Source organism: Triturus cristatus, chromosome 1_2 (assembly GCF_964204655.1).
Source record: "Triturus cristatus chromosome 1_2, aTriCri1.1, whole genome shotgun sequence".
Taxonomy (NCBI): Eukaryota; Metazoa; Chordata; class Amphibia; order Caudata; family Salamandridae; genus Triturus; species Triturus cristatus.
In genome coordinates, this window is record NC_140580.1 from 71,716,481 (window position 1) to 71,788,569 (window position 72,089).

The following is a 72,089-nucleotide window of genomic DNA, read 5'->3' on the forward strand; positions in this document are numbered from 1 at the left end:
TTTTCAACATAAGTTTATTCTCGCAGCACAGCAACACAACCGGACAGCAAGGTAGTCCAATGCAACTGAACTCCTCAGCTCCAAACCTCCACAGTTCCAGCATAGAATAAGAACCCACACTGAAAGTAAACATAGTAGCGTGGCACTAGGGAGAGTGCTGGGTGCTGTCGCATGCCTGGGAGCATGGCGAGAATATTACAAATGGTCTATTCTTTTTCTTTGCAAGGGTGATAAACTCTGGGGCTTGGTAAAGTCACAGGAAGCAAACACTGAAATGTCTGGGTTCATCAGGTTGTCTATTATGTTGGGAACAAATCATATGTGGCCTTGTGCTTAAGGTGTGAAGGTGAGAATGTTATTGTTAACAGATCTGAGAGAAAAGTGGTCAAGAACAAACACGTCACCTTCCTCAAGACTCTCTGGGAGCCCAGTTATTCGGACATTGTTCTACCTTCTTCTAAATTCAAAATCAATAATTTTCCTATGAGATACTCTAGTTCTAGACTATTCGGGCCTTGCAATAACCTCTCCAGTAGGCCTCTACAGCTGTTATTCTCCAGTCAGTCGAATTTAGTTTGATACGAAAGGATGCTAGGTCTGCTTGTAATTATTCTACTTCGGTCACTGTGGACATGTTTCCTTACGAACAAAGCTCATAGTACTCTAGATGGAGGTGACTTCCGCAGTAGCAATTCTAAAGCGATCTCTGAGCTGCTTTGGGGGCAGATGTTGTGTTAGGCAAGGTTGCATTACCTGCCACTGCCTCAGCAGAGAGTAGCTGCTGGGATGCTTTTGGTTTGAACTTACACAAGGAGTCTGCTTTGCACACGGTGATATGCTGTTACAGTGCCCAGGTATTTTACCAGTGGTCAAAAGATGTATCTCATCTATGCCACACAGGTCAGGGTAGGACAATCTGTCATCAAGCCGAGAACAAGTCAGATATACTGTCACTATCCTTAATAACAGAGAGGCTTGCATATCATGCAGACTGTTCACAGGGCTATATAAACCATAACGTACATACATTCAAGAGAATGTCGGCAGGGTGTTGCAATGTCACATGCAGAGCAGCAGTAATTCTCACCTTGTTACAGGTCCCTGTACCGGGTTGTTCACTATAATAGCAGTGACTAGCAAAGGTCTCTTCAGGCCCAGTCACAGGAGGGGGAGGGGAAGGAGGCCAGCGTGTTTATCTTCAATGCATCTGCATGTGTGCCCACGTGTATCTGGTGAGGGGGTGTCTCTGTGCACATCAAGGTCAGTTGTTTGACTGCCTTGTGTTCAACCAAGATTCCTTCGCCCAGGGTCACATGCATATATGTTGTTGTGACCGGATTTATCAATGGTGCATGCTTTGACACAGGGCGATAGGCCTCTGCTGACCAAAGCATTTGCAGCATTACGGAGTTGTTCTATCACCCACAAAAGGCATCGTTATGCCATCCAGACAACAATCACACATTCAGGGATCAAGATGTCTAGTACTGTCACTCACATTCCTCATTGTTTCCAGCGAGCACCCAATCAGCTCATCTGTGGTAACAAGCAGTTATTCTCAGCTACAGCATCACTCCAACCTAGCTGCAGGAGTCAATCGCTGCATCAGCTGGTTCACTGCAGAACCACACTGCAGTTCCAACTCAGGAGAGCATTATTCTGTCTGTAGCCAGCACCAGCACATGGGCTCACTGAGGCTCACATGAGTCTTTAATATTTGCACTTCTGCCAGTTTGTAGATGGCCCTCGATCCATGTTGGAGGTCCCTCCATACTGTTGAAAAGCAGGTCAGGCCAACCAGGCGGGAATGACCCTCATGAAGAGATGGCCATTTTAAATATGGCTTGCACTTTCAACATTTAAGTCTCTTTGCACAATTCACAATTCACTGTTGACTGCTTTGAGGAGCTTTAGGCAATTCCTCACCCAAGATATATATCCTCTGCCTGATAGCAGGTTAGTTCACGGGGAGGCAAGGGAGCTGAAAAAGATTCTCACAGGTATTCTTGCCTAGAAGCATCTAAGGTTTGAAGTGTGGTCAAAATACATATAATCACAACCATTCAAACCATAGGATGGGTATCCAGAACTTCTGATTTGCTTCGCCCAACAATACTAAATAAACATATTGCTAGAAGAAACCAGAAAACTGTGTTCCATGACTGAACCCATCTCCTTACAAGCTCCCTCCCGAAGTATTTACAGGCTTATCATGGAATTGTAAATGGAAGCTCTTCATCAACAATTAGTATCTCTTCCTAGTTCCTATGAATGCTCCTCTTGGCCACAAACCTTCAGTCAACTAAACAATGCAGCGCTGAAATAAGAAAGGGCTAACTTGGTATTCCACAACTAGGCACAGTAGGGCAGGCCCGATGAGAGATTAGGTCATAAGGAACGAAGATGATGACAATCTCTCCATTATTTTGGTTAACCCCGCCCCCAAATAAATTGGCAACAAGGAAAAATACGTTGGTAACGTTTGAGATAACTGCGAAACATTGTTGGTGATCTCTGAAGGCTCTGATGCCAAAGAAGAATAACTAAAAAATAATTGATAAAAGGTGAGGCCTCCGCAACAAAGGGCATGTCCTTATAAATGTGGACTACAATATTGGCTTCCCCCCTTCTGCTTCTCTTCATCATCGTCCTTCTCCTGGTGTTATCCACCCCAGTCAAGGTTTTTCTCCTCATCATCTAATCATCCTTCTCATCTGCGTGTCTTGTCTCCTTGCACTAATCATATTCCTGCTCCTTCTCCTCCAGGTCCTCCTCCTCATACTCTTGGTTTTCCTCCTAGCATTCCTCACACATTTGGTCCTCCTCTGTGCCCTAGTCTTGTTCCACCTTGTTCTGATCTTTACTGACCCTTGATTGTGCTCCACCTGGTCCAGGGCCTACTCTTCATCCTCCGACTTTTGGTGTTAATAGTGTTCCTTCTTATGATCCTATTCTTTAGTCTCCTGGCCATCCTCCTCTGCTCCTGAAATAGACGTATTGGTCCTAGTCTTTCTGGTCCTGATCCTCTAGGTCTTCAAAGTCCTGGTCTCTCTCATCTTCCACTACTCCAGGTCTGGGTCCTTCTGGTCCTGACTCTATTCCACCTGGGTGTTGTTGCCCTGTTGCTCCATTTCCTGGTTCCTCCGGTCTTCCTAGTCCTCATAGTCCCCCTGGTCATGTTGGTCCTAGTTTTCCTGCTCAACCTATTCGTAGTCTTTTTGGTTCTCCTTGTACTGATCTTCCTGGTTAGAGTCCTTTAGGTCCTGGTTCTATTATTATTCCTCCTGGTCTTCTAACCCTCTTCCTGCCTCTCATAGGCCTGATCCTGCTCCCCTGGCCCTCTTACCCTTCTGATGGCAGTCTCCCTGGTCCCCACCTTCATAGTCCCCTTCATCCTGAACTTCCAGCTTCTCTCCCTCTTGGCATTAGCCAAACTGCTTCTGGTTTTCATTGTCCTCGGCCCCTGGGGCTGGTCCTTTTGGTCTTGGTCATTTTGGCCTTGGTCATGCGGCCCTCTTCCACATGGTCCTGAACCATTTGGTAACCCTGGTCCTCTTCGTCCTACTTATCCCCGATCCCCCTGGTGCTTGTAGTCCTGCTGGTGATCCTGATCCTCAGACTGGTGGTCCTATTTCCCTGTGACAAGGGCAGACAGAAACTGCTTCCAAGACAGCTACTTAGGCTTTTATTTTATTTTTTAGTGACTTCCAAATTGATACGCTTCTGCTTCTTTTGGGCCGCTTGCCCCACTCAGACCAAATGATTTGAAATGAGCAAAATAATTCATTTAAGGACAGATTCCATATTTGAAGGTCAGTGCCGAGCCTGAGCTAAAAACGTTGGAGCAACCATACACTCTGAACAATATCTTACTTCGACCTTGAAGCAAAGGTGTACCCAGATTAAAGCATCTACCCTTTAATAAATTATTTATATTTGCAATTACAAAATATCTTTGTCTAAATAAAGATATGCAAAGTACACTGAAACTCTAACACCTTTTCAGACTTCCTACTAAAATAGCACCTAGCAAAGAAACATGGAAACGCTGTTTATCTTCGAACTGGACCTCGTCTACGCCCTCACGACCTATCTTTTAAGTTGGGGTGAAGTATTTTAATGGGTACTACACAGTTATTAAAACAATAACATTTGATCAGATGCCAGTAATAACCGTAGTTTCAGCTACTCTAACCTCACATGAGTTTCAGAGAGCCATATTCTGTAACATGGATGTGTTCATGGTTTGAGAACACTTGCGGCTCAAACACACGGAGGTTATTGGACAACCGATAACAGTGGCAAAGCCATGCAGCGGTCTCAACACAAGAAGCTGGGTGATCTTTGGTGAGCGGTTGAGACCAAATTATTAGTGATAACCTCCCTTTAACGCACCATAACTCATTTGCTCTCTAAGTCATTAAGAAGAACAAATGATAAATCTTTCAAAAGTAACCCCTAGAAGGTTACGCCGTGAATAGCCACTGATGAGATGGAAATGCCCCTGGATGGCTCTGGAGTATGTACACGCCTGCCCAACATTCATCACCTGCAAGCCACTGTCCCTGCATGCTTTGTTTGTTTTTCCCTCCATTCCTTTACTGAATGCCCCGTGCTAACTTGATCGAGACCTCCAGTGTGAATCTGAGAGCAGGAGGGATGCCCAAAGTGAGAGCGATTACTGTCCGATCACTGGGTTAGACTGGAGAGACTAGTATTGGTGGCAACATTCATTTCTAGGGGAAGAGAGGTGCCTTTTCACCTCTTCCCTGCAAGGGGGGCAAACTCTACTTGGTCAGGCGGAGCATAAATACTGGCCTGTTGTCCTGCTGGGGGTGCCAGATGTTCTCTTGGTCAGGGAAAGGTGTTTCATACTAGTGCTACTGTGAGGACTGTTGAGCTCTAGGGAAGGTAAACACCCATCCAAAACTTGGAACTGAACTTGGGTCATAAGTCCTGCTGAAAGTGCAAGCAGATGGGACTTCTCTATGGGAAGAATCCTGCTTGCTGTGAAAAGGGAAGCTGGGAGTGAATCTCAGCAGAAGAGACCATAGCCCAGCAGCCTGGTGACTGAGAAACTGTGTAGGAGGCAAAGAACCATCTTCAATCAGCACTGCAAGGACCTCTGTGGTCACCTTATGTGCCCCTGGAACCTGGTATGCCCCATTCGGGAGGAATGCTATTTGTCGGAGAGTGTTAATTAAATGACTGCAGACATGCAATTTTGAAACGCATTTTCTATATTCCTTGGTGGCACCTTTAAAAGCCAAAGTCTCGTCTCTGATGGGCTTACATGAAAGATTCAAGATATTTTGAGGATTAATACCCCCTTGACTGTGGGACCTATTTCCCCTATCAATTGGTGTCTCTTATGTATTTTTTGTCCTGATCATGACCCCGTTTTGAATAATACATACTTAGGGGGTTGAAATATCGACAAAATAACTTATGTGAACTGTGTTTTAATATATTGATGGTGGATAGCAACACTCGCTCCACGGGTGCTAACTCGAAATATCCTAATATCCCTATCAGCCACATATGTGTGTTTCAGTACATAGCACATATGCACTTTTTGCACCAATAGTCACTTTCACTGCGCCGTCACTCTCTAAGAGCACCTCACAATTGTTTTAAGTCTAATTAATTGAATTGAATATGTCAAAGAATAAATTGAACAAAATGAATACATAACTTTGAGCTAATTGTGTTAGTGGTGTTTGTTTTTGTACCCTTATCCTAACACTCTGCCGTGGAAGTCAAGGGCTACACTTCCCCCATAGGGACCACTTTTTGGGGAAATTTCCTAGCGGTCCCAAGCTAGACCTCACGATTACTGCATCTTATCTCCTGTACTGGAGGTGATTGATTGCTAGGTGGAGCTTTTCGAAAACCGCATTTAACGCATTTAAATCTGCAGACGTTGTAGAGGTATTTCCCTATGATGCCCCAACTCCTTTGAACTTTGAAAGTCAATTGAAATCTAGTTTCTCTAGCCAGTGACCTTTAAGCTCACTGCAGAGAAAAACTGTAGCTAAATTCATCAGTTTTCAAGTTACTACACACTGAATTTTCACAGCTGCTACACAGGCATTTCAAGTATGCGAGCACTTGCAACGTTATTCCCCATTCAAGACTCCCATGTTAAACGTTTTTGCCTACATGGGAATGTACTACATTTTACTTTTTGCTGTCAAATGAAATTTCCTCGCATGAACACACAATTAAAACCCTCCGTACCCTAGATTCATTTACACGTGGTCTTTGGAATTTATTAGATGTTTCAATTCACATGCACTAGCAACTATTTCTGGCGGTCTGGACAGACAATGTCAAAATCGTTGCATACTGGAACCTGTTGTGCCTCGGATCTATTCCTTAAACCGGCCTGCCAACTTTATGTAACGGAGGTGCCAAGTGGATCATCAAGCAGGATGATTAGCCTAAAACGCAGCCTTTTGTCCTCTTGGTCGACACGCTGCCATTAAATCTGTGCCAGTAGGCCCCGTTATTTAAAACCAAAGCAAAGTCAAATCTACAGCGTTAAGCTCTATACAAAAAGCAAAACTAAAAGTGAGTCAAACAGACAAAGCGTGAGGTACTGCGGCCTGTTAAACGTGGACAGCTCCGGGGCTGATAAGGGCCTTGGGGAGGTTGCTGTGGTGCAGTTCAGAACACAAAATCTCCTCCTGCTTCCACGGACGGAATGATTCCTCAGTCATACAAGCATACACACATCACACTCTGGTGGGGCCCATAACACCAACATTCATTCTCATCAATCTATCCGTGCCTACAGAGGGATCTCCAAATATCCGAACTACAGTTCTATTTCCTTGGATGGAGGAAATCACACATCTATTATATTACCCTAACAATTCCTCCATCCGGAGGTCGATTTAGATCATTTAGTTGTTCTAGAAATTTGATGAAAAACACTTCAATTCTTATATTAATCAAATAAACATTAGAAGAAATAACCACCCGACACAGTTCTTCAAACAATAATTTTTCTTTATCTAATTAAATTGCAGGTTAAAATCCTAACAAATGCAATAGTATCTTTTGTCATAATTACCTATTCTGGCTAATTGTCGTTCTCGAAGTCAGAAACTGGTCCTCAGAAATTCATCAGAGATTCTACCGTCCCGTCCTCTGCTGTCAGCGTAGAGTGCCGCATAGAGTAGCATCGATCAGGGTGCATCTCAAGCTCATTGGGTGGTAAACCTAACTTCCCTCTCTGGACTACTAATATTTATACTGAAATTTACATATAACAGTTACATTTCTTAATTTCCAGGCCATCCATTGGCTGAATTCAGCCCCGTCCCAATACTTTAAGCAACATTCCCAAAAGTTCACATACGAATAATGTATAAGCTAAGCGCATGGGAAAGTCGTTCCCAGGTCAAGAAAGTACCAGTCTATTGTGAATAGGTGGCTTTTGGTTCCCAGATTGCAACATTTCTTCTGTGTTCAGGGACATTGGCATCTCGCCCAGAGTAGTCTTCATGGACCTGGTTTGGAGGGTCAAGGAGAGGACACTACGTAGTCAGTGCAGACGCCTTCCTCCATTGTCAATTGCATGAAGTCATGTACTTTAGTGAGGATTCAGTCGGCAGCCATCTTCTAGTAGGCCGAAATAGTCAACTTAAGGTAAAAGAAACACAAACGCAATTAATACATAGAAATGACTAAAACAATGTTATTCCCTCACTAATACCCTTATGTGTATGCATTTATCTAGCCATATGCGACATTTAAAGCCGTTAACGCTGGTTTATTAAAGCGCAAATCACATTAACACTGCTTAAGCTAAACATATAAATATAATATGCGTACAAACTTAGTTTACTTATTTCATTTCATTTCATTTATTTATCTTTATTTCGGTCTCTCGGACCATAAAAGAATACAGAAAAATACAATAAAATCATGACAGTATAAATGTATTCATATTTCATTAAAAAAATAGGGAATTACTCAATTTAAAATAAATCATCAAGTTAGTTCATCTGCTGAAGTAATTTAAGATGACGCAATCGGATAAACCACATAGACGTTAAAAATTTAGCAACAGCAAAGGCTATTGAAACCGAAAGATCTGTCTTCAATATTCTAAAGGCAGGGAAATACTGTCTAAAGCCCAGATTTCTAAGCAAAGGGCGAATCCAGTACATCCTTGGTCTTTGGTACGCTGGGCAGAAAAATATAACATGCAAATCTGTCTCTTGTTGGTGCTTACAAAATGGGCATAGGACTGTGTGATCAGAGGGAGAGTATTGTTTACTTATTATTTTAGCCATGCAAAGGATTCCCACGTGTATTCTCTTGGTTAATAAGGTTGATTAATTCAATTACCACACTTCATTATTCATTAGAATTAGTTCTTTAGTCGTTTTAATAAAACTTATATAAATGGATTGGGTATACCAAATTTTTTTATTTTATCCGCTCCATCAATCCCCCCTTTGGTGATTTTTATCTCCACCAAACAACCCACCAAAATTTCAATTTATTTCCCCTTTTGCAGAAAATTTGAAATGTCTTTTTGCTTAATTAAAATTGTGTTTCCCTTTCATCTTCTCTCTGGGTTTTATCATACATACTCTCCTTCCACTCTTCCATTTCTATTTCATTAAGATCTTTTTCTGGTTTCCTTTCCCTCTTTTTGTAAATTTCTCTTTTAACCTTCTTTTTATTTCTTCTATATCTACAACATATACATCCTAATCTAAGTAGTAATAATACGATAATCACACAGGTTAATGGAAATAATATTTTCCCTATTATAGTACTACCTAATTTACCTAAGAAAGCCTTTATAGCAGCCATCTTATTACTAATTCTAGTCCAGATACTTTCAACCTCCAGTGGTTTTATTTCATCATGCAATTCTGTAATATTTTTGATATAGACTTTTAGATCTCTGCTTTCGTCAGGAATGTAAGTGCAACAATGTTGAACTTTCAGCATTCCACAGACTCCACCCTCTTTTGCCAATAAAATATCAAGAGCAAGTCGATTTTGCATAATCATAGCACGCCTGGCAACCAATTCAGTGTTTACCAATAGAATCCTCCAGCTGTGCAAAGATATTCCCACTGCTGGTATCAAGGCTCCAAAAATATCACCTACAATTTCTAACCAAGTTTCTCTTCTGCTACGCATTAGTAGGTTATTTGGTCCACTATTTTCTACTCTATCCATGTGAAAGATCTTTGGAAAGACCAGGCCTACATAACATGTGCCATACCAATGGTCAGGCAGCCTGTAATAAGCCTTGTTCCCACAAATATAACACAATCCAGGAAAAACTGGGTCCTCTCCACCTCTAAATCCCCATCCGGATGCAATGCAGTATGTATCATGACACTCACACGTCCCTATATATATGTAATCATACTGGGATCTTTCTCTCATGATGCATAATTTGCCTTTCTGTGGAGAATCTATAGCTATTGTTGGTCTAACATCACCTTGCGTTTCCTGGTTCCCATCTATTGCCCAAATGTTTTCCCCTTCTTTATGTCCTTCTGCATTCTTGTGTATTTTCAATCTTCTCTCCTCAACCATGTCCAAGAATGTTTTCTCTTCTGATTTCAAACTGCAAGTTAAATTGTTCTTGAAAATATACTCTAGGGTTAGTCCTTTAGTCTCTATAAAAATGTCTCCTAATGTATTAGCTTCCTTAGCTGGATTTAATTCTTTATTCATGGGCAATCGTCCAAGAATGTTATCTATGTTAGACAAATTATACTCTAATTTTCCTACTTGATAAAATGTACTAGTTAAGACGCTACATGTTATTCCATAAGTTGCTGGGAGGTGATGATAAGTCACCCCTTCTGAGACAGATGCAGGTAATTGCATGCAGACGTAGCAATCCCTTACTTCCATTGTTTTAACATATTCATACAACAATTTTGAAAACACATTACTAGAGAAATCATTTATTGACCTATCTTGATGCACATGCTCTGTGCTTGTTCTAACCGGTATTACTTTTTGTGAGTTCTTCACTATATTAGTCATATTCTCAGTATGTCCTGCTAATGTATCTAAAGTTGGTTTGAAAGAGATCAAAAGAGCGAGTACGCTCCAAAGAAGCATTAATAGTCCTGTACAACAGCAACATGTCTTGCACCATCTTCTCATGAAAGTACATCTACTCTTATTATCATCTATGTTAGCCATCTTGTTAGATCTAACCGTGTCTTTTGACTTAGCCTCTTCTACTCCGCCTCTTATAGCTTTAAGAGCTAAAACTTATCAGGTTTGTCCAAATATTTCAATTTTCTTATTTAATCCTGTGTATTTCTACAAGGATCAATACAAATTACTCAGCTTGGCTTTTCGTCGTTTTTCACTTCTTTCTCGTCATCCACATGCAGGATTTCCTGATCTTCCGCTTCTTCTCCGATGTCGGATAAGATAACTCTCAGGATTTCCCCAGTTTCTTCTTCTTTTATTAATTTCAGCCAAGTCTCCTCTGGATTTCCTTGACTATCTGCCTCTTCTCCTTGTTCAGGCAGTGCCACATACGTCCATTCAGGTGACTTATACTTCTGGTTTGGTTTTCTTGCTCGTTTGTTTGCTTCTGACACTTCTGTTTCTCCCTCTTTCTTTGGACGCTGACTAGTTACTTCATTCACTTGTTCAGCCTCTGAGGGTTTAGCTCGTATCAATCTGTATCTCAGTTTCTTAATATTATTTGGCCAAATATCTCCTTTGGTGTTCCTTCTTGCTTTGCCGTCCTTGCCGTTTCTTTCCTCGATCCAAGTCCTCTTTCTCAGAACTCGACCTTCTGGTATCTCAGTTTCACTGTCTTCAGATTCTGTTTCATTTGATTTTTCTTTTTCAGAAGTTTCCTTTTCCGCCTCTTGGGTTGGCCCTACTTCTGTCCCTCCTCGGGTCTCCGGCACGCAATCTTCTTGCTGACTAATTGTCCCTTCACCTATCTGGGTGTTGCAGTTCCCTACACCTCCTCGGGGGTTTTCCGCAATCTGTCCCTCTCTTTCTGCAACTGTCCCTTCTTCTTCTTCCAGTATTTTCTCAGGTGGAATTTCTTCTACTCTTTCATCTGGTGCAAGAGGTACTTCTGACTGGATGTTCTTTTCTTTTCTTTTCTTTTTTCTGTGTTCACCACTGGCGTTTTGCTCATCTCTGAAGTATCTGAAATCTGCAATCTTTTCCTCAAAATTTCTTCTCTGGGGGTCTGAACTAGTCTTGGCTCATTCTCCCCCCTTTCAGGATTTTCTTTTGTTTTTATGTTCTCATTGCTTGACTCATCACTTGATTCTGATTCGTCAAAGTATTCTTTCCCAATGCCGTCTGCCGGATTTGGAACTCTCAGTGTGTGACTAGCATGTATCCAGTTTTTCAGTCCTGCACACTTCACAGCAGTTGTTGTGGTCAAGATGACCTGTCTTGGCCTTCCCCACCTTGGAACCAGGCAATTTCTTCTTCTGTGTACTTTTATCCTTACCCAATCCCCTGGGCTCAAATCATGGGCTGGTTTCTTTTCAAGTGTGGTGGCATCCGCTCCAACCTGGTGAAACACAGAATGAACTGCGTCAGCCAGGCCTTTACAGTAATCCAAAATCATGTCATCAGTTATAGTCATCAGCTTGTTGACTGGCACAAACACGTGTCTCATGGCGCGTCCCATGATGATCTCATGTGGACTCAAACCTGTGGTTCTATCTGGAGTAGACCTAATGGTCATCAAAACCAGAGGCAAGACATCAGGCCATTTCAAACCTATGGCTAAACACATTTTTCCAATTCTATTTTTGATGGTACCATTCATTTGCTCAACCACACCAGAAGCCTCTGGTCGGTAGGCACAATGCAGTTTCTGTTGTACACCCAATGCTTCACAAATCAATTTCATGATCTCGTTGTAGAAATGTCCACCTCTGTCTGATTCTATGGTTATTGGGAACCCGTACCTTGGGATGAATTCCCTCAACAATAGCTTAGCCACTGTGATTCCATCATTTCTTCTGGTTGGGTATGCCTCCACCCACCTAGAGAACAGACAGACTACCACCAAAACATACCTCAGTTTGTTATAAGGAGGCATTTCAATGAAATCTACTTGCATTCTGGTGAAAGGTCCTCCTTCCCGGCCTATGGTACCCAGACTCACCACCGTTTTTCTTCCAGGATTGTACTGTTGACATGTCAGGCATCTCTGACAGAGGCTTTCTGCTATCAGCCTGAATTTTGGATTATACCAGGTCTGCTTTAAGGCCCTTATCATGGCATCCCTCCCCAGATGTCCTTGGCCATGATACATCTGTGCCATGGTTGACATCATGCTATCAGGCATTACTGGTCTTCCGTCCCGATAGACCCACACATGATCCTTTTCCCTGGGTGCACATCCTGCTTTTACCCACTGCCTCGTTTCTTCATCCCCTGCCTCATCCTACAATTGCCTCACTTCATCCCATGTTCCCACAACTTTAGTAAACATTATGGAGCAAAAAGACATTTCCTTTTCCTTAGACCGATTAATAGAATATTTGTTTCGGGCACAATACTGAGCCATGTAATTGGCAAACCGGTTTCCGGTAGTGATGTAATCACTACCTTGTCCATGAGCTGCACATTTTACCACAGCCAACTCTTTGGGCATTTGTATTGCCTCAAGCAATTTTCCAACCACTTCTGCATTCCTTATGGGAGTTCCACTTGAGGTCAGGAAACCTCTTTGCAGCCATAGTTGGCCGAAATCGTGGACAACTCCAAAGCCATACTGGCTATCAGTCATCACAGTTACTCTCGCATTCCTCCCAATCTTGCATGCCTTGGTTAATGCCACTATTTCTGCTACTTGAGCGGATCTAACTCCTTTCAAGGGTGACGCCTCTATAACTGCTGAAACTGTGCATACTGCATAGGCTGCGCTCAACACTCCTTCATCCGTTCTTAAACAGGATCCATCCACAAAAAACACATAATCACTCTCTGGCAGTGGTAGATCTCTTATATCAGGACGAGGTTTCGTGCAGTAATCAAGCACATCCAGACAATCATGATCAGCCTCTTCTCTTATCTCCACTCTCTCTGCATCAGACAAAAGGGTAGCTGGATTCACATTCACGCATCTTTCCAGACTCACATTGTTTGCACCTAGAATGACCTTTTCATACTTAGTCAGCCGACTATGTGACATGAACTGTGTTCGACTCCTTGTTAAAAGGATCGCCACACTATGGGGTACAAACACTCTTACTGGATACCCCATCACAATTCCTTCACTCTGCTCTAGACTTCGGCATGTAGCCGCTACGGCTTTCAGACATCCTGGCAGACCTATCGCCACTGGATCTAACATTGACGAGAAATAGGCTATTGGTCTCCTTTGTCTTCCATGTTTCTGTATCAACACTGAAAGTGCGCACCCATTTCGCTCACTACAGTATAGCTCAAACTCCTTTTCATAGTCTGGCATACCCAGTGCAGGGGCTTCACAAAGACTGTTCTTCAGCTGTTTGAATGCTGCCAATTCTTCTTTGTTCAGTTCAAGGGGGTCTTTTACCTCACTTTTTGTCAATTTCACCAATGGTTTGGCAATCAGGGAAAAATTACTTATCCACTGACGACAATAACCAACCATTCCTAGGAACATTCTTACTTTTCTTTGAGTCATCGGAGCTCTCATTCCTCTAATGATTCGGATTCTGTCTATGGTTACTTTTCTCAGGCCTTTCTCAATATTATGACCCAAGTATGTCACTTCCTTCTTACAGTATTGCAGTTTTGTTGGAGATACCTTAAGTCCTCCATCTGCCAAATGATTTAGCAAAGCTATGGTGTCTGTTTCACAAGCCTCACGTGTCTTTGACGCTACCAATAGGTCGTCAATATATTGGACTAAAACTGAACTCTCAGGCATAGTAAGACTTTCCAGAGATTTCTTTAACAACTGATTGAAAATGGAGGGGCTCTCTGTATACCCCTGTGGGATTCGGCACCATGCCAAAATACGGTTTCCAAACCGAAATGCAAAAAGTGGCTGGCTGTCATGATGCAACGGAATGGAAAAGAAAGCATGACACAAATCAATTACTGGGTACCATTCTGCATCGTGTGGGATCTGATACAAAATCACTGAGGGATTTGGAACAATTGGACAACAGGAAACAACGATCTTGTTAATCTTTCTCAAATCTTGCACAATCCTGAATTTCCCACTTGGCTTTTTCAGTCCCATGATAGGCGAATTACATGGACTGCTCATTATCTCCCTCAACACTCCTTGCTGGATCATCTTCTCAATCAAAGGGGTTACCCCTGCTATTATTTCTGGGGTCAGTCTGTATTGTGGGATGTTGGGGTAAACAGCTCCCTCCTTTACAGCGATTCTCACTGGGTCTACATTTCTCATCAGGCCTACATCTTCCCCAGTGAAGTCCCAAACTGCTGCTTTCACTGTCTGTTTCAATTCTGGGGGTAATTCATCTGGATTGAATACTGCATAGGTTCCAGTGACCTCACACTCTCGGTTAGCTATGGTCATTTTGTACAGAACATCTTCATCTGGTGTTTCAAAGGCTATTCCGTCTGGTGTACAAAATATGGTGCAATTCATCTTGCACAACAAATCCCTCCCTAATAGATTCACAGGACTGGTGTCACACACCACGAATCTATGCATGTCTGAAAATTTCCCTATTCTGACCTTTACAGGATCAGTAAGATATGTTTTAATCTGGGTGTTAGACACACCAACTACTTGGATTGTTTCATCCGAAAGAGGAAGATTTTTCACATCTGCTGATCTGACAGTAGATCGTGTAGCTCCAGTGTCTACTAGAAAAGTAATGTTTTCATCATTAACTTTCCCATCTACAAATGGTCCTGTCTGAACTATTTCTAGAGATGCGCCAAGTACGCACTCTGCTTCCTCTTTTCGGCACCGTCAATAAATTTCTTCTGGCTCACTTTCGTCATTTTGCATCCAATATTGTGACACAGCGCTTGCACGTTGCGGTTTGTTTACCTGTTCTTCATTGTAGAATCCCGTTTCCTTGCTATATCTCTGTGTACTCCGGATCTGTGGTAAGGGCGGTTTTGGCACCTGATTCTGTAGATTAACAGCCTTCTGCTGTTGCTGCGATGGGCCACTCCCCTCACACTGCATCCGTGGATTTAATGACGGATTTTCATCATTAGCAAGAGGTGGATTTTTACACTCGGATTTCCAATGCCCTAATCTGCCACAGTTGTGACAGAGAAACTTTTTCTTGGCTTCTTCTATGTTACCCTTTCCCTTTCCTGGACCAAACTTTGATTTTATGCCTGGATTATTTGCTTGTTCTATCAGCTGAGCTTCCTGTCTCTCTGCAACCTTCACTTGAGCCCACATTGCTTTCTCTTTTAGTTTTCGCTGCTTTGCCTCTATTTCAACACTAAAGTATTTAGCATGCCTCAGGATCTCATCTATTTTCTTGCTCTGCCAGTCCACGGTGTGCTGCTTGATCATGTCCCCAATCTCGGGACGCACACCATACACAAATCTGTACACAAAATTACTCAGGTCCTTTTCTCCCAGACTGTCATCCCCACTAAACTGTTTGAAAGCCAAAATTAGCCTCTCATAGTATGCGTGTACTGACTCTTTTGCTTCCTGATGTGTTCGATCTATTTTAACCCAATCTGTTTCTTTTGGAGGCACTTTGTTCTTCAGGAAGGCCATAACCTGTTCATATTTCTTCATGACCTCTGGGTCTGGGGCTCCTGTTTTGGGATCTCTCTGGTATGCTTTAGTGGGTCAGTCTATGACTATCTTACATTCTGCCCACAAGTCTGCTGACACTATTATATCAAACAGACTATTCAAATCAATCCACAGCACTTTTGATAATTTCACAAATCTGTCTACCTGTCTGTACCACTCGACCGGCTTTTCCCGTAATCTAGGGAAATCATTTGTAAATGACAAAATGTCCTGTCTGGTCATGGGACATGCACATATCCCCCTCCTGGGATCTCTCTCATAGGGAACTCCATCATCAGTTTCTCCTTTTCTCTCACAGGAAATGCTGGAAATGTTCTGTCTGAGGTGTCATCCCGCTTCCTATACCACCTGCTTTTCCATTTGTCCACATCTCCCCATTTCCTTAATACTGTGATTATGTCCCTAATCTGCCCTATTCTTCCTGCGGCATTCAGATTCTCAATGTCTTTTTCTGTAAAATCCACTCGATATGGCTTCTGTAAAGCTTTTACCTTGTCCATGTCAATTCCCATTTCACTGGCTATCTCTGCTAATCTGTCATGACCTATGGTCACAGGGACTGTAACTGCCTCGACAACATCCCTGTGAGGAGCACGGGGAAATTACCTGCTTTGTTGGTCCTGTGGTCCCTGGCCGAGTCGTCACAGAATCCCTGGGTTCATCGCCGGTCTCCCCCGCCGCCTGCAGCCCCGTGACACCTGAGGGCGCGGCCGCTGTGTGGGGAGACTACACTACCCAGGAGCCTTAGCGGCCGGACGCCGTACACCGCCAGCTCGCGCTCAATGGCGCTTAAATTCAAACCTGGTCTCCTGCCTCGCGGGACGCGCGCGGGCGGCGCCGGGAGAAGCCCGGGACAAGGGCGGGGCCGTCTGCGGCCGTCCGAGGCCAGAGGAGGCTGGGCTGGGCCATCCCTTTTGGCCCGTTTGTTCAAGCTGTTCATCGTTCCTCTGCCACTGAAAGACTTCCGAGAACGCTAAGATAAGTCTGGGAGGGGTGTGCAGATTCTATACTGTCAGTTGTGTGAGGCACCACAGCTGGGGGCACAACATTTCGTCCTGTTTTGTAACACCTCACTGCAGTCTCCACCTGTGTGTCACCAGAGTAGGGCAATTTCTCACTGTAGTGGGCAAGTTAGCATTTTGTGGATTTTCTCTCCCGTGTCAGCCTCAAATCGTCATTTTGAGAATATGGGGAAAACCAGAAAAACACCAATTAGACCTGGGACGGGAGTTAGGGGCACATTAGATGCATTCATTACACGGGCGGAATCACTGCTGACACATGAGATACAGCTGACGGAGCGTAGATTGTCCCTTGATTCCTTACTGGCACATAAACGCTCTTCATTGGGGACAATAGCGGAATGTGTCACACCTGGAGCGAGTATATCGGCAGGTCAGGGTCCTACCTTGCCTAGTAAAACCCAGGGCTTTACATTAGCACAAGTTTATACAAATAGGCAAAGTGACGGGGGGGACGAGCCACCGCCAGTGGTGGGTCCCGCGGTAGAAATGGAGGTTAGCGGACCTGGGGGTGCACAGGTGGATGTCCAAGAACATAATGCGATTACTCCCGGGGGTGAGAGGGATCTTAATGCCCTAGTGGAGAAAGAAAGGGTAGTAGTCACCCGATCAAAAAAAGCCTTAATAGCGCCAGATCCCCCCCCAGAAAGCGCCACTATTGTGAGTTTGAAGTCCTCAATCAGGCCACAGAATAAGGGGACAAGCAAAAATAAAAATGATACAAATACAAAAAAAGGTGGTCCCAAAATAGACCCTATAATAGTCGAGGATGAAAGCAATAGGCCAGATTGTTCACAAGGTCATTCCAGCTCCCCTGTAAACAGAATGGACTGGTCACAGGAGATAATGAAAACACTAGATTCCAAGTTGGAAGCCCTTTTCCTTAAATACTTGGCCCCCTTGGTAGAAGATATAAAGAAAATCGAGGAAAAGGTCAATAGGCTGTTGGAGATGGATAAACGCGTTCTCCCAGTCCCCCATCAAATCTCGATACCGGAGGGGCAAGAGATTGTATCCTACCCGGGACGAGTAGGGTCAAAGCAGAGGGTTGATCGCAATGTGAGCGATGATAGCGTTACACACCCGGTTCAGGCCCCTGTAAGTCCCCAACAAGAGTCTAGTACAAAAGCCCAGTTAGCAGCCACCGGTTCTCATAATGCCCAGGTGCTGAGCTCGCCGGGCCTCCAGACGCTTGATTTGCCTCCGGCATGCTGCCCCTACACAATAGTTTTAGCAGGGGTCCCGGCCCATAATGGGGAAAGAGAAGAATCTACAGTTTCCTTGATAAACAAGGTCAGTCACTGGTTGCATAATAATGTGAAGGAATCTATGCAGTGGAGAACGCATATTCTCATGGCAAGGAGGGTAGCTTGGATTGGTACCTCAAAAAAGAAGTTTGCTGGAGATTGCGTCATTGTCAATCTCAGACACCGAGAGCTGGTAAAAGAACTGTTGGGTTATAGTTATGTGGCTTTTGACAGTGGGACGTCTATTAAAATGCTCCCTCTAAATTTCTTCTATAGGGACCAGGCAAAAGCACTGCGTCAGGGGCCACGAAGTAGAGTGGAAGTCCCGCTATCAAGATCATTCAGACTGGGGTCAGTCTCCAATAGGTTCAAACCATTGTCTGATGCGGCAGTGATGGATGAACTAGATTGACAGACTCAAGTAGAAATACCGGTAAACCCATCACCTCCAGACAATATTATGCCTGGGGAGAATGTTGGCTCCATAGGAAATAGCCCTCTTCCCGAAATCCCCCAAAATGAGGTTGTAACAATTCAATTAGCGACTAGTTCCGCAGCAGATCAGAGTAGCTCAGCAGAAGGGGGATCCCAAACTCAATATTCCCAAGTAAGGAATGTGACCACCCCGGGGAACGGGGAACGGGGAACTTAGGGCAGTATCGTGGAACATTGCCGGAATCTCTCCCAAACTAAGAACCAAGGAATGGTTGGAGTACAGCAAAAAGTTTCACATTATTTGTTTACAAGAAACATGGGAATTGGATAGTAATGCCCCCCATCTAGATGGGTACAAAATGTTTTTTGTCTCCGCACAAAAATCCGTGATGGGAAGAGCGAAAGGAGGACTAATAACGTATGTATCTCTGACGCTACAATATATTCAGGGTCTTAGTTATAGTAACAAGGGGACTAAATTTGTTTTGATAAATTTTTATAATGCGGGCCAATCAATGCAGAGGTTGGCTGACCTGAAGGATAGACTGGCTGACTTGCATTCTAGGGGAAAGCATCCCCCAAACATAATTTTGGTGGGCGATTTCAATTGTCACCCATGCCCATATCTGAAATGGGACGGGGGAACATGGAATTCTTGTCCTTCCACCGGTGATTGGCACCTTGAACACACGCAGGAAGGCAGGAAGGCAGTGAATTAAGCATGATTCTGGGGATATACAATCTCGTCCCTACAATGGACCTGATTAAGCCCAGGCTCCCGAACATCATAAATCCCACGTTTAAAGGCAGGGGAAAAGAAACTATTATAGATTTTATCTTTATTTCTTATGAGTTCAAAAGTAGGATCATAGATTTTAACATAGAAATCAGTATCTTTAGTGATCATAACCCACTGGTGTTATCATTGATGGACGCTGATGATTCCGTGCTGTTGGACCCGGCCTCGTGGCGTGGTCCTTAACCCCCTGGATTGTGGCCGTTCCCCGCCCCGGCCGTCACAGGCCACCCGTCTGAACTGCACCAAGGCCCTTCACCCGGAGCTGCACGTGGTCGCATACTCCTCGTGGCTCCGACATCTTGTTGGCATCCACGTCACACCGTGCACCAGCCGGCGCGACCCCGCTCAACCCGGCCTCGACCCCCAGCGAAGCCCCGACATCGAGGCACCACGAACTAGTCAGGGGGTGCCGCAGGAACCATTCATCACCCCCGGCGGAGGACAGTATCGATGGGACCCCCAACTGTCCTCCCCTCTCGAGGTGTGATCGCCCTGCAACTCCCGGGGGCCTGGCGCCTCTCCTGCTGGGCGTCTGGCCACCTCCACCCGGCCACTCCGCCCCCTCGGGCGCATAGGTCCGGACATCAAAGGGCTCCAGGCCTATATCTGGAGCGACCCCACCACAGCTCGGCAGTTGTATCCCGGAGTCGAGAGCCCTGCTGATTGAATCGCGGCTGACCCTATGGAGAAGAACTCTTGTCGGAACCATCACGAGCCCTGCTGACTGCGTCGCGGCTCCTTCTTGTGAACCCTTTCTGAACCACCTGGAACATCGGAGCCCTGCTGACGCTGTCGCGGCCCAACCTCGCTGAAACCTTCCTCGGAGCCCTGCTGACGACGTCGCGGCTCGAGCTGAGCAGAAACCATCTTGAGAGCCCTGCTGATTGAATCGCGGCTCTCCACGAACTGTACGCCAGAGCCCTGCTGAAGCCGTCGCGGCTCGACCCCTCCGAGATCCGGAGGTCCTCCAGCTTGAGGATAAGAACTGGGCCCCAGGTACCCTCGTACCGCATTCCTGCCAAAGACTGTCCCGCTACCCCGACCCTTCCAAAGAGACACTGAGACTTTTGGTGGATCCCTCGATCCCTTCGTGTAAATATTGACCTCGTAACCTTTTTTATTGCTGATAAAGAATTGCTTGTCACAAGACAACCTCCTTGAGTCCTGTGTGGTGGTGTTACTGTGCTAGTACGTGATAGGAGAAGGATCTCTCAGGAGACTTCTCGGCAGCGCTCGGCTACTTCGTGCAGTGAGAGGGCCCCCCCTTGGTGGTCTCACCGACTCCTCGGGGTCCGCCTTCCAACATTTGGTGGCCAGCGACGGGATCCGAGCCGAACGCAATACGTACCAGCCAGTACCCACTAGCTACCCATCCAAACGAACAGCATCATGAGCAGCCAGGAAAACAACGCGACAATGGAGTTCCAGCCCGAACGGCTGGAAGAATATACGCACAAAGAATTAAAACAGTTCTGCAAAGACAAAGGCATTGCAACCACCAGCCTAGGTACCAAAGAGGAGATGCAGAAAGCTCTGAGGGCATGGTTGGAGGCCGGGGCAGGCCCCTCCCAGGAAGAAGGGCCCTTGCCCCTGACTGAGACCACAGCAACCGCACTGACTCCGGCAACCGGAGGAAGAAAGAGCCTAGAAACCGGCCTCTCCGAAGAAGAAATACGAGAGCGGGAAAAGGTCCGGAGCCACGAGCTAGAGCTCGCCCGACTGCGGCTGGACGGCGAACTCCAGCTGGCAGAAAAGAAACTGGCCCTAGAGCAGCTACGCCTTCAAGAAGAGATAGAGGAGAAGAGACGACACCGGGAGTTGGAGGAAAAGAAACTAACTCTTGAGCACGAGCGCAGTCTCAAGGAGCTCGAGATCAAGGCCAAGAACGGAGGGACCGACACCCCCGGTACTAGAGACACTCTACCGCCTTCCGAGGCCAAGGTACATATCCCGAAAGAGGTCGTCAAGGAGTATTACAAGAATGACGACATCCAACAATGGTTCAAGGCCTACGAGGTGGCCATGACCTCTCATCGGGTGCCCCGAAAAGACTGGGGCGCGGGCCTGTGGGGGCGGTTCCTGAGTGAAGGGCGGGACACGCTGCTCCAGCTACCGGAGGAGGTGATGACCTCCTACGATCACATGAAGGAGGCCCTGCTCACCCGCTACGGGCTAACAGCGGAAATGTACCGCCAGCGGTTCAGAGACTGCAAGAAAATCCCGGGTACCACATGGGTAGAATATGTGGACTTTTTCAGTCGGGCCCTAGAAGGGTGGATCAAAGGGAGCAAAGTAACCACCTACGGGCAGCTGGTCGACCTCATCGTGTGGGAACACCTTTCCAACAATTGCTTCGTGGAACTGAGACAGCACCTCCTCGACAGCAAAATGACCGACCCACGAAAACTTGCCGTCGAGGCCGATCGATGGGTCAACTCCCGGGTCCCCCGGAACTCAATGGGGGAGTACCAGAGGAACCCCAACGGACCCCCCCGCCAGCGCGGTGGGGGGAGGGCCGAACAGGAACCGAGACCCTCCCGCCGGGGCCCCCAGGAGCCCCCCTCGAGGGCCACCGCAGCCACATCTCTCCCCGAGCCTAGCCCGAAGGGTGGGCCCGGCCCGACCCGGACCACGGCCCCCAGTGACCTGCTACGGCTGCCAACAAACCGGACACTTTGCCAGCGATCCGGCCTGCCCTCTGAACCGAAGAAACGGGGCCGGCGGGCCCCCGCCCCGGCAGCTGACAGCCGCCGCCTTGGGGGGAGGAGAAGAGGAAGAGGAGGCCCTCGACCGAGAGAACACTGAGTGGGAGCCGGCAGCCATGTCCCTGGTCTGCCTGGGTAGCCGAGAGATGGTACCCTGCACCCCCATCCCAACCAACACCCAGAAGTACCGGCAGCAGGTCACGGTCAATGGACAACGGGCCGAAGCCCTTCGTGACACAGGCGCCAGTATCACCGCTGTCCGCTGCCACCTGGTGACCCCTGAACAGATTCTACCGAATGTGCTGTGCCCCGTACGGACGGCCGACAACAGTGAAAGCCTATGCCAGATGGCCCTGGTCCCCTTCGAGTGCGGAGGGGTGACGGGCCTGCTGAAGGTGACAGTGCGCGACGACGCCCCGGTCGACTGTCTCCTGGGGAACGACTTGGAAAGTTCCCCCTGGGCTCAAGTAGAGCGGCGAGAGCACCTCCGAATGTTGGGACTGGCTGATTGGGCCTGCGCCATCACCCGGTCCATGACCGCCCAGGCCCCCCGCTCATCCTCGACCTCCGGGACCGCCCAACCCGAGGGGCTCACACCCCCTCCCACCAGCGGCGAGGAGGAGGCGGACACCGACCCTGGGCCCAGCGAATCCTCCCCCGAAGAGAGGGCTTCTCCGAGCGCCCTACCAGAGCTGACGCAATGGCAACACGAGGGGGGCCCCACCCGAGAACAGTTCCAGCAAGAGCAACAGTCCTGTCCTTCTCTCGAAGGGGTCCGACAACAAGCGACCGCGCAAGCCAACGGTGACCAGACCGGCACCCACTGGATCTACTGGGCCGAGGGCCTGTTGTACAGTGAACAGAAAGTAGCAGAACTCGGGGCCAGCCGCGTGTTGGTGGTCCCCCTCCGCTTCCGGGAGTTCCTTCTTAACCTGGCCCATGATGTGCCCCTCGCCGGACACTTGGGGCAAGACAAAACGTACAGTCGTCTGGTGACCCACTTCTACTGGCCCCGGATGCGGAGAGATGTGGACAACCACTGCCGGTCCTGCCAGACCTGCCAAGCCAGCGGAAAGACGGGGGGTCGGGTCAAGGCCCCCCTCCAGCCCTTTCCCGCCGTCAGCACCCCGTTCGAACGGGTCGGAATCGATATTGTGGGACCCCTGGACCCCCAAACCGCCCTGGGCCACCGCTTTATCCTGGTCCTCGTGGACCACGCCACCAGGTACCCGGAGGCGGTCCCGCTAAGAACTATAACGGCCCCTGTGGTAGGCCGGGCCTTGATGGGGATCTTCTCCCGAGTGGGATTCCCCAGCGAAGTGGTGAGCGACCGCGGCACGAACTTTATCTCCAGGTACATGCGGTCCCTGTGGCAACAGTGCGGGGTCACATACAAGTTCACGACCCCCTATCACCCTCAGGGGAACGGACTGGTTGAGCGGTTCAACCGAACATTAAAAGGGATGATCCAGGGCCTGGAAGAGCCCCTCAGGCGGAAATGGGATGTCCTGCTGCCCTGCCTCCTGTTTGCCTATCGGGAGGTCCCGCAGAAGTCCCTGGGGTTCAGCCCGTTTGAACTACTGTATGGACACCCGGTCCGCGGACCGCTCAGCCTGGTCAAGGAGGGCTGGGAGATGAAGCCCCGAGGCGCCCCTCCTGACGTCTACCGATAACTTCTGACCCTCCGAAACCAGACCCGCAAGTTCCGAGCCATGGCCGAAGCCAACCTCGAGGCCAGCCAGGAGGACATGAAGCGGTGGTACGATCGCAACACCTCTACTGTAGAATTCGAGCCAGGTCAGAAAGTGTGGGTCATGGCCCCGGTCGAGCCCGGCGCCCTCCAGGACAAGTGGACCGGGCCCTTCCAGGTGGTGGAGAAGAAGAGTCCCGTCACCTACCTGGTCGATCTGGAGTCCCCCCGGAACCCCCTCCGGGTCCTACATGCTAACAGGCTAAAACCCCACTTCGCCCGGACCGAACTGAGCCTGCTGCTGGCGACCGACGAGGGGTGCGAGGACGACTCCGAGCCCTTGCCCGACCTCTTGCAATCCGACATTCACGATGGATCGATCGAAGGGGTCCAACTCGCCTCGTCCCTGACCCCGGAACAGCGCAACGACTGCCAGCAACTACTGCGGGACTACGCAGCCCTCTTCTCTCTCACCCCGGGGGTGACCCACTGGTGCGTCCACGACGTCGACACCGGGGAGAGCCCCCCTATACGACACAGAGCCTACCGGGTGCCTGACCGAGTGCGGGCCTGCATCCAGGCCGAAGTAGCGAAGATGCTGGCCCTGGGGGTCATCGAGCCTTCCGACAGCCCGTGGGCCAGCCCTGTCGTCCTGGTGCCCAAGGCCGCAGCTCCTGGTCACCCCCCGGAGTTGCGATTCTGCGTGGACTACCGAGCCCTGAACACAGTAACCAAGACAGACGCACACCCGATACCCCGGGCCGACGAACTCATCGACCGCCTAGGGGCCGCTCGCTACTTGAGCACGCTGGACCTCACCGCCGGGTACTGGCAAATCCAGCTCACCCCCGGCGCCCAAGAAAGATCCGCCTTTTCGACTCCGGATGGGCATTACCACTTTCGGGTGATGCCCTTCGGAATGAAGAACGCCCCGGCCACCTTCCAAAGACTGGTGAACAAGGTTTTGGCCGGGCTTGAGGCCTTCAGCGCGGCCTACTTAGATGACATTGCCGTGTACAGCAACCACTGGGCCGAGCACCTCCTCCACCTGAAGGCCGTCCTGGCCGCCCTCCAGCAGGCCGGGCTCACAATCAAGGCCAGCAAATGTCAAATCGGCCACGGATCCGTGACCTACCTGGGCCATCAAGTGGGGAGCGGGCGGGTGGCCCCCCTCCAAGCGAAGATAGATGCCATCCAGACCTGGGAACCCCCCACTACCCAGACCGCTGTCCGGGCCTTCCTGGGCCTCACCGGATACTACCGGCGGTTTATCCGGGACTATGGGAGCATTGTGGGCCCCCTCACAGAGTTAACGTCCAAAAGGCAGCCCAAGAAGGTACACTGGACACCCCGCTGCCAAACAGCCTTCGACACCCTAAAAACAGCCATGTGTACTGCTCCGGTGCTGCAGGCCCCGGACTACCAGAAGGAGTTCGTGGTACAGACGGACGCCTCCGAGTATGGGATCGGGGCCGTCCTATCCCAGGCCGACGAAAAGGGGCTCGACCGACCAGTGGCCTTCATCAGCCGACGACTACTGCCCCGAGAGCAACGCTGGAGCACGATTGAGCGCGAGGCCTTCGCTGTGGTGTGGGCCCTCAAGAAGCTCCGGCCCTACCTCTTTGGCGCCCACTTCCGGGTCCAGACCGACCACCGGCCCTTGCAATGGTTAATGCGAATGCGGGGCGAGAACCCCAAGCTGCTGCGGTGGTCCATCTCGCTACAAGGGATGGACTTTGACGTCGAACACCGGCCCGGCAATGACCACGCCAACGCCGACGGCCTGTCCCGCTTCTTCCGCCTTGACGAGGAGAATCCCCAAGGAGATGGGTGACTCTCCATGCCTTCGGCTGGGGGGGACGCCTGTTGGACCCGGCCTCGTGGCGTGGTCCTTAACCCCCTGGATTGTGGCCGTTCCCCGCCCCGGCCGTCACAGGCCACCCGTCTGAACTGCACCAAGGCCCTTCACCCGGAGCTGCACGTGGTCGCATACTCCTCGTGGCTCCGCCATCTTGTTGGCATCCACGTCACACCGTGCACCAGCCGGCGCGACCCCGCTCAACCCGGCCTCGACCCCCAGCGAAGCCCCGACATCGAGGCACCACGAACTAGTCAGGGGGTGCCGCAGGAACCATTCATCACCCCCGGCGGAGGACAGTATCGATGGGACCCCCAACTGTCCTCCCCTCTCGAGGTGTGATCGCCCTGCAACTCCCGGGGGCCTGGCGCCTCTCCTGCTGGGCGTCTGGCCACCTCCACCCGGCCACTCCGCCCCCTCGGGCGCATAGGTCCGGACATCAAAGGGCTCCAGGCCTATATCTGGAGCGACCCCACCACAGCTCGGCAGTTGTATCCCGGAGTCGAGAGCCCTGCTGATTGAATCGCGGCTGACCCTATGGAGAAGAACTCTTGTCGGAACCATCACGAGCCCTGCTGACTGCGTCGCGGCTCCTTCTTGTGAACCCTTTCTGAACCACCTGGAACATCGGAGCCCTGCTGACGCTGTCGCGGCCCAACCTCGCTGAAACCTTCCTCGGAGCCCTGCTGACGACGTCGCGGCTCGAGCTGAGCAGAAACCATCTTGAGAGCCCTGCTGATTGAATCGCGGCTCTCCACGAACTGTACGCCAGAGCCCTGCTGAAGCCGTCGCGGCTCGACCCCTCCGAGATCCGGAGGTCCTCCAGCTTGAGGATAAGAACTGGGCCCCAGGTACCCTCGTACCGCATTCCTGCCAAAGACTGTCCCGCTACCCCGACCCTTCCAAAGAGACACTGAGACTTTTGGTGGATCCCTCGATCCCTTCGTGTAAATATTGACCTCGTAACCTTTTTTATTGCTGATAAAGAATTGCTTGTCACAAGACAACCTCCTTGAGTCCTGTGTGGTGGTGTTACTGTGCTAGTACGTGATAGGAGAAGGATCTCTCAGGAGACTTCTCGGCAGCGCTCGGCTACTTCGTGCAGTGAGAGGGCCCCCCTTGGTGGTCTCACCGACTCCTCGGGGTCCGCCTTCCAACACGTGCAGTTAAAGCCTCAGACGTTAAGGGGAAAGTTGGAAGCAACTGATCAGGGCAGGCGACTACGTTGGTCTAACACTGATGGGGAAGTATTTTATAAAAAACTTCTCGCAAACCCAGAAAGCGGGATATGGTTGTGCCTAAACCAAGAAATTAGAGGCCAAGATTTTATAAACGCATTTGAAAGCATGGCAAGGGATATTGACAAACTATTGAGAATCAAATCACAAGCACCGCCCAATCTCACACCGAAATGGTTTGACAAAGCATGCTCCAGAGCCCAAAAAGAACTTAAACGGGCACTTAAAAAGGTTCCGAAGGACAGGAGTATGATAGTGGAATGTAGGGCCAACTACAAAATGGCCATAAAAAAGAGGAAAAAATCTATCCACTATGAAGCTTGGGCGAATTTAAGGGAGGCAGCCGAAATGAGAGATATGTCACGGTTTTGGAGGGTGATTAACGATCCTAGTTTTCAGCCCCCAAACAGTGCGAAGGTCTCCTGCAATATCTTGCCTGAAGCGTGGGTCTCCCACTTCAAAAAATTGTATAATCAGGGCAGCACCATGACTCATTACATCTCTGATGCAGGCGTGTTGCCAAGTTCATGGGTCCAGTTCTCAGTGGACGAAATTAAAATTGGAATTCAAGCCCTGACAAAGAATAAGGCCCCGGGCCCAGATGGGATTCCTCCTGATCTATTCTTATCCCAGGTTGACCTGTGGGCTCCCATACTCACTAGAGTTTTTAATACAGCAGTGGAAAGGGGTATGCCCAGGTCTTGGTCGACTGCCACTATCGTTCCCCTCTTTAAAAAGGGCAATAAAAGCGATCCTCAATGTTACCGCCCGATTTCACTAATTGATGTCTCAGCAAAAGTTTTAGGGAAGGTAATTCTAAACCGTCTGATGGACTGGGCTGAGGAAAACAAGATTATCACAGATACCCAGTACGGTTTTAGAACGGGCCGCTCTACTTCAGATCAATGTCTCAACCTTTATAACCTGGTGGCCAAGTATACTCTTGCCGATGATGGGACAGTTTATCTTGCTTTCATGGACCTAACGGCAGCTTTTGACCGGGTCAACCGGGAAAAATTATGGGAGATTTTAAAGTTGCTTGGGGTGGACCCTAGTCTGATTTTTATTTTAAAAACTCTACACAGGGACACAACTGCCCGGATCAGATATAGCAATGAAGGGAACTTAACTGAACATTTTGCTTGCACTGGGGGGGTGAGACAGGGTTGTATTTTAGCGCCCTTTTTATTCACGATATATATAAATGGCTTGGATAAAGCCCTAGGAGAATTGGGGGTTGACTGCCCTAGAGTAGCCAACAGAAGTATACCTGTTCTGCTATATGCGGACGATGCAGTACTCCTCGCACGAACAGGGAGGGGTCTGCAGGCCCTCATTGACGGCTTCTGTTGGTTTATGGCACACCTAGACTTATCTGCCAACCTAACAAAATCCTATATCATGGAAGCTGGAAAAAGACCAAAGAGGAATTTCAGTTTCAAAATCGGGGGCCATAAGCTCGAGAAGGTTGAGGTTTTTAACTATCTGGGAATCATTTTTGACAAACACTTAAAATTCACGCAACTAGTTACAGAAAAGTGTAAACAGAACACAAATATAATGGGTTCAATTATGTCACGCGTCACGAGGTTAGGCCATTGGGCCCCGAACGAATTACTGAATTTATACAATTCAATCTGTTGTTCTAAGAATATGTATGGGAGCGAGGTCTGGGGTACTAGAAACACCTCTACGATTCAACAGGAGGAAAATAAGTTTCTTAGAAGGATTTTGCAAGTACCACAAAGTATCCCAGCCTATATCATACATGAAGAGTTAGGGCTCCCTTACATCTCTGATAGAATAAGCCTAAAACCATTAATGTGTTGGATTAAAATTTGGACTAATCCTGATGCTAGCTTCAGCAGAGATATAATTACAGATTGTATTAGAAGGGAAAAAAGTCACAAGATTCCATGGCTAAAATTCGTGAAGGATAAGTTGAAGTGGCTGGGCTATGCAAGATGTTTTGATGAACCCACCTCTATGACGTCCCAATCAAAAACACTCATAAAAACAGAATACTTGAGGCGGGTAGCTTGCCATAGAGAAGATAGTGAATTATTGAAAGGTTCAGTGCGTGCTTACATACTTACGAAATCCGTTGCTGGCATAGAACCTTATTTGGCGCAAATCTATAACAAAAATGATAGATTTTTAATGACCAGATTTAGACTGGACCTTTTACACCACATTTTAGCTGTTCCCGCGGGATTCACAAAAGATATTGGTTCAAAGGGTCCCTGTGGCTGCGATCTGGTATCTCCAAAGGACACTCTTCACTTTGTATTCTTTTGTCCCCTATATGATTTCCCGCGGGATGTCTTTTTAAAACCCATCCTTAAAGCGAATAAATTCACCCACGTCAGGGTAGCTCTGTTATATTTAAAACTTTCTGCGGAACCTCTTACACTGTTTTGCACTGTGAACTTTTTAAGACTTGCTGCAAAATCGAGGAATTCGAGATGCGAGACATAAGTTATCTCGTTGTCAGTATAAAGGAGGTGGCGTCTCGCCTCATGTTATTTGATCCGCACCATGCAGAAAACAGTAATAATACCCAAAGAAGTATGTAAATGACGTACTGGAAGATTTATCGTATCAGGGATGTTATATGGTATTTTTAATGTCAAAACTTTTTATAACACGTGTTTTAAGCTTCTATGATCGTATATTTTATTCTGGTCGATGGTTTTTCTTCGTTGCACTATATAGTTCTTGCACCCTGCACTTTATCAATGAATAAGTGATGATCTTAGAGCCAGCCAGTCGTTTTGTATAATCTAGTCTTTTAGACTATGAACAAGACATTTAGAACCGACCTATCTCTGTATTATTCTTATTGTGTTAATGAATTTTAATATGTGAAGTTGTATGTAATATTATGCTGTAATATGTGTAACTATTTTGTTCTTTTCTTGGATGTTTTTATATCCGAATAAAGATATTTTGATGATGACTGTAACTGCTTCTAGATTTTTCGTTAATTCTCTTATTTTCTCCGTCAATTCCAATGTGGTTTCTGCTAGTTCTCTAGAATTTTCGTTTTCGACCCTATTTCCCTTTTCTTTAAGTGAATTTCTTCTTATCACTTCTGGAGTCATAACTTCTGTTTTAATGATTCTCAGAGTCTCCCTTACTGGTGTGCCTGTGGTTGGCGTTTCTGGTTCCTGTCTATACGGAGGCGGGCTCTTGTAAAACATATCATCTAGGACATCATCATCAGTTTCATTAGCCATTAACCCATACCTCCGGGTTTCTACATGATTTCTCTTTTCTAGGCATTTTCTTCCTCCACTTTCTCCTTCCGTTCTAACAGGAAATAATCCTTCTGTCATACTAGCATCTCGCCACCTTCTCATTCGATCACTATGAGTTTCCCGATCATTTGGCCGTCCAAACATGTACCTATATCTAGTTCCATTTCTCTGCTTTTCTCGCTCATGCATCTCATCTTCCCACTCTGTCAATGCCTCGAACTGTGTAGGCCTAGGTCGCGGATCTAAGCTCATCATCCTCTCCCGTAAGTTCCTTAATATTGCCAAATTAAAGGACACATCCTCTGGAAACGCTAGAACTCCGTCTTCCTTTGTATACTTTGCCCAATTGTCTAACCAGATACAGGTATGGTACCCATATTTCGCAACCATGAAGGATGCGGGGGTCTTTGCCGGAGGGAGTCACTGTCCTTCCCTAGTCACAATCTTCTTGTCCTTCACAAACAAATTCTTCAATTTACTGAACACAGACTTTTTCTTTCTCTCGGGTGAATGATAATACATTTTCCTGTCTTTTGTGAATTCTTTAGTCTTTTCTACCACTGTACGATCTCTAATCCAATAGTAGCGTGACTCTTACTCACGCACCAATCCTGGCGCGTCTATGTCACTGTCACAACCTCCAATCCTTGCGCGTCTCACACTAACGCACCAATCCTGGAGCGTCTACGTCGTTGTCGCAACTTCCAATCCCTGCGCGACTCACACTAACGCACCAATCCTGGAGCGTCTACGTCACTGACTAGCTGTCCAATCACAGCGCGGTCCTTCTGACGTCTACAGTCGCTGCAGCAGCTACTGCTCCTGATTCCTGTGCTCAGTCTACCCCTCCTTTACAAAACTACGCGATAGACTTTGTTTCGATTTTACAATACTTGTTAGTTACAACATACAAACATCTCCATTGTCTGCTCCGCTAACCAGTGAATAGCAAAAGACCTTTCCCACGAGAATCCTGTTTTCCCGAGAGCAGCGCTTACCTCTGCCCTACTACAGAATTATTACACTTGTTGGCAAAGTAGCACATCTCTCTACTTTACCCTTCTTTCAATTCAAACATCAATTAATTGTTTTCTCCGATATTAAAACACATAAGTGGAAACGCAATGCTCCTGAGAAATAAACCCAGAGTTCTGCAATTAATTCAAATGCTATTTCATTCGCGCACTTTCACACAAAGAAATACCGTTCATTCACACAGAATCCTGCTTTCCCGAGAACAGCGAACAGTCTGTCCTGCTACAGAATTATAACATATGTTAACAAAGCAGCGCTTACCTCTACTTTGTCCTTCTAACAAGCTCAGAGAACACCTGCTACCTTTTCAGTAAAAAGCGTTATCGGCATACCAATTGGTTTCCTGGTACTTTAGACCAAAATTTCACAGATAACTCTTTGCTATCTTATACACTTCTTTCACACAGAAATTGTCTCTAATGGCAACATACAGCGATGTCACCGAAACGAACCCAGACAATGCGACGCGCAACTTCAATTTTTACGCGTTTTCCCATGTGCCTACGGGCAACCACAATTCCGTCTTTCCCGAGAACAGCGCTTACCTCTGTCCTACTACGGAACTGTCACCGACTTCTTACATCCCAGAAGCCGTACAAACGACATAGAACTCAATACGACTTCAACATATAGGGGCCGATTCCGATCCTGGAAAAATATTCCCCGTACGAATCGTATCTGGATTTTTTACCGTACGATTCGTACAAGTCCCGTACAAACTGGCAAGTACGATTCGTATGTGAAAAAGTCCATATGAATCGCATTGGGTAAATCCGACACGTCCTCGGGTCGGAAAAGGTGTCCGACACATCCCCGGACATTTTAACGTCCGAATCTGAAAACTGAAGTCCGAGCGCGCAAGTACGATTCCTACTGTCCGTCCGATTGTACAACCGTATGGGAAAAAGACCGTCCGGAGCGAACTCCTATAGCAACCATGGCGATGTCCAAACAGGTGCCCAGTACGCGCCGAACAACCCCCCCCAGCCCCCCGTATGTACGCGCCGTACCCCCCGCCCAGCCCCCCGTATGTACGACACGTACCCCAGGCCCATAGGTACGGCACGTACGGCACGTACCCCCACCCGTGTATGTACGACACGTACCCCCACCCGTGTATATACGACACAAAGCCCCACCCCCGTATGTACGGTGCGGACGGCACGTACCCCCACCCGTGCGTGCCATACATACACGGGTGGGTGTACGTGTCGTACATACACAGGTGAGGGTAGGTGCCGTACATACACGGGTGGGGGTACGTGTCGTACATACACGGGTGGGGGTACGTGCCGTACATACACGGGTGGGGGTACGTGTCGTACATACACGGGTGGGGGTACGTGCCGTACATACACGGGTGGGTGTACGTGTCGTACATACACGGGTGGGGGTAGGTGCCATACATACACGGGTGGGGGTACGTGTCGTACATACACGGGTGGGGGTAGGTGCCGTACATACACGGGTAGGGGTACGTGTCGTACATACACGGGTGGGGGTACGTGTCGTACATACGGGGGACTGGGGGGGAAGGCGCATACATACGGGGGGCTGGGGGGGGAGACGGTGCGTACCGGGTCCCCTATTCCGCTCGCATCGCGGCGGCCTTCGCTTTTCCGGCACTTTTTGGGTGCCGTAAAAATATTGCCGTCCGGACTGCTGTCGGTGCGAATCGTACTTGCTGGGACGTAAAAACATGCCTAACTCCGTCCGGACGTCACGTCCGCGGTGTCCCGGATCACATTCGTATGGATTTTGCTGTTGGTCGGTGTTTTTTCCGACTCGTACAGAAATGGTGTTTCCGTAAGAATCGTACTTGCAAGTTTGTATGGTGTTTTTACCGGGTACGAGTCGGACGGAGAAAACGCTCCGACCGACGGTTCGTACCCGGTTTTTCCAGGATCGGAATCGGCCCCATAGTGTTAATACATACATTAATACCAATCAATAATCGGAAAGCTATATATACATGCCAAATCATCAGACCAAAACAATAAAAACCATCTCTAGCTACCAAGAATACTGGTGCAGTTCAGAACACAAAATCTCCTCCTGCTTCCACGGACGGAATGATTCCTCAGTCATACAAGCATACACACATCACACGCTGGTGGGGCCCATAACACCAACATTCATTCTCATCAATCTATCCGTGCCTACAGAGGGATCTCCAAATATCCCGAACTACAGTTCTATTTCCTTGGATGGAGGAAATCACACATCTATTATATTACCCTAACAATTCCTCCATCCGGAGGACGATTTAGATCATTTAGTTGTTCTAGAAATTTGATGAAAAACACTTCAATTCTTATATTAATCAAATAAACATTACAAGAAATAACCACCCGACACAGTTCTTCAAACAATAATTTTTCTTTATCTAATTAAATTGCAGGTTAAAATCCTAACAAATGCAATAGTATCTTTTGTCATAATTACCTATTCTGGCTAATTGTCGTTCTCGAAGTCAGAAACTGGTCCTCAGAAATTCATCAGAGATTCTACCGTCCCGTCCTCTGCTGTCAGCGTAGAGTGCTGCATAGAGTAGCATCGATCAGGGTGCATCTCAAGCTCATTGGGTGGTAAACCTAACTTCCCTCTCTGGACTACTAATATTTATACTGAAATTTACATATAACAGTTACATTTCTTAATTTCCAGGCCATCCATTGGCTGAATTCAGCCCCGTCCCAATACTTTAAGCAACATTCACAAAAGTTCACATACGAATAATGTATAAGCTAAGCGCATGGGAAAGTCGTTCCCAGGTCAAGAAAGTATCAGTCTATTGTGAATAGGTGGCTTTTGGTTCCCAGATTGCAACATTTCTTCCGTGTTCAGGGACATTGGCATCTCACCCAGAGTAGTCTTCATGGACCTGGTTTGGAGGGTCAAGGAGAGGACACTACGTAGTCAGTGCAGACGCCTTCCTCCATTGTCAATTGCATGAAGTCATGTACTTTAGTGAGGATTCAGTCGGCAGCCATCTTCTAGTAGGCCGAAATAGTCAACTTAAGGTAAAAGAAACACAAACGCAATTAATACATAGAAATGACTAAAACAATGTTATTCCCTCACTAATACCCTTATGTGTATGCATTTATCTAGCCATATGCGACATTTAAAGCCGTTAATGCTGGTTTATTAAAGCGCAAATCACATTAACACTGCTTAAGCTAAACATATAAATTTAATATGCGTAGAAACTTAGTTTACTTATTATTTTAGCCATGCAAAGCATTCCCACGTGTATTCTCTTGGTTAATAAGGTTGATTAATTCAATTACCACACTTTATTATTCATTAGAATTAGTTCTTTAGTTGTTTTAATAAAACTTATATAAATGGATTGGGTATACCAATTTTTTTTATTTTACCCGCTCCATCAGCTGCGCAATACCAATCTCCGAGAATTCGCTCACTCGGAGCCGATGGGAAGCCGGCTCCCCTGAAGCCCTCTTTGTTCCGAGCGCGGACGCGGCGCGCGCTAGCAGATTCATATTGAGCATGGCCGCCTCGCGCACGCGCTCCTAGCCTCAGACGGTGTTCTTTCCCATCCTGTCCTCCTCCGGCCCCCGCAGGGCTCGGCGACTGTTAACTAAAGAAATTATTTCCAATCCATGTAATCCGTGCATTAGCGTCCTGATTGGATGTTGTATGATTAGACACAGACAGACCTCTGGCCCCAAAACACGCTCCTAACCTGCGCACATTAATAGCAACAAGCGCAGTTCTCCTACATGGTACACTAGCGTAGCCGCACGCGTCCCCCTGTCCAGAAAACGGCGAACCATTCTTGCAAATTGTATACCAGCCGAGCACCCGGACTTTAAGTGGGATATAAAAAAGTATGTTTATGGGGGGTGGGGGTCTCTAAAAGAGGGGTGTGGCCACAGAGGCACCAAGAAGAGTGCTTTATAATGGGCGGGGTGTATGTAAATAAGGGCTTGGTCTAAATAAAGTAAGTCTAGAATCCTATCCCTCACAAATTCATCACGTTTTATTCAACAAACAATAACTGAAATCGTCAGCAGCATAGTTATTCATTTATCATAAGCAGTAAAAAACTTTACAAGGTGCATATACATTTCTGTGAGGTAAGGAAAGGCATTATTTTTTATTGTAAAGACCTTTCTCCAAACCAATCCCACTGTTGCATGAAGTAGCTATTAATTGAGTTTTTGTGGGTCTCTTTTCATATAGGAATGCATGCCCAACATTAAAAGACCTTTAATAAATAGATGCTCTTGAGAGTTTCAGCAAAGAAACGGGGACATTTCAGCGCCATTCAGCGTAATTAAGCATTATGTAAATGGCAGTTTCAGAACTGGATAGTGATCATAAAGTTCTAAAGAATGGCATCAGAAAAGGAACGCTGCCTAAAACGCGAGGTAAGCCTAAAATAACATAGGGCCATGGCGAGAGGAGAAAACCAGCCTCTCTCCATTTGACAACAAGCGCGGCCTGTCATGGGACGGACAGAAGATGCGCACGCGGGGACTGGCTTCACTGGCGGCAAAAAAAAAAGTCCCCAGTGTATCACGCCGCCAGTAAAGCATCCAATCCCCGCGTGCACATCTTCTGTCTCGTTTGTCTCCCCGCCTGCACGCTGGAATCGTATCGATTCCAAAAGGCCTCTGCATGGCAGAGCAGCGCATGCGCTGCTTTCGCCAGGCCGTGATCTAAACATGCACTCTTCCCTTCTAGATCTGCCAACTCCACCCGACTATAACAGGCAGTTGTTTGTGCATAGTAAAACTCCTCGGCCACACCCCAGAGGTAGACGTTTGACCATTGTGAAATCTCTTTGTTAAACACCACAGACAGTGACTGATATGTGGTAAACATCATGCACAGAGATTACTGTATTATGAAAACTAAAGTATCTCGCCTAGTAGTTCCTTGCACGAATTTGCATTATGTGTAGTATACAGCTGCGTCTGTAAAGTACTTTTTCTTTCCAAAGTAAAATTACTGGCTCAACAAGGATTTATTGTTATTGTGACCATTGCTGAGTTTAAAGCATCTAACTTACACTCCTTGAATAAGCCTTGGACTACCTTGCTTCATTACCTCGAAGGTCAAATGTTAAAGGGATGTACGTGGTATTCTGTTTTCGGTCCAGTAGCAGGGTGGGCCAAGACATTAGAAGTAAGAGTCCAATTGGAGACCAGTAAGTTGTGCATCCTATTACCTTTCATCCAGTTCCCACACCCTCATTACTACCTAGGCAGTGGAACTTTCAGCCACCATTTATGTAGATCCTAAACGTATTCGTAAGTGTAAAGGTCCCATTGATATGGAGCCCCCAGGCATCAGTTCTCCAGAGCACAAAGACATCTAGGTTTCCTAGCAAATCCCCCAAAATGTGATGTCCAAAACACTGTCTTATAGAACCATCAGAGGTGACACAATGAGAAGTCAAACTGCTACAAACCCAAGTCATAGCAACAGGCTCCATAACTCTACATAAGCACAGTTATTCCACAACCAGCTGGTCATGCTCGGCAAAGTAGTGGATCATTAACCGATATGTTCTAAAGCAATTTTACTATGCAGTAGCCATTTTGATTTCAAGAACCCTACAGTGCACTTGCAAATGCCACAACACAAACGGAGAACATCCTGAATCACAGTGCTCATACTTGAAGCACAACTGCAGTGCAATAACTAGCATCTCAATGGCTGCAACAATCTTCAACATCATTTGTAAGTGCCGGACTTGATCTGCATCGACTTCATAATACAAGGGATTGGGCTTACTTTTAAACGTCCTCTAATATCCGATAAGTGCCCTGACAAACTGAGCTTGAGTCTGGTGAAAGGTCATTTTTCAAGGCAAGATTTCTTTTTTTTTTTTTTACCAGACTTTAGTATGTGCTTTTAATGCTGTTATAATAATTTTTTCCCATCTTCTCTTAGACGTAGTGCTGGTGCCAGACCCAAGGGAATGTCCTTCTCCAACTGGATTTGGTTCAGAGGAAACCACATTGATGTCTACATCTTCCACATCTGGTCCTGGAGAAACTTTAGGAGTATCACTTTTGTCCCTCTCTTTTTGGGACTCTCTTGCTAAGAAGAAAGTAATAAGCCAAGAGGGCACGCTCACCACATAGCCCAATGTCTCTACTTTTGGGGTACGATGCTGTGCCCCCTGGGTGTCCAGCGTCGGGTCTACTGTAACTAAGGTTTGCTTCTTAAATTTTCGATTCAGGTGACAGATTATGGGACGTATGATCCCCTGGACCACCACTGTTCCCTTCAGTAGGTCCAGCAATCTAGCTTTCCTGTACACCAGGGCAATGGAATCTTTATGTTGAAGGCTGGGCTCTAACTGGGTGTCTGCTTCTTCTCTTGGCTCAGAGAGTTCCGATGGGAATTCTTAAGACATTTTCAAGATTCCTCTCATCTAAGACCAGCTGTTAAGCTTTGGGCCAATCAGAGGCTGAGATCTCTGCTACAGCAGTGTCTTATAACATGGTGGCAGTACTGGATGATGCCGAACCGTTTTCTTCTTGGGTTTCTAGTGATGTGTCTGTTGCTGGTGAGATAAAATATAGCCTTGCTTTCTGTAATGGATTCTAGATGGGAAGGAGCAGTCTGGTCCATTCAGCTGGATAGGTTTTGTTGATCATGTGGAGTGCTGTACAGGGTTGAGCATGATAAGAAGGCACCAATGCCTGGGTCTGACCCCTCAGACTGGCAATGGAAGATGACTGAAGTCTTATATGTACACAAATATATGAGAGGCAATACAAAGCTAGATATGCTAAGTCAATATAGTAGGAAGCAGGTTGTAGAATCCACACAGAACTTGTAAAAATCAAGTATTCTTTATTCCATAGTTCGGTACTATCACATTCCCAGCCAACGCGTTTCGCCCAAACTTGGGCTTCTTCAAGGCTGTTAAGGAATAATACAAAGATAATAATTTGTCACATGATTTTTATACAAATAAAACTTTATTTACAAAAAGAAAAGGAAGAAAAAAGAGACGAAAAAACAAAAACGAAGGGAAGAATGAGCAAAGAGTTTAGAGAAACTAGTGAAAGACAAGCTGAGACGTAAAGGGAAATAGAACACGGCACACCATTACCTGGTGTCTGTCAAGCCAAAGACCTTAAGATGTACGTGAATAGAGAGAAAGAATAAATTAAAATCAACCTAACCGGAACCCCGAAATAATACATGACTAAAAGTGTATTAGTGAAAGCTTCAGGGAAACAGTGAAAGCATATCTAAAATTGATGAAGCACCGGTGACTGTCACGAAAGTGTCTTTAATAAATGTATCTGAAATTAATAAAAGTTAACGTGAATAATAACCCAAAGTGAAGATACACCAGGTTGTCTTGGTAATGCTAGTGTACAACATTGCCTACTGACCTTGCCAAGTGGTAGCGAGACGCCAATAAGAGAACGTACATAGATATCCGTGAAGAAATATATGTATCAAGAAATCCTTGTCAATCCAATCTATTTGGAGATTGAAAAAGTGCTAAGGTATATAAAAAAGAAACAAGTGAAAAACTGCATATATGTGTCAAGACACGCTCTAACTCGGTAAATGCTAATTTATAGCAGTGTCTACTGACCTTGCCAAAAGGTAACGTGAGACCAGTAAAGAGACGTCTATAAGTATACGTGAAAAGCTGAGTTTTCTAAAAAATCCTGATGAATTCAATCTATATTGTCAAGGTATAAAGAAAAAGGAAACGGATAAAAGACTGTTTGTAAGTGTCGAACACGTACTTACTAAAGATTGTGAAAGACCGACAACATGTATAATAACACATTAATGAAACCGCCAACCTAGTCCTATATGAACGAACAAATACGTATTTCTGTACTTAACAAAGATTACCTCAATAAGACATGGGAGAGTACTAGCCCAAATACACGCATAACGAAACATACGTGTTGAGAACGTAACAAAACAACGCTAGGAAGCTGAAGACACAAGGCCAAAAAAGCCGTGTAAATCAGCGAACAATGCTCGCCCGTCCATGAAGTATGCACAAAGGCAATAGTCATGGGCAGATAGCGTACAAAAACTAAGCCGCTGAGGTCACAGGGCCGTGATTAAATGTATTAGATATGCAGGTAACAGTCAAAATGTTACAGTTAGCCGGCTATTTAAAACCACTACTGAACCTAAAATCCTAATATCGCCAATCATGCAACTTACTTCAAGTATCGTGAATCAAATCCCTTCGATGGGTGGTCTGTAAAGAAACGGGTACCGTCGTGTTGGAGCGGTGACAAAGATGTGCAAAGCGCCAATAAATATATGTGTTTGGCGCCGAAATAGAGTTTCCGGTATTGGAGGATTACGCAAACAAGCTAGAGCGTCACCCGACGAGGTATCCTCCATCTTAGAGTAGTTCCGGTAAGCGGACAATTTGTACACTTCTGAAAACCAAGTAACGGATCCATTGCAGAAACATAGAAAGCTACCATCATATAAAACGATAGTCTAGATATGCAATACACCAGTATAGATATACGTTTGAAGTCAGTAGAGAATAACGTGTATGATAGGGATTGAACGAGTAAACTGAAGCGTAACTCAAAACAAAGACGCTCCATTTTGGAGTGGTCACGATATGCGAACGCAAGTATAAATTGCCGCATTTCGTATGATACAGTCATAACCAACGATAAAAGCTAATGAACTATGGTAAGTTAATGAATAGACTAGGTAGGCGTAATATGCATAAGCGTTATGAACACACCCTTAGGATTGCTACCATCAGATACTACTTGTACAATATCTTTATTCTGTTTAAACAAGTCCTTAGCTAATTCTTCCCTATTGTCATCGAAAATCATTGTTACTCAGTAGAAGTGCATCCGGCGTGCAATCAACCTTAGAAAACTTGTGATTAAAGGAGAAGCAGCTAGGTTAGACGCGAATGCACTGTCTGGACATGTCACTGTGCAGTAGTGAGAGTATTGCCCACCTCAAATGGCCAACTGCTTAAAGACCTTAAATGATAAATATGTACACAAATATATGAGAGGCAACACAAAGCTAGATATGCTAAGTCAATATAGTAGGAAGCAGGTTGTAGAGTCCACACAGAACTTGTAAAATTCAAGTATTCTTTATTCCATAGTTCGGTACTATCACATTCCCAGCCAACGCGTTTCGCCCAAACTTGGGCTTCTTCAAGGCTGTTAAGGAATAATACAAAGATAATAATTTGTCACATGATTTTTATACAAATAAAACTTTATTTACAAAAAGAAAAGGAAGAAAAAAGAGACGAAAAAACAAAAACGAAGGGAAGAATGAGCAAAGAGTTTAGAGAAACTAGTGAAAGACAAGCTGAGACGTAAAGGGAAATAGAACATGGCACACCATTACCTGGTGTCTGTCAAGCCAAAGACCTTAAGGTGAACGTGAATAGAGAGAAAGAATAAATTAAAATCAACCTAACCGGAACCCCGAAATAATACATGACCAAAAGTGTATTAGTGAAAGCTTCAGGGAAACAGTGAAAGCATATCTAAAATTGATGAAGCACAGATGACTATCACGAAACCAAGGCGTGTCTTTAATAAATTTATCTGAAATTAATAAAAGTTAACGTGAATAATAACCCAAAGTGAAGATACACCAGGAAGTCTTATATCACAATTCTGCTGTAAGCCCCATGTGACCAAAAAGGACATGGAAAATTCATGGAGAAGAAGTGACTCGAGCCTTCTGCACCACCCTCTGTTGTGGCACTCTCATCCTTACTTCAGAGCCCTGACTGCCCTACAGACTGAACTGCCAGAGCTTTGTTTAGACTTGGAATTCTTGTATGCCTCCACTTGAAGTTGACTGGACAAGGACTCAAGTCTCTGGCTCAGGCTCCAGGTTGGTTCAAGTTATGCCAAGAAAAGCAGGACGGTGTTGCAGACTTCACAGGGGATCTCTTGTTGTGCTTCCCAAAGGAACAACTGCCTATAGAAGGCCAGTCACAGTCATATCTGCTATGATTCAGTAACATCACTGCACTCTGATCTAATGATAGGTGGACAACAAGCATTTTTGTATTTTACTATCAGATCTTCAACTGGTTCCTAAACTCACTACGTTGTCACCAATTTGTCACACAGAGCCATTCAAGTGGAAGTAGCTGTATCACATAATACAACTATCAAACCAAAGGAGAAAACCCTCTGTTTTCTTGTTTTCTGAACAAGTAACGCAACAAACAGAAAATAAAAAGAACAATTATAAGGAAAATAACCTACACTATATAGAATTAGTTTGTGCTGTAGACAAAAATACACAGAACATGAACAGAAAGTCATTCTGTGCCTCTTTTAATGTTGTTGGGAAGTCCTGGAGCACCTATATCAGTAGTCCATTCTATGGGGAAGCAACGTGTGATGCTGTTCCTGGTGAAATGTTCATGGGCACAGAAATATCTGTGTAATATCACATATTTGGCCTTTGTAGACCGCTTAGCTTCAATTAAGCCCAACTACATACGAATCCTGTGAACTCCAATTTCCTTGGACAATAGTGGGTTCCGGGAGGAGCAACAGCTCCCAGCTGTACCACAAACTCCACCTTTCCCATTAACTCCATTACCGGGCTGAATCAGTATATATATGTAACATCAAATATTAAGTGGCATACTAATTGTCTGGCTAATGCATCAAAAATAAACCTGAAAAGTTTGTCCACAAATCCCCCTCTGATTATTTTATAATCACTATAACAATTAATAAAACATTTTATTAAACAGGAATTCATCCAGTCTGCATTACTTTCTGCTTCTTACTGGAACTCCCCTCGAACATCTTTCCCTTTTGATCAGCGTGTCATGTTTTACTTTATTATGTACTGAGGTTAATTCTACTCTTGTGGAGATTTATCCCACCACAGATAGTTAGCACAACACAGGCCAACTAACACTATTAGGATTAATAAAACAATTAAACCAATAATTTTACAGCATTTGCTGTACTCCATTTTCTATGGAGATTAAAACATTTATCATTAAGCTCAAAACTGGAAAATATCTTTAAAAACACTAACTTTCTTCTTATTTCTCTCAAAACTATATTCAAAATAAAGTTACAAGATAATATTCTTTTACAAAAGTTCTTTTAATGTATGCTCTCAGTAAATGTTCTCTTTCTTCATTAACCTCAATAGGAAGGTTCACTTTAACTTTGATTATTACGGTCTTTTGAAACTTTTTATGGAGGTTCTTCTTCTAATTCACTCCCAAATTCACTTTCAAAACTATACTGACAATGATTTATTTGGCTGTAGATCTCAGGCTCTGATTCTTCTTCTGACACTGTTGCTGAATATACGCACTCAGGTGATGCATACTATTTGGTGTTCTCCTTCTTTCTGGTCTTTTAGCAACTGATGATTCACTTTCCCTTTTTTTGTTTGAGTTCAATTACTTCTGAGCTTTTATTGATTAGCTCCAGTCTCTCTTGCTTCAATTGCTGACAATGCTTACTTTTGTAGGTTATTTTCAGTGATTTATTTTCCTCTGTTCTCTTTTTCACTTGCTTCTCCACTCACTGATGGACTTGAACCCTGGTCAATTTTGACTGCATGATTCACTATGAACTGCTTTCTTCCTCTGGGGGTTCTTGAGTCTCACATTTTGAACTGAAGTCAGTCATTGTTTGGATCAGAGACTACTACTTCTTGCTGCTACTCATACCTTGGCTTTGACATTGCAACAGTTCTTTACTCTGATCCCCACTTTGAAACTGGTAAACAGCACCACTGGTAGAGGTACGAGAATCTTTACCAGAACTTTCACTTTCACCGATGTGAACTTTTAGGACTTCATTTTCTTCACCACTTTCAAACATCTGACCCCCTCCTCTGGATCCAGGTAGTGAATTTGAGCTTGACCTTGTGAAGCAGTGGTTGTTTTCACTGCTTCTATATCTGCCACCTTCACTGTTTTTGTGTGAGCACCGTGGACCCACTGCAGGATTCCAGCATATTTCACCACAGTGTGTGTCGTCAAGATCAAATGGTATGGTTCATTCCAGCGCTCTTCAAGCAGTACTTCCTCATGTGTTTTCGGACATCTATCCAGTCGCCAGAGTTCAATCCATGGAACAATATTTCCATTGTTCCTTCTGTTGCCACAATAATTTGATGAGAGACAGATTTCACCTTATCAGCCAGACAGACCTTGTCAGTATCTACATGATGTCATCAGTTATGGACACTAGTGCAGTTTAGGGAATTTAAACCAATCTCATTGCTCTGCCCATGATCACTTCATGGGGCGACAGACCAGTCTTTTTTCCTGGGGTACATCTGATGCTCATCAACACAAGAGAGCATCTGGCCACTTCAAACCAGTAGAAGAACAGACTTCGGCCAGTTTGTTCTTTAGAGTTCCATTTATCCTCTCAACCACTCTGGAAGATTTAGGATGATAACTACAATGGAAACTCTGATAAATTTGGAAGGCAGCACAAATTGCCTACAAATTTTCATTTTTGAAATGTGAACCACGATCTGTCTCAACAGACGGTGGTAAGTCGAAACGTGGAATTAACTCCCTTAACAAAAGTTTAGCAACTGTAAGGCTTTCTGATATCCAATAGGATACTCCTCAACCCATTTAGAAAACAAGCAGACGATGACCAAGATGTATTTCAAGCAATTACAAACTGGCATCGCCACAAAGTCTGCTTTGAATCTTGTAAATGGGGCTTCTGGTTTGCCAATATGATTCATAACACTCAATGTCCTCTTTCCCTGATTATTTTCCTGGCACACTAAACACCTGGAACATAACCTTTCAACAACATTTCTAAAATTATTGCAACAAATCAAGTATATGGAGACTATTCCATATGGAGCTCCAGAAGATATCATTAAGCCTCTCTGTGACCACAGTTGACCAAAGTCATGAACTACCGAAAACGATACTTGCTGTCCATATAGATTGTCACATTCAAATTTACTGACAGAAAACAAGGTCTAGTCAGTGCAACCAACTCTGCCACTTGTGCTGAAGGTACATTCAGCAGAAAGGATGCTTCAAGAATTTCAGACATTGAACATATTGCACAGGCAGCCTTCATTGCTCTATATTGATCTCTCAAACAAGAACAATCAACAAATAAAGTAGGATCAGCACCCAGAGGAGTTTCTTTAATATCTGGTCTTGGTTTGGAACCTAATTCGGCAGCTGCAATATATTCATGTTCATTTTTCTCATTTTCATCCTCACTATCATCAGAGTCCCTATCTTCACAAACTATCTGGAATAGGAAGCAGCATGGCTGGATTAAGTAAATTACATCTCTTAATTTATACGTTCATTGCTACAAATATGACTTGCTTATATTAGGTTAATCAACTGTTTCATATGTGCTGTGTTCTCAAGTAGGTTTATGGAATATCTATTAAGTGTTGGATATATTCAATTAAAGTATATCCCATCACTAGTCCTTCACTTTGTTCAATAGTCATGCAAACAGCTGCAACCAATTTCAAACAACCAGGAAGACTGGCAGCTACTGGATCCAGCACAGCTGAAAGGTAGGCTACTGGTTTCATAATCCCACCGTGTCTATGCGTAAAAGTTCCTAATGCACACCCACATCTCCCATGGCAGTACAAAAAGGCCAATTTATAATCAGGCATTCCAAGGGCTTTTGGTTGCATAAATTCTCAATATTCTGAATGACTCTGAACACACTCTGTCAAAAGGTACTGGGTCGTTTAAGTCACTGAGTCAACCTTATTAAAGGTTTCGCAATCAAGGAAACATTTGGGATCCACTGACAAGAGTGGTCAACAATTCCCAGAAACATCCTCACCTCCCTCTAGGTGGTAAGAGGGTTCATTTTCAGAATTGCAAAAATACTTTCTTTTGAGACTTTCCTTACACCTTTATGGTAACCCAGATAAATGACTTCATTTTTACAAAACTGCATCTTTGTTGGGGAGACCTTCTGACCACCGTCAGATAAATTATTCAGCAAGGCAATTGTATCACGTTTACAATCCTCTTTCATCTTTGATGCAACCAGAAAGTCATCAAAATATTGTATCAAGACTGAGTTACAGGGTAACCTCATTTTTCTATATCTTTTTGACAAATTTGACTAAAGATTGAAGGGCTTTCAGTTTGCCTTTGTGGAACCCTACACCAAACGAGAACTTAAATTGTAAACTGAAATGCACATAAGAATTGACTCTCTTCATGGAGAGGAACAGAGAAGAATGCTTCCATAAGTCAATGCACCTGAAGGAATTTGGAACAAAATCACTGCTAGGTTCAGTACCACCAGACAACATGGAATGACAATTTTATAACTTTTTCTTCGGTCTTGCACAATGCGTCATTTCACACTCTGCTTCTTCATTCCCATAACGAGAGAGTTTCAAGGGCTACTTAGCACTTCACAAGGATTGCCTGCTCAATCATTGCCTCAATAATAGGTTTATTTGTTCTTCTGCATCTTTTGAAAGCTTATACTGTTTAAATCGGGGGGAAACTGCATCAGGTTTTACCCTAAGCATGACTGGTTCTGCACTTTTTATCAATACTATTGTTTAATTAAAATTAAACTGTTCCTTGATTATCAAAAAGGAGAACACCATCTCTTTACCAGAGAAATCCCACACCTAATCTTTGACAGCATGTCTTAAATCCAGAGGAAGGTCATCTTTTGTTAAAGCTAGAAACAATTGAGCCCTTGAATCTTGTGATTTAATTTTGAACACTGAAACCTCATCTTGTGTTTCGATCGCAACACCATCCGGTGTGCAATAAATCACACAATAAATTTTGCAAAGCAAGTCCCTGCCCAACAAATTTACAGGACATTGCTGATCTCTACAACTTTGACTTCTGTTCCCAAAAGGGGTAAATCTGGGACTTTTCCAGAAGGAACGGTAGAATCGATAGCCCCGTACTGATTAAAAATAAAAGAGAGTGGCCACTGACTTCACCATCAATGTGTGGGCCACTTTGGTCTAACTCTAGCACTGCTCCAAGTAAGCAATCCTCCCCTCTCAGGCACCGTCATTGTGAATTACTTCCTGAAGAAAACTGAGAAGAATCATTACTCAGACTCCGTGGATTCTGTTGGTACACTGAACTATATGGCATTTCATTTTGTTTCGTACAACACTGGGGCTGAAGGCATTGTCATGTGAAATGGTTTTTGATCATGCATGCTCTGCAAAGAAGTCGACTGAGTTGGGGCTACTGACAGCATATGTTTCTGCATCTGGGGAAGGGACACAATCTGGATCCCATCTGGATTTTACCTCAGAAATGACAAGCAGTGTTCTTTTTTAACATTTCAACATTTTTAAAAGTAATTTCAGAATTGTTGACCATCCCTTTTCCACCACCTTGCATTTACACTGACCCATTTCCCATTCTTACGTCTTGCATTTCAGCCATTTCTTTCACTCCAGCATTTCCAGATTTAACATAATCCATGTCTAAACCTATCAAATGATTTGGGGACTGCGCTCAAATTGCTTTGTCTGGGCAACCATCGATGTCTCCTTAATTATTTTCTGCTTCACATCAAAGCAATCACAACTTGATTTGTCCAGCTTCAAAATCTAATCTACAGTCTTTGTCTGCTACCACATTTCTCTTTGCTGTGTGACTATTCAATTTAGGATGCAAATCCATAATAAAAAAAATATAGACGAAACCACTGCATCACCTTCCTCTGGATCATTGGCTCCACTGTGGTTCTTGAAAATCTGCATAAGCCTCTCATAATAAGCTCACACTGAGTCCTTGGGTTCTGGTATGGATCTCAACATTTTTGGCCAATTAATATCCATTACAGACACTTCATTTTTCAAATGTTCAGTCACCTGTCAATATTTGTTAGCTACCTCCTCAGAAGGAGCATTATTAGGAACAACACTAGCTGGTTGTTCAGTAGGCCAAATTACATTTAGACCATTAGTCAGTAAGGATTACAATTTTGAATAATGAAATCATATCAGTCCACAGCATTTGTGAAATTGTTGTCAACCTATAAAGTTCCTTGTACCACCTTTCAGCTTCTTTCGTAGTTTTAGAAAATTTGTACTAAAAGCATAAAGAACAGTTATCATCCACAGCACATGCACTTACTTCGCCAATGAACTTTTCTTAATGGAAATTCCACAATTGATCCTGATCCTCCTCTTGACTCACTAGCTCATCCCTTCACCTTACTCTCTGATTTTTTTAACTTTCTTTTTGTTTGCCGTGCCTCGCATTACACATTACCTTTTGCAAAACAAAATCAAAATCAAAATGACGAATAATATATCAGCACAACAGTGATCAAACCAGTAACTGCCAAAAATCAGCATCGCATAACTAAACACTTCACTATCACATAACAATTCATCTCACAAACTCAAACTTCAACACAAACCACAGACTCCTCAGAAACACACACAACCTACAGAATAATTCAAGCCTATTCATACATAGACTCAAAATCGTTCAGGAAGAGTACTGCAAGTCAGGCCTCTCTGTAAAAGCTTGACACCGGGAACTGCGCTGGAAATCCATTGTCTCTCCGGACTGAAAGATATCCTAAAATAAGGGTGTCTTAGCAAAAAGTAGGTGATCTTTAACGTGCAACCAAAACAGTACCCCAACATTTGGACACCCCAGAATTGAACTCATTCAGTTGTCCCACTATTTACTGGATCAGAGACAGTGTTAAGTTTCAATTTCACGAGGCAAGGTGTCCTGCGTTAAGGTGCCTCCCCAAACATCAAATTAGCAGAGAAAAACAGTTCAATGAGTAATGGGGTCCACTCAATAATTGAGATCTAGATCAATGAAAAGTTAAAAAGTTTTATTACAAAATTTCAAAATAAGAGGTACAGAATCAGTGCCGTTTAGACTCTCAGATGCAAAGTTAAAAAGAGTATGTGGAATCACAAAATATTCTAAGTCGCAGATGAGACACAAAACCAAGAAGAATCTGGGCAGTATCCCTAGCAGCAGAGGAAAGCTCAGGAAAATCTCTAGTTCACCCCCAAAATCAAGGGGTTCTTATACATAATTCTTGCCTAGAAAATTTGTTATACTGCCAGATCATTGTGATGTGAGCAAAATAATCATTCTTTAATCAAAACACAAGAACAATAAACCTTAACACATAAGTACCATCCCAATTCTTTACAAAAAGATTTCAGTCCCCTGTATGCTAATGTCATCTGAATACATTCAAATATGAAATATTTTGGGACGTAGCCACAGCAGTGACCGTAATGGCCGCTTAGCTTTGCAGCTCCAGAATTCGAGATCCGAATGTCGGCATAATCAGCATGCAGGCGTGACTGCCGATACACTCTCTGACCCAGTGCGGCCACTTGGAGTACCCCTCGCTGCGTAGGGACTCTGGAACAACGGAGACCTCACTGACGGGCCCACGCAAACCGGCGCTGCCTTAAAGGACCCATGGAGACAAGGGTCAGGGGCGAGCCTGGGGCCGTGGGGTCTCGCCGAGCGTAGGCCCTCGCATCGCCTACCCTGGATCACCCTCCCCATGGCTGGCCAGCCCATTGAAGCCTCCTGCAAGCTGAGGGGGAGGCCAGGGCGACCAGCGGCCCTGATGATCATACTGGTGCAATAAGATTCCACTGTCTGCGAGCCGCATCTCTGCTTGCTCCCAGTCCTCAGATCGGTGCTGTGGCACTGACTCCACACACGCTTGCTACCAAGCCCCCCTGCCCGAAGCTGAGGATTTGGAGGGGCATACACCATCCCTGGGCCCTGGGGTCAGGCGCTCCCTGACTGGCTTTGCTGGGACGTGCCGGGTGCCCTGGCAGCCTGAATTGCTGAGCTGGCGTGAGAATGCCATACTTGCAACTGCTTGAGACTTCGTCCAAGCCAGGAGCTGCTGCTGTTGTCCCTGCTGCGGGGAGCTGCTGCCGTGGCGAGAGCCTGAGCCCTTGCCATTTCACCCTGAGTGATCACTCGGGCGACATAACCCCACTGCAGCTGCCCTCTGACAGTGTACCACTGAGCCTTCCAGGATGGACAGAACCGAACCGAAGCAGCGAAAGCTCTTGTTTGAGCAACACCAGGACCCCGTGTCATGGGACCCCCCATTCTGATAGAGAAGAACCCACCAATGCAGTGACTTTGTCCGAGGACCCAGTGGACACTACTGCCATTATGATGGAGATGAGGGCAGGGTTCCGCTCCATCGACGCCCACTTTGACGCCCTCACTACCTGACTGGACAGCATGGGTGAACGCATGAATAGCCATCACACCAGGCTTGATAATGCGGAGGGACTCATTTCCACATATGAGGACAGCCTCCCTCCCTTGCTAAAGCAGGTCAAGAAGATGGAGTATCTACTTAAATGGGTAGCCGCAAAGAACGAAGATTTGGTGGCGCGCTCCTGAAGGAATAATATCCGCATTCATGGCACTGCGGAGAGGAAAAACATGGCCACATGGACGTCTTTGTGGAATCCCTGTTAACGGATTTGTTTGACTGCGCCAGCTTCTCATCCACATTTGCTGTAGAGCGTGCACACAAATCTTGTAGCCCTCACCCCCCAATGGGTGCCATACCGTGGCCACTGTTAGCTCGACTATTGGACTACAAGGACAGAGATACAATTTTGCACCTCGCCCATGAAAAAGGTGCCATACGCTCTTGTTCTTACCAGATTTCACACCTATGGTTCAGGAGGCCCGACGTAAATTCTCATGGAGCCAAGAACACTTTACGCAACCTGGGCCTCAGGTATGCCATTCTTTATCCACCACAACACCGAGCTGAAGTCAACAGAAAGCCTCGCTTTTTTGAGACTCCAGCTGAGGTGGTGAAATTCAGCAAGCAATATAAAGCCACCCCTCGAGATTCCCGACGACACACTCTGGATCGTGAGTACTCCCCATCCCAGCTCGACTCAGCTCCTGCGGACTGAACTCACTGCTGATTGCCATAACCAGCAATTGCCTTTAAACTAGACTTTGCCAATCTTGACCCTGCTGGGACGTACTCATTAAATGACATGGGTCACCCTACTAAGATGTTTTTGCATGCCTTTCATTTTGCTATACGATGCTTGGTAGCATCGCGCCTCTTCGACATCACTGGACCGAGGACTCTGAGGTGCTGCCTCCCCCCAGTTGTGTATATCGATCTGCCAATTTTATGGCTGTTCTTTCTCTTTCTGTTTTGGGCATTGGGAATTCGCTAGATAGTTCTATGTCTAGTTTGGGTGGGAATTGTATGTTTTTGAACTGTTTCTTTTAGGTTTGTCACCTATTGCACCATGACCACCTGTTGCTTTATTCACTGCTAGGATCTACATACACATGCTCTGCTCCCAACTATATCGCCCCCTGACGCTTTTAAAGGGAACGTAGATATCCCCTTTATGTCTTAGAACATACGGGGACTTAACAAGCCCTGTAAACGCAAATACTTACATACTTAACGCACCATGGTATCAAGACTGCATTTCTCCAAGAAACTCATCTTCTCCCCTGCACCCCTCAACTGTTTGCAAAAGCGTGGGGTTCCCACCGATACTTTTCTAGCTGTAGCTCTTACTCTCTGGTGGTGTATATTCTCATACATAAGTCTATCTCCTTCACATTCTCTAGCTGCAGGGAGGACCCAGAGGGACGCTACATCTTACTCACTGGTTCCCTTGCGGGCAAGCCCACTCTACTAGTCAACATATATGCCCCAAATGTTGACTCTCCAGAATTCTTTCGAACTATATACTTGCAAATGGGGTGAGAGGAGACCGAACTAGTTATTATTGGTGGCTATTTTAACTTGGTGCTTGATCCAGCTACAGATTCCACAAGTATATTCCCAGCAAGTAAGACACATGCCCAGGCGGTTGTTCGCCAGATTATTGACTCCTATAATCTCATAGACGCTTGGCGAACACAATATCCTACCAGTTAGGACCACACATTTTACTCTTCCCCTCATGGAACATGGACACAACTTGACTACTGGCTGGTATCGGCCAATGCTTCCCTGTGGACTACTGACGTTACACACTTACCCCGCACTTTGTCAGACCACTGCCCAGTGGTCTTCCACCTACACCTTCCTAGTGCACTCGCTCTGCGCCCTCCCTGGCGCTTCCCAAGTGAAGCTTTTTGCATGACCAGGTCTTTCGCTCTAATCAACGCAATGCCATAGTTGAATACTTTGCCTTAAATGCGGGCACAGTGTTGTCTCAGGCTACTCTTTGGGAGGCATTCAAGGCCTATATACGCAGTATTAGTATTTCTACTCACTCTGGCATATTCTGAGATATCCATGCTGACCTAACGCGGATAGAATCGGTGCTACACGACATTGAACGGGTGGACTCTCGAGCCGTTTTGCATCCACAACTGCATCCCCGCTCGACTTTATTGACCGAATTTCAGGATCTCACAGAGAGAGATGTAAAATATATGGGGAAACATGCCACGGCTGAACACATGCCCGCTTACTTCGACCCAACTGGCACGTAGGACTTATCACTGAACTTCATACCTCTACCGGAGCAATCCTTACAGATAACGATGGCGTACTTTCAGAGCTGCAGAGGTATTTTGAACTCCTCTACACCTCTCGCTCCTCAGGAGCGAACACTGACTTAGATGACTACCTCGTGGAGATCCCTATGGTTTGGATTTTAGATGTCCAACGCCATTATCTCGCTGAACCCATTGCGAGCGATGAAATCCTTAGTGCAATTAGCGCCATGGACAGCACTAAGGCCCCAGGCCTTGATGGGCTCACTGGCGCTTTCTGCAAGGCCTTCAAAACCCTCCTCACCCTGCATTTACTACCTATGTATACGGAGGCACTGACTGTAGGTTCCCTGCCCCCCCCACTCTCTGCGACACTGTGCTGACGTGATTGTTGAAACCTGTGAGGGACCCCCATCTCTGTTCTTCTTATCGCCCACTGCCTCTCCTCAATGTGGGCAATAAAATCTGTGCCAAAGTCCTGGCCACTCGGCTCTCATACTTAATGGACCAAATGATTGCCCCAGCACAGTCGGGCTTCATCCCTCACAGATCCACCTCTTTCAACCTCAGGATAATATTCTGTGTTGAACTGGATCTCTCCATCCACTCCTGCGATCGCGGCCTTGCTTGATGCCGAAAAGGCGTTCAACTCTTTGGAGTGGCCGTTTTTGAGGGCAACCTTGCTAAAACTCGGCTTTCCACCTGCTTTCATCAATTTCATTATGCTTTTTTATGTCAACCCAATGGCCTGCCTGCGAGTGAATGGCTCTATTACTAACCGATTCTCGTCACTAGGAGTATGCTACAGGGCTTCCCCTTCTCTCCCCTCCTCTTTATAACTGCAATGGACCCCCTTAATCGCACCTACAGGAACTGCACATAGACCGTGGACTCCACCTCTCCCATTGCCCGCTATTTGTGTCACTGTATGCAGGCGACACCGTGCTTTTGGTTTGACACACCGCTGACAATATCCCACCACTGGTCCGAGAGATCATAGGCTTTGGCAGGTTATCGAGTCAACAAATAATCTGAGCCAAATCGGAACTGTTTGCCTTAACCACAAATACCAAACCGGTGGATGTTGAATACCCCCTGACTCCACCCAATGTTGTGGCATCCATCCGCATCTTGATAAAAAACAAATACTACGACCGAATTACGGCCGGCAGGCAGGATATCATTAATTAAAATGATACTCCTACCGCAGTTTTTGAATTTATTTTTAAGTATCCCTATTCCTCTTACCCAAAGCTTCTTCTCCACACTTCGCAGTCTCCTGATCCGACTGTTCTGGAAAGGTCGACATTCTCGGGTTAAATGGGACACTTTGACCCTCTCGTATGAGCGGGTGGTTTTGGCAACCCTGACCTTTATATTTATTACCTGGCCGCACAGTTCCAATATTCTTACTTCTGGTATCATCCAAGGGCCTGCATTCCATACCTCAAACCTAAGTGGGATCTAACAGGGCAGCAGCCTCTCTCCTCCCTTTTACCGAAGGGCATTCCCAAAGACCCAACTGATATATAGAAGATGTCCACCACCTGCTGGGCCTGGAAGCGACTTCCTCAACTTCTGGGTAGGGGTATCCTGTACTCCCCTGCCATCCCCACAGCTGACAATCCATGGCTCCCACTCATGCAAGAAAAGCTTGTTCGACATGTCCTCTCTCACCACGCATTGCATACAACTGGGTATGTTTTCTCCGATGGACACGTACTTTCACATGCAGACGATCTCCGTTTCCATCAAGCCACCTACATGGACTCTGTTATCCTGCAACGCCTACATAACACCCTTCGCTCATGCATACTTACATACCCTCTAGCCTCAGACGTCTTATCACAAGCGACAACAGCAGCCATTTAATATCTCGACTCTATAGAGCCACCCTGTCATTGAAACCTGACTCCACTAAGAGTGTCCGCCAGACATGGAGCACGTATCTGGGATACCTTATTCCTGACAAGGTTTGGGCCAACTGTTGATCTCAGACGAAACTAGTATCCATCATTCCTAAACACAAACTTCTGCGTTTCAAATGTTTACATAGAGCATATGTCACACCGGCAGGTGTTGCTAAATTTGACCCTGCACACTCTTCCCAATGCATCAAATGCCTAGTCCCTGATTCAGACTTCTCACATTTCACCTGGACGTGCCCCATTATCAGCAATTATTGGACTACTGTTTATTCTCTCCTTTCTTCAATGACAGATGTTGAGCTCCAGTCTGATACTGCCATGGCTCTGTTGGGGAGCACTCATGACCTACCAAATCCTCCCGCAGGATTATTTCCATAGCGCTGCTGCTGGCCAACGAGAAATCGCCATACATTGGGGTAGTAGGCGATTCCCTACTGATAAAGCTTGGCTCAAAACTATGTCCGGCTGTGATACTCTTGTAACTGACAATACGCAATTACAACCTATTACGTCTAGACTCAGAGACATCTGGCAACCCCTCGCTTTTTTTTTTTTGCATAGTTTTTTACAGCGCAAACTTGACCCGAATCCAATCAGGTATCAGAGCGCTTTACATAGCACCAGTTACGTTACATGAGGACACACATTCATTTTTTGTTAGGCACGGGGAGATTAAGTGATTTGCCCAGAATCACAGGATGTTCAGCTTCATTACTGAGACTCAAACCCAGTTCCCCAGGTCCGAGGTCGAGCGCCCTAACCGTTAGGCCAACTCCTCTCCTTGGAAGCCGATGGTCCTCATTAGGAGCCCCATTGCATGAATCGCAAACCACGCCCCCAACGCCCTTTCACCCACGCTTGCTCGTACCGTTATGCTTGCCGATGATGTTTCACCTTCAACACTCCCCCTCAATTGTATTATTGTAATGTCATGGATGTCCCTTTTTTTGTTTTATTTCGCTATTGTCTATGTGATTGAGCACTGCTGTAATCCTTGTCATGTGAATCAGATGCTCCAGTACACATACTTCAATAGGCTTTTTATTTTCTATGTTTCAACCACTTGGTTAAAACTTTAATAAAGTGTTAAAAAAAAGCATGAAATATTTAACATACGTGTTTCTCTCAATTAATACAGTCAGCGAAGAAACGTATGAGATAGAAACTTGTCGCAATCTTATATCTGCGACATAGAAAGTTCATTGTGAGCAAAACAAAACTGTGACATAGAGGGCATCCCTTTTGTCTAAAATGGCGTTTTACAGAAAAATGTGGCATAGCTAAAACATGCTAATAAACATTTCTACTCATCATAGGAATTTTGTTTTAATTGTAGTTATGTTAATTTAGTTTATATAAGTAAAATCAAGTATAATCATCATGATTAATGTACGAAATATGAACCGAAAAACAGTTTCACAATGGTGGTGGAGAGAAGAATGACCTGGGGGTGGGAGATGATGAGATTTACAAGGTTAAGTATATTTAATTGCTAAACTGCTGAAATAGTTCAGCTTGCATTTGCATCCCTTAGATATCAGTGGGCAACCTGAAGATCCAAGGTTTAGATTCTAGTTCTAACCACTAAGCCTTCCATATTTCGGTGGGCAATAAAATCTGCATCATTCAAGTTTAGAAACATTAGCAGCTGTTATGGGGGTCTAGAGATAATCGAGTGCACGCTAGTGGGGACAAATGGTCATTATTATGATTATAGGACCAGCTGGGACACTGGGAAATGGGACAATTGTCCAGGTGGCCTCGAATGGCCTTCTGAAGTGTTCCCTTGTGAGCAGTCCAGGAGTGGGTGAGTAGCACAAGAGTGAACAACACACCCCACCTCCCTAAAGAAATCAGACACGGTTCTTCACTGGATAGCCCTTTCACTGCTACTGGTCTTACTGATTCCGATCACGCAGTCATTGCCATTTAATGAACTTTTACTCTATCTTCCTCATAAAAATGCAATGCCTCCCAGAGCCACACGCGCTGATCCCTAAAGAGTATTCCCCAGCTTTTCCAAAATACGACTCAGGTATAGTGGCTCTATGGCTACAAATCCTCACTATACCCGCTTCTGCTGCAAAATTATGGAGGTCCATTTACTGCTTGTGCTCTTTCACACTTATTATGCCCTTATACCGGACGTACGGCTTTTAAGCATCCTCCTACTCTACTGCCTATTCTTATTCTACTGCATATCCTGTTGAACGTAATTTTTGGAACATAGGCTGAAGTTGTGCAACATTTGGCAAAACAATAAACATGAGGTATATAGTTTACAGGCACTGGAGTTTAGGAAGCCGAAGGACGGAGAAATCTGAAATATTTAAAGTTTGTACATAGAAAAATCGGTAGAGTTGCCATTTACAAGAATGCAAAATAAGAATACACTCAGGGGTGCATAGCTCATACCGGACGTCGTGCAGCATAAACTCCTAGCACACGCTCTTCCCAGCACGAGAAAAAAAAGTGATAAATACAAAAAAGAGAGAGCATGTTGTGCTTATATCCCTCATCCCCTTCAGCCAACCCGCCTGAGGGGTTGCCCTGGTAAGCAGCGCTTATCTGAATCGGTTTCCTTTGCCGGTTCCAGCGAGCATCCATTGCGCGCGCCCCTCTCTCGCGCGAGCCGCCCCAAAGTGTAATATAGCACGGACAATTAAGTGCGCAATTTTTGTATAAATGCAGAATCCCTGGGCGTGAATTATTTAATTCCATGATCTGCAGCAGTTCGTTTAATGGGGCTCTTTTCAAAGGCCATTTCACTCGACGTGCGGGCGTCGGCCCGTTCCTCCCAGGCCCTTGATTTAATTACAGGTCGTGATGTATGGGATCCCTCGTACACGGCCGCTCGCTCTCTCTCCCTCCTCGGCTGCCATTGTGGCCAATCTGTCAGGCCCGGTTTTTTAAAAGCCTTGAAAAATTCACGCGCCATTATGGCGCCCGCGCTCTGGCTGCGACATCGCGAGGGACGTAATGAGCTTCCCCCCCCCCCCTCCCCTTGGCACGGGGACGGGCGGCGCGAGCCCGGCCGCTGCTGCTGCAGGCGGCGGGGCGCATTAGAGGCCTGATTCATGAGTTAAGTTTCCAACCGCCCGCGGCGCTCGACGCCACGTCCTCTGCCTGTCGTTCCCCTAAAAAGACTCCGCGGTTAATTCACTCTTTAATGAGCACAAGCGAGTCCGCCTAATGTGTTTTGCCATCCGAAAGGTCACTCCGGGAAGCACAACAGATTGGAGGGAATGTAGCGGGGCGGCCGGGGCCTTGTCAGGCTGCGGGGCCTCCGAGGCATGCCGCAGTCACCGCGCGGCTAATAGGCATGGCCGACGGATGGCGGAGGCTTCACCTCAACCGCGGGCTGCCATAAATCAAGGTTAAAGAGAAAGCAAATTAATCAGGTGCAGTAGACACCGAAAAGAGAGAGAGAGCGCAGGCCTTTCATTACCCATATCATCTGGAACATGATCCGCTGCGGCCGGCAGTGGTGGCAGGCGGCGAACTACACTGAGCATGCTAGGGCTGGTACCATGCAAGAAATGGAGGCCCGGACTGGTGATGCACTGGGTGAGAATGGATGCTGGGACTAGTTGTAGCCTAGGTATACTGGGAAGGGCGAGACATGGCTGTGTAACTTGTAAACAGCGTCAACCCTGAAGTATATTTCATCCGCAGTACTGCATTGGTTGTCTGGTGCACCAACTTTCCCACACTCAAAGTATTTTATTTATTTTATTTAATGCAATTTTATTATAGCGCAAACTTTACCCGAAGATGTCAGAGCGCTTTGTAAAAGGACCACTTATAACGACTAAAGAGTACATGAGGTACATGAAAGATGCAAACAGAAAAACTCTAAATTCACATAAGAATGGGAGTAAGTACAAAAGTCTACTACAGATACTGGTGGTTAGAGTTACCTATATACAAGTTGCAGATTCACTCGAGGTTACATTTTAATAAAAGTTGAAGTGTAAGGGTTGGACAAATGAAAATACATATTTACAAAGCATGATCTTCTTGCAAATGGGGGGGGGGGGGGGGGGGAGCCTCCTCACCGTTCCTGTATCTGGTGAGTCACAAGATTGAGGGGAACATGAGGTGGCATTCCTTGAGTCAGCAGGTAGGGGAATGGGGGGCTCCTCATCGGTCCTGCATCTGGCCAGGTGTACTCTTGGAGGGTGGAGGGAGAGACGGCACATCAGCGGTATCGAGCCACGGGGGGTTGAAGGTAGGGGGGCAATTGCAAGCTCACCTCCTGTTTTCGTTGTTCTTTTTGGTATTTTTTTTGCACTCTCCAAAGTGCGACTTCTCCCCGTCCATCTCTCTCTTCTGAAAATCCTTACACGATCTCTATTCCGTTCTCTTTGATAGCCTCCACATATGTCATAGCTATGCTCTGCATGACACCCCGGCCATACCTGTCAACTTCATGACAAAAAAAATGCGGATGAAGTTAAGTGTTTTAGGGTGATCCATAAAGGCACATGTGGAAAGAACACGAAAAAAGCGGGTGACACTCACCAAATTCTGATGAGTTGAAAGGTATGAAATGCAACTCATGCATTCCAACTTTTCCAGTATCTCCCTAAAGTGCTCTTTAGCGCCTCTTCCGAGTTCAGTACTTTCTAATAGTTACCCCCCTCACCAATTTCTCTCTTTTCTATCACTGCTGTCTTGAGTTACATCTAGTGATGTCCACAGGTAGGGAAAAAACATGTTCACGAGGTGGGATTAAGGATTCAATATTTGCAACTCTGTGTCTATGACCAGGGCCACTGGAATTATATTGCATGGAAGGGCCAAGTTATGCGGCAGGGTTCAGGGAATTATGCAGCAAGAAAATGCTAAATTACGGCGTAATACTGCACATTTTGTGATAACATTAGGTAATTATTTTGTCATCTTTACACTTAACACTGTCTGGACATTGCTAGCACCTCATTAGTACCAGTTTTACACCCAACTATAACAATAAGCAACAGAAAGGTGGCCAGTCAACCTTTGCAAAGGGCCTTCCACTAAGCTGCAACACGTGTCACTGTGTTTTTAGTAACTTTTGAACCATTTGAGCTAGAAATATTTTTTGAGGGTTGAAATCTGCAAATGATGGGCTATGTGGCAAATGCGGCAAATCTATGTGTGAAAAATTGCACATCTGTACAATCCCATGATTCCAGTGGCCCTGCCTATGGCCATACTTCTAAAGACTTCCACCAGTAGATATAAATCAGCCATTAAAACTACTCTTTAATAAGAATCTTCAACTCTACAAGTACTACTCGTATGGCTTAGATCAGCCCCTCCTACCGCTACAAGTACTACACGTATGGATTAGATCAGCACCTAGAGATGCTTCATTATAAAGTGTGTCATATAAGTGTCTTTCACGTCAACGAGACCTCTTTCCTGTCTCGCTCCCATCCTCCTAGATATCCAGTGAGGCTCTTCTTATGCTTAGAGAAAAAGGTTATGCTGTTCCTATGAAATGAGAGTCGGACAACAGGAGTATAAGCCAACCTAACCAGAGTGGTCAAAGTTGGGAATCCATTTATTGGATTATAATGCCCTCACACACCCAGTAAGGTGTCATGCTTCATCATCGGGCTGCTCCTCATCAGGTCGGCGGTGCAATACCCGACGGGCTCCCTATAGTAGGGGCACTTTAGTGGAGATCTTTTTCCAACAGCCGTAAGGTGAAGTGGGGTGAGGGGCCTAGTGTGTGTAGATGAATGTGTTGAGTGAACGTAAAATAGGGTTGGGAGTATCAGCGACGACAACTATAATCAATGGGTCTCCTACCCTAAGTAAAAACAATAAATAAGGCGCTGGGCTAAGGTTATGTCTTAGGCTAAGCGCTGTTATTGGTGATAGGTCAACATGTTTCTCGCCAAGTGAATAGTCTGCGGGCGATTCGTCAGGACCAAAAAAGAAATCTATCTACAACTCAAAAACTAAGATGGTGACGTGGCTGCACACTCACATCAACCATACAACTAACTAGTCGAGTACCTGGTAGTACTGGAACTACCTGTGGAAGGAGAAAATATCACACTGGTTAGAATAGTACAATTTTAGATGTGTATTCTATCGTTTCCCTTATGAGACTGACTCTCAAAATTCAGTGGTGAACATAAAATTAATTAAAACCAAGGTGCCCCACGGTGAGTGCACAAGGTGAACTAGCGTGAACTTCAGCCCTTGTGGCACAAAACAAAGTGGCAAAGAGACTGTAGGGACTCACCCAAAACTTTGGACTAACCAGGCTTCAACAGTACCCGGTTGGTCATACACGAGGAGTTCCTCATGTACTGGAGCGAGTGAGTGGAGGGAAATGAATAAAAATTCGCATTAGTAACAAGTGTCATGTTTCTCCAATACGATTTGCTGACCTCTACAATATGGAGGGTCAGGGTTTGAGTTATGGAGATGACTTAGCAGAGATACTGAGGGCACCATCCATTCTGGGAGCAGAAAGTGGTGCTGCCACAGGGAGCCAATCGGAGGACTGGCAGTCCCTCACATCCATGAAGAGAGAGTGGGTCAAGATCACTTTGCTTGGTGCTCTTATGACCGAATATTTGAAGGCCAAAATTTCACCCAATGGTTTAATTGTAAAGAATTTTCCCAGAATTTTCCTTGAGGATGGTATATTTAAGACAGAATGGTCCCACATTTCGTGGAAATGCACGCTGGACCTACTCATACTGATAATTAGTACAGCGAAAAGACTAGCAGATGATTTATTAGCTAGGATCCAAATAGCAGAAAGCACTTTGAAAAGCTCTGTCCCAACGGCCAGCTTTAGATCTAGGTTAACGGAATTGAATAACGAAATTGCAGAACACAAGGAATATCTATGAAACAAAAAGATATCTGGATTCAATAAGGAAAAAGTATATCCTTATCTCAAACAGGACTTTGTCCCACATGGCACTAATAACATCTCAGACACGAGCTCCAATTCCACCAGAAGGGGCCCATCCAGTAACAGTGATTCCAGCACAGAGAACTGGAGCAACAATCAAACACGGAGAGGTGTTTGACAAGGCTACTCTGGATTCCCTATGTTCAGTACCAGGGCCCAGCGTATTGGCAATACACAATGTTCCCTCAGGGTCCGCCACCATTCTGCCCACCTGGCATGAGCCAACCTTTTTTAGGCAGAGGTTGGGGCAAAAGGGGGCGGGCGAAAAAGAGGGAATCAACAAGAGAAGAGGGTTCAATGGGAAGAACCACAACAACGTGTGATGGAAACCAGGAGTTACTCCAAGAAGAGAACCTGATAGTGAATCTATCTCCCAGATCTCTAACTGAGACAGAACAAAGAGTCCTACAAAAAAGTTTAGGGTTTGTCCCTACCCCTAGGGTGGACCAATTCCAACAACAATGTGAACTGCAAAAATTCTTTCGCAAAGTGCGCCTGAGAGCTTTCTTTGATGAGACTCCCTCTCAAAGAGTGAGCGACTCAGGCCTGCACAACCCCTTCACATTCACTCCAAATACCAGCATGATACCCAATGAGGTCGTGACCTTTGAACAGGCTGTTCTCAAAGACCTACGTAGGGTTTCTGATTCCAGACATTTCTGCAACATCCCCAGAGGAGAGTTGGCGGCTGTCACATCCCTGGCGAATGATTCTTCAATCATCATTAAACAAGTTGATAAGGGTGGTGCCACAGTAATCATGGCCACCACTGACTATGACACTGAGTGCTTGAGACAACTGATTAATCGGCAGTACTACACTCCCATTACCAATAAAGCGGTGCCAAGACTATAACTTCGCTGGTTTTCTCAGCCGAAAATCAGGGCTGGCTGAGCAGGAAGGAAGCTGACTTCCTCATCAAGAAAGATCCAAGGACCCCTTATTTTTATATTTTACCAAAAATACATAAAGGGACCACTCCAGTACTAGGTCGCCCCATTGTTTCAGGTATCAACTCCATACTCGAACCATTGTCACAATTTTGTGACCATTTCTTACAACCGCTGGTCAAACAAATACCATCTTACATACAGGACACCACTGATGTGTTACGCCTACTGACTGAATTCCAACCCACAAATGATATTGGTTTCCTCATCACTCTAGATGTAGAGTACACCAACATCCCTCAAAGAGCAACTCTAGATGTAATAGAAGAGGAATTATGCTTGGCTACTTGGGATTCCCCAACACCACCCAGTTTTGTCCTGGAATGCGCTACATTAGCACTGACCGAAAATGTTTTCGAGTTTGAAGGGCAGTTATACCACCAAACACAAGGTACTTCCATGGGGAGTACCTTTGCCCCAAGCGTAGCCTGCCTATACATGGCGGCCTTTGAGGGCCAACTCATCTTCCATGATTCCAATCCTTTCCGTTCAAACATACGCATGTGGAAGAGATTCATAGACGATATTCTCATCTTCTGGTCAGGCGACTCAACATCATGTAAATACTTTTTTGCTTGGATAAACAGTCTGAACCCATACCTGAGATTCACTAGCACTGTCTCACATAACCAGATAGCCTTTCTAGACCTCACGATCAAACTTGAACAGGGCAGTTTGACTACCACTATTGTAGAAATGAGGCAAAATACAGCGTAAGTCGAAGAGAAGTTTATTCGCCTGTCAGTTCCCAGCTCTCGATAGCCCCGTTCCAACTGCCATCACACCAACATTCCATTGTCCCCTTCAGGCATAAGGTTATACCAAGGGAGGAGAAGGGGGGGGGGGGGAAATAGGGAAAGGAAGCGGGAGGAAAATACCAACACGGAAATAATTATAACAATAGATGGAAGGAGAAATTTAGGCAAGTTACAACACATCTCCCCTTCATAGAAAATTAACAAAGCAGTGAATGCATTAAACTCATAATGTTACAAAGTCTCTATGCCAACATGGTGACTTTACCAGTCTGTTACTGCGCCTACTTTCCAGTTTGCCAGGATAACTGTCTGGTGCATCCTTTTGATTACATTTGGTAGTTTGTCCATAATACGGAACCAGTCTGTCCATGCTCCACATTTTTCCATCTGCCATTGTAACTACATTTTTTCCAATCTCACGTATTTTCTCAGGAGCATAAAACTTGTCAAACTTGCTAGCACTGGAAAGGGGTTTCTTGACCAAAACTAATTGACCAACTTTCCATTCACTATGTTTGGTACTCCATCTTGAATCATACTTCTGTTTGTAGTAATTTTGATGATACACAATCTTTTCTTGAGTAATACTTTTATCACACTGAAAAGTGTTATCCTCAAATAGCCAACTAGGTGTGAGTTTAGACCCCGGTTTGCGTCCTCTCAAAAGACAAAAAGGAGAATAACCTGTTACAGTATTAGGAGTTATGGCATGTGACCAAATCATGTCTTTAATAGATTGAATTATAGGTTTGTGAGAAGCAATAGCTAATTGAAGAGCTTCTTTTATCATTCTATTGCAACGTTCCACCAAACCATTGGCACGAGGACAATACAGCGGTGTAGAAACGTGCTTTATGGCCAGACTAATCAAAAACTCTTTCATTTCTTCCGAAACAAATTGAACGCCATTATCAGTAATGAGAGTATGAGGAATGCCTTCACTGGCAAATGTGTCAGATAAAAACATTTTTATAGCCTTGGTGTCCACTTTGTTAACAAATTTCAATGTAATCCATTTTGAAAAAGAATCTACTAATACTATGATAAATCTTTCTTGCAAACCTAATACTTGTAAAGGCCCAATAATATCTAGACCCAACTTTTCCCAGGCTTTGATGGGAATTTGTACTGGTTCAAGAGGAGTCCTTCTAACACATTTGGTTTTGTCACTAATTCCGCAGGCATGACAACATTTGACTAACTCTTCAATTTGTGAGTCCATGCCAGGGAACCAATATTCTGAGCACAATTTACTTTTAGTTAGACTTCTTCCTAAATGACCTTCGTGGGCTAACTTGCATACTTGTTTTCTAAGTTCCACAGGAGTTATTACCTTCTCTGCTTTGAAAATATTAAACCCAAGAATAGACAATTCCTCTCTCACATTCCAATAGGGTTGCAAAAAAATCGGAAGGTTACCACATTTACTGGGCCAACCCTCCTTAATCAATTCCCTTAAGGCTTTAAAAATTGCATCATGTTTACATGCTGAATTCCATACATCTTCAAGGATGGCAGGAATGGAAACCTGGAGCACTTTGTAATCATCAATATTGTCCTCATCATGTACATCAATGGGAAGACGAGAAAGAAAATCTGCAATTTGATTCTTAACACCTGGCACATACTCTATAGAATAATTGTAATTCTGTAAAGAAACCAACCATTTACCAATTCTGGTTGTGGGTTTTCAATATATTTGGATGAAAATAAAGCAACCAGGGGCTTATGGTCAGTTTTTAATTTAAATGGAAGACCCCACAAAAAATACTTGACATGGTTGGTGGCCCAAAAGCACGACAAAGCTTCTTTCTCGATGGTAGGATAGTTCACTTCAGCCCCTTTTAATGTTCTAGAAGCAAAAGCAATTATTTTTTCCTTGCCATTTTGAAATTGTGAAAGTGTGGCCCCAATGCCTCTGTTACTTGCATCGGTGGTCAAAATAGTGTCATAGGAACTATCAAAGTTGCCTATACATGGTGCAGATGTTATAGCTTTCTTAATGTTGAAGAATGCTTGATCATGAATAGTTGACCACACATATTTAACATCCTTTTTCAATATCCCATCCTCGTCGCCAAATTTGTAGAAATGAGGCAAAATACAGCGTAAGTCGAAGAGAAGTTTATTCGCCTGTCAGTTCCCAGCTCTCGATAGCCCCGTTCCAACTGCCACCACACCAACATTCCATTGTCCCCCTTCAGGCATAAGGTTATACCAAGGGAGGAGAAGGGGGGGGGGGGAAATAGGGAAAGAAAGCGGGAGGAAAATACCAACACGGAAATAATTATAACAATAGATGGAAGGAGAAATGTAGGCACGTTACAACAACTATGCATTGGAAAACAACAGATCGCAATAGTCTTACTTTTCAGTAGTTATCACCCACGCGCCCTGAAGGAGAACCTCCCCTTTGGGCAATTTTTGAGGGTGAGAAGAAATTGCAGTAAGCTGGAAGACTACAGAACTGAGTCAGAAATATTGGCAAAAAACTTGGCTGCACGGCAGTACCCCTCACGAAGCATAGCTCTATCCAAAAAGAGAGCAAGGAACAATAACTGTGAGGCGCTGCTAGAACACAGAGAAAAGACCCCTACAGACACCCTCACCTGTGTCACCACATTTACACCTGCTTCCAACCGACTCACGAAAGTGATCAGGAAACATTGGGGCATACTAAACAAAATTTGAAGGTCATGTTAATCCATACCAGGCCTAAGGCCCTCACATCAGGTGTCCAAACAACCTTATGGCACTTACCACCTGTCAAAGGCCATTACCCCTCTGGGTCTTGAACGGCTTGTGCTTTCACCTCAATACACAAGACCATCACCTTTACCAATTCCTTCTCTTGGGAATTGCGGTCGCACACTAACTGCAACACATCAAACTGCATATACTTGATCACTTTCCCCTGCAATTTGCCATATGTAGGGATGACCACCCGTCCGATCAAGATACGCATTTCTGAACATTGCAGTAATTTCCATTGCCAGAAAGCTAACACGAAAATGTGCACCCATTTCCTGGAAATGCGCCACACGCCTGATTCATTGAAATGGGTGATCTTGGAAGCATTCACCAAAATCACCAGAAATGCTCTTTTCTTGAAGGAGCAGAGATGGGTACACCGATTATCTTCACACACCCAAGGACTTAATGAAGACATACCTTGGAGTTCTTTGAGGGTATAACATATCATTACTGAAGTGCAATGATGGGATGCACACATTTTTGGAAATTTTGGTGATATCTTTAACATTCGTTAGCGTGAGAACTGACATACATAGACCTCACAGTAGAAGCGCTGTGCAAATGAAGACATACCTTGGAGTGCTTTGAGGGTATAACATATTCTTACTGGAGTGCAATGTTAAGATGCACACATTTTTGGAAATTTTGGTGATCTCTTTGACATCTTTCAGCGCGAGAATTGACATACATATACCTCACAGTAGAAGCGCTGCGCATTTGCAACCTTCCTAGGGAACACCCTTCCAATATGGCCGCCTAGTTGCACCTTCACCAGAAACAGCTCCACAACATGGCCGCCTATCGAGCGTAACTATACACGCACTAGCGCTTTTTGTCACATGCATTCCGCCTCCCGGAAGCACTGAGCCACATAGATTAATACAACGCTGACTCACACCGCTTCACCACTCTGACCCGGTAGAAGTGGGTAGGTCTCCTGGCAGCGTACTACTGGCACAAACGTGAGTACCTGCAGTACGACCTATGCGATGTAATCTCCTCCACGCTTTTGATATTTTCTTCCGCGCTTTGTAAACTTTATCTCCTACCATTTCAAGAGAGGCGCGATAATATCGAACATTTGCGCCGCCCCACCACCCCACACCAGGCAATGTTTGTGTGTTGTTGAAAGTGACGGATATTTGTCTCAAGGCGACGTGCTAATGCCACACACATGAGAACACACATGAGAACGTGCATAATGACTGGTGCGATTTAATTCTCCGTGCTTCACTAATATTTTACTTTCCACCAATAGGTGAATGGCGCAATAAAATTATGGCTAAACACACCTTTAGACATAGATCGAACTTTGGCACCGCTCAAGGTATTGGATGTGTGGCGTTGTAAGTAACGGACACATGTCTCCAGGCAGCGTGCTACTGCTATACATGTGGGAACCTGGAGAATGACCTATGCAATTTTAACCTTCTTCCGCGCTACGCAAAGTTTATTTTTCATCATTTTTCATCATTTTGAGAGTAGCGTGATAGTTCACAGTCAACGCACTGCTAGACATGGACCGAACTTGTGCACCGCTCCAGGCAATGGATGTTTGATGATGGAAGAGTCGGTTATACTATGCGGAATGGTCATTATTGTGCAGTACGTGCATGACACTTGTTACTAATGCGAATATTTATTAATTTCCCTCCACTCACTCGCTCCAGTACATGAGGAACTCTTCGTGTATGACCTACCGGGTACTGTTGAAGCCTGGTTAGTCCAAAGTTTTTGGTGAGTCCCCACAGTCTCTCTGCCACTTTGTTTTGTGCCACAAGGGCTGAAGTTCACGCTAGTTCACCTTGTGCACTCACCGCGTGGCACCTTGGTTTTAATTGATTTGACCTGATTTTATGTTCACCACTGAATTTTGAGAATCAGTCTCACAAGGGAAACAATAGAATACACACATATAAAATTGTACTATTCTAACCAGTGTGATATTTACTCCTTCCACAGGTAGTTCCAGTACTACCAGGTACTCGACTAGTTAGTTGTATGGTTGATGTGAGGGTGCAGCCACGTCACCATCTTAGTTTTTGAGTTGTAGATAGATTTCTTTTTGGTCCTGACGATTCGCCCGCAGACTTTTCACTTGGCGAGAAACATGTTGACCTATCACCAATAAGAGCGCTTACCCTAAGACATAACCTTAGCCCAGCGCCTTATTTATTGTTTTTACTTAGGTTAGGAGACCCATTGATTAAAGTTATCGTCGCTGGTACTCCCAACCCTATTTTACATTCACCCAACACATTCATCTACACACACTAGGCCCCTCACCCCCACTTCACCATACGGCTGTTGAAAAAAGATCTCCGCTAAAGTGCCCCTACTATAGGGAGCCCGTCGGGTATTGCACCGCCGACCTGACGAGGAGCAGCCCGATGATGAAGCACGACACCCTACTGGGTGTGTGAGTGCATTATAATCCAATAAATGGATTCCCAACTTTGAACCACTCTGGTCGGGTTGGCTTATACTCCCGTTGTCTGACTCTCATTTCATAGGAACAGCGTAACGTTTTTTCTCTATACTTCCTCTGGGGCATTTATGCTGGACCTTCCCAAAAGCCCCTTGTCCCTTCTTTGTGAATCGCTCTTCTTATGCCTCCACACCCAAGCAGCCTATCATAACTTCCATGACTAACGCTCATTTCTGAGTAGCCAAGATCACTGGTAAGGCAAAATGGATTGAGTTTACACGGTCCATATAAATGACCGAAGGCAGCCTCCTGAGCATGTGCAATTATTTGAGTTAAAGTCAGGGATTTGGACATATCCAAAGCAGTTTCAGTATCCATAAACCTCTCAACATAATTTAGTCTATGACTTTGGGATGTTGGATCTTGGGCTGTTCCTCTGTTTTAATATGCTGCCATTGCCACCCATATCACATGGTGGCCAGTTTCCTGGGAACAGCATGCACCTTTATTAGATCCTTAGAGTACTGGAAAATAGTTCATATATTGTCTCTTGATGGACAAGTTGATGTGTATCAGAATCGAAAGTGCCCAGATACCTCTAGGGGTGACAGTGATGCGCTTTACAAATGCTGTTTGATTCGATAGTATTTAAAAGGATTGCAAAGTGAAGATTGTCTACTTGAACAGTTCAGATGTTTTTTTTCTTTTGGCTGACATTTCAGGAGTTTGAATTGTATTTGTTCATGTCTCCTATTGGGGGTGACCAATAAGAGTTCAACACCTGCCCAGGGGTGTTGAATTCCTACCACACGACAACCAGAACATATTGTTTGGGGTTAAAGACGAGTCAGCAAGTTTATTTTGTCCACTACACAGTTCCTTAGGCTGTCAGCTTACAATGCCGCACTATGTTTGCTGGACAGTTAACTGTCAGTCTGCTGCTAAGGCAAGATATGCATCTATATGTATACGTTCATTAATTGTATATATAGTTAACATAAATACTTTACAGGTATGACAAGAAATCTTGCAAAAAGAGGGGTCTGTAACCAGTCTGCATTATTGATAATTGTTCCTATATAGAAATGCGTGCACATTTGCAAAATTTAACACGTTTTGGCTATCTATAGTGCTCCCTCAATGCTCCTTTATTGCAAATGCTTGCAGGATAATGGAAGGAAGATTAGGGATTTTAATTTGAAAAGCGAACTATATATCCAAAAATATTTGCAATTTAAAAACAGAGACACATTTTGCAGACTGTTTGCTAAATTTTCATGCAGTTTGTTTGCTTTCAAAATAAAATGTAGCCAAAAATACTTGCAATTTAGATAAACAAATAAAGGTCAAAGACAGTCTTACTAAACTATAATGCATTTTTTTAGAGCAACTTCAAATACCATTTCTCTAAAGCATCATTTAATTAAAGGTGTCTGATGCAAATTAAAATATATTAAAATTAAGTATCAATGTAAAACCAATATGAGACGCGTTCTCAAAAGAAATAAAATCACACATGCAGGTCTACGACCTTGCATTGGTGCAGATATACAACTTTAAGGAATTCATTAGTGTTCACAGAAGTAGATTTCCAACAGATACATTTTCTGAAGCTTATTTAGAATACGGCTCAAACTTTGGGACCTCAAGACCCCCTGGCAGTGTGAACTTAGTCGATCATCCTCTGGAGTGGGATTCACTGGCAATGTCCTTCGCCTGCCTTTTCTAACTGACACCAGTTTGGACTCATGGACACCTCTTCGTCACAAAAGATCCCTATCACCTTTGAAGTCACCCAGGGTTCCATACTGTTTCTTGTCTTCAACCTGTACTTGGAGCTGCTTGGTGCTCTATTCACAGGTAGTAGTATGAAATGCACCAATATTCTGATGGTACACATCTCTACTTGACATCAAAAGCCTCTAACACTGCTTGCACATCATCTAGATATGGATGTCCAGCCTACCTGAAGTTCAACCCAAGGTAGGATTCCTGTTATTTCCCAAGAACAACAAAAAACAATACAGTGCACCCCTGGCTTGATGGCATGAACCTTGATGGCTTAAAACCCCAACTGTTACCAAATTCTCTGTCACTTGTGCTTGCCCTGGACACCAACCTTATCCTCAAGAAACATGTTGCTGAAAAAACAAAGCCTGCCTGGAACCAGCTCTCTCTTCTAAAGAAAGTCAAACCATTTACCCCAGAAATTGATTTCAGAATTGCTGTTCAAGCCTTCACGCACTCACATCTGGATTTTGGTAATGCCATATTCCATAGTCTCCCAAACTCATACTCTGGTACCCGCTAGCGGTATCCTACATACCTCAGCATGTCTCATCCGGGGCCTGAAGAAATATGATCACATCACCCCCATCCTAATGGAACTCATTTGGCTCCCCTTGCTAGCCACACCATCTTCAATACCAGCTGCATTATTTACGAAGCCTCTTTCATACAAGCTTGCCATATCTTGTGGTTCTTGGCACACCCACAGTGTGGACACCATCAGACTGCAGACTAATCAGTGTAAAAAAATAAAAAGGAGGCCTTTTCCATCTATGCACCCAGAATTTGGAACAGCATCCCCATATCTATTACAACTGCCCCAACACGACTTCAGTACAGGAAAGAGACGAAAACTCGCCTCTCTAAAGAACAAAACATCCACAACACAGCTTCCTCTCCTATTACTCATTGACTTTATGCTTGTCTTGGACCATGCACAAGGCTTGGCTGCCTTTTGGCTCGGTTTGTGCTATAGAAATACCATATCTATATGTACTCAGCATACCATCTTGAGACAGAAAAAAACAGTGGACTGCAATCTACAAACCACATGCGTATTGCCTGCGGATGGTGCGTGCTGGGCAATGATCTATCTGTGAGAACAGGTGTACTTGTGAATAGGTTCCAAGCCTCCTTTCAACAGAATGGACACACTCAAGAATACACTAATAATATATTTGTTATGACTTATTAAAATCAAAATCCTATCCTATTGCATATTATGTGTATAGCTGTAACAATAAAAACAAGCAGAGTAGTGGCAACACTAGCCGCTAATAAACAGAATATAAGATAGAATTGTGCCATAATGGTATTTCATAGTTTCTCAGAGTTTCTTCTTGCGTCTAATTTCACTATCTTGGCACCAAATCGAATTTCTTAAGTATCCTTGCCCTTCACCTGCATAACTCAGTGGAACTATGAAGATTCCTTATGAAGAAAGCTAGGGTCTCAGCAAGCCAATAAGGCTATCTGGCGGCCTGATGTTCCTGCTTGTGGCCTTCAGAAAGGTGTTTACAGACCTGTCTGCATGGACCAAATCTATCAACTCTTAGTTTCTGGGAGGTTTGAAGATTCCTCTTGCCCTAAGACTTGCCTTGTTTGTATTTAGCTTAAATACTATTTTCAGATTGTTTTGAAAAGAATAGTCTTCTTATTGAATGTTATTTAAAACCACAGTCAAAACTTATTTCTGCCTCGATGAAACCTTATTGACAATTTGAATTTGATATATAAACAGTTGCTGAAACAAATATTATGAAACATTGACTTTGAAATCATGTATGAAATATTGCTGAAACAAATACTAAACAATGTGAAACATTATTGACTTTGAATTTCATATACAAATATTTTTGGAACTATCAAATTGTTCTGAAATAAGCATTAAACAATATGTGGGTGTAACAATACTAGTGTAATATACATTTATTATTTTTATGAAAGGGTTTTCTTTAATGCAGTTAGCATGTGAAATAAAAAGAAAAGTAAATTGTGCAGCAGTCCTCACAATTACCACATGCAGCAGATTTAATATACAGTAGGTATATGAATGATGATCAGAATGCTCCATTCGAGCCACTCAGATTGCAGAATATGTCTCTGAACTGATCAATCATTGTCTGGTAAGTGAAGAATTTAATTCATTGTGGCAGATTCTTCCAAGTTAATGCTTTGCTGGTCCTGGTGTTCTCCCTCCCCCCAATCAAGGCAGTGTGCTTGGTGATGCCATGTACATCGTGAAGGGACTGAGATGTCTTTGGGACTGGATTTTGCAGAAATCACTTCCCATAGTCTTCATGGTTTTCTTGGCAATGCAATATATCCGCTAGCCAATCCTTCACTCATGTGCGGGTGTGGCGACCCCAGTGCATAGCCACTCTCCTTTTGGCTAGCAGCAGCAGCGTTGCTGTTAGTTGGAGAACACCAGCACTAATGTCGTTTACATATCGAATAGTGCAACATGTGGTGTCCTCACTGGGTGGCTAGTCACATAGGCCACTTTGTCCAAAGCCTCAGAACAACATTCCGCGATCTCTGCCCAGTTCCAGGCCAGATGCAAAAAGTCGGAGTCCATATGGCTGCATCTCAAGCAGCAAGAGCCTGAGTGAAGGCACAAGAGGCCAGCAGAAGAATGGTACACCCTCTGGAGAAATTTAACATGCAGAAGTCGTAACTTGTAATTGGGCGAAAGGAAGGCGGTCAACAAGGAGCAGTACTTCCATTTCATCTCGGTTAGTTCCCTAGGAAGATCAGTCCTCCATCTCTCCAGCGCCTTGGGTGTTATCACTGGGGCCTTGTCTTTCATTGTGGAGTATAAAAGTGTATTTAATTTTTGGGAAAAGCAGGAGGCTAGTATGCAGTCAGAGGTGCGCAGTGTCTCTGGCTCCCGTGGGAAGGACGCATGCACAACTTTGCAGGCACTGCGTATCCGGTAATAGAGGGAAACATCCAGGGGCATGCATTCTGCAGTAGTCTGTACCTCTCTTAGTGAAAGGAATTCTGTGCCGG